Source organism: Pecten maximus, chromosome 18 (genome assembly GCF_902652985.1).
Source record: "Pecten maximus chromosome 18, xPecMax1.1, whole genome shotgun sequence".
In the NCBI taxonomy this organism is placed as follows: Eukaryota; Metazoa; Mollusca; class Bivalvia; order Pectinida; family Pectinidae; genus Pecten; species Pecten maximus.
In genome coordinates this window covers 4,925,483-4,987,425 of record NC_047032.1, presented here as the reverse complement: position 1 = coordinate 4,987,425, position 61,943 = coordinate 4,925,483, and the positions used below count along the sequence as shown (strand labels likewise).

Here is a 61,943-nt window from a genome sequence, read left to right as displayed (position 1 = left end):
GGTAGAATAGAAAAAATCAAACTTTGACTCGTGTGTTGTTGCAGGATATACAACTCGGACTCGGATATTTTGCAATTTTAATTAATAACTCAGGCCTGCGGCCTTCGTTATTAATTTAATTGCAAAATATCCTCGTCCTCTTTGTATATTCTGAAACAATGCACGAGTCATCGTTAATTATTTCTTAAATATAAGGGTATATATTGTATAATATAAGGGTCTAATAATATAAGGTTATACATTGTATAATATAAGGGTATACATTGTATAATATAAGGTTATACATTGTATAATATAAGGGTATATATTGTATAATATAAGGGTATACATTGTATAATATAAGGGTATACATTGTATAATATAAGGGTATATATTGTATAACGTAAAGGTATACATTGTATAATATAAGGGTATACATTGTATAATATAAGGGTATACATTGTATAATATAAGGGTATATATTGTATAACGTAAAGGTATACATTGTATAATATAAGGGTATACATTGTATAATATAAGGGTATACATTGTATAATATAAGGGTATATATTGTATAACGTAAAGGTATACATTGTATAGTATAAAGGTATACATTGTATAATATAAAGGTATACATTGTATAATATAAGGGTATACATTGTATAATATAAGGGTATATATTGTATAACGTAAAGGTATACATTGTATAATATAAGGGTATACATTGTATAATATAAGGGTATACATTGTATAATATAAGGGTATACATTGTATAATATAAGGGTATATATTGTATAACGTAAAGGTATACATTGTATAGTATAAAGGTATACATTGTATAGTATAAAGGTATACATTGTATAATATAAGGGTATACATTGTATAATATAAGGGTATATATTGTATAACGTAAAGGTATACATTGTATAATATAAGGGTATACATTGTATAATATAAGGGTATACATTGTATAATATAAGGGTATATATTGTATAATATAAGGGTATACATTGTATAATATAAGGGTATACATTGTATAATGTAAGGGTATACATTGTATAATATAAGGGTATACATTGTATAATATAAGGGTATATATTGTATAATATAAGGGTATACATTGTATAATATAAGGGTATACATTGTATAATGTAAGGGTATACATTGTATAATATAAGGGTATATATTGTATAACGTAAAGATATACATTGTATAATATAAGGTTATACATTGTATAATATAAGGGTATACATTGTATAATATAAGGGTATACATTGTATAATATAAGGGTATATATTGTATAATATAAGGGTATATATTGTATAATATAAGGGTATACATTGTATAATATAAGGGTATATATTGTATAACGTAAATGTATACATTGTATAATATAAGGGTATATATTGTATAATATAAGGGTATACATTGTATAATATAAGGGTATATATTGTATAATATAAGGGTATACATTGTATAATATAAGGGTATATATTGTGTTTTGTAAGTGTATACATTATTTAACATCTTTTTATTAGAACTTTAAGAATATACACAAGAATATCAACAAATATATAACTTTGGAAGATTAAATATATTAAAGACACATCCTAAGTGAATGTGTGAAAAACATTCCTTTATTTGAATTGATGTATTTTGTCGTACTCGTACGCAAGGAATATCGAAAACAATATCATTATCAGGGAAAGTTATCTGATAATCGTTTTGCCGACTGAGAAAACCAACTGATGACGTCAATGATAAAGTTTTACTTATTAAATATTCCAGGAAAATGTCGATGGTAGTCGTAGGTAAACAATGGATTGGGCAGACGATACCCAGTTAAGACTACCACTAAAAGACAGGGCAGACGATACCCAGTTAAGACTACCACTAAAAGACAGGGCAGACGATACCCAGTTAGGACTAACACTAAAAGACAGGGCAGACGATACCCAGTTAGGACTAACACTAAAAGACAGGGCAGACGATACCCAGTTAGGACTAACACTAAAAGACAGGGCAGACGATACCCAGTTAAGACTACCACTAAAAGACAGGACAGACGATACCCAGTTAAGACTACCACTAAAAGACAGGGCAGACGATACCCAGTTAGGACTACCACTAAAAGACAGGGCAGACGATACCCAGTTAGGACTAACACTAAAAGACAGGACAGACGATACCCAGTTAGGACTAACACTAAAAGACAGGGCAGACGATACCCAGTTAAGACTAACACTAAAAGACAGGGCAGACGATACCCAGTTAAGACTAACACTAAAAGACAGGGCAGACGATACCCAGTTAGGACTAACACTAAAAGACAGGGCAGACGATACCCAGTTAAGACTAACACTAAAAGACAGGGCAGACGATACCCAGTTAAGACTAACACTAAAAGACAGGGCAGACGATACCCAGTTAAGACTAACACTAAAAGACAGGGCAGACGATACCCAGTTAGGACTAACACTAAAAGACAGGGCAGACGATACCCAGTTAGGACTAACACTAAAAGACAGGGCAGACGATACCCAGTTAAGACTACCACTAAAAGACAGGATAGACGATACCCAGTTAAGACTAACACTAAAAGACAGGGCAGACGATACCCAGTTAAGACTACCACTAAAAGACAGGGCAGACGATACCCAGTTAAGACTAACACTAAAAGACAGGGCAGACGATACCCAGTTAAGACTAACACTAAAAGACAGGGCAGACGATACCCAGTTAAGACTACCACTAAAAGACAGGGCAGACGATACCCAGTTAAGACTAACACTAAAAGACAGGGCAGACGATACCCAGTTAAGACTAACACTAAACGACAGGGCAGACGATACCCAGTTAAGACTACCACTAAAACGACAGGGCAGACGATACCCAGTTAAGACTAACACTAAAAGACAGGGCAGACGATACCCAGTTAAGACTAACACTAAAAGACAGGGGTGTCAGATATAAACGTCGAAATTCTAACAGAGTTGCCAATGTTAACTAACGAACTCCTATCTAAAATCGTCATTTAAGGACGGCCTGGTGGGTTTATTTGATTTAATTTGTTTAACGTCCTACAGCCAGGGTCATTTAAGGACCCGTCAGGATTTGGAGGTGGAAGAAAGCCGGAGGACCCGGAGAAAAACCACTTACGGTCAGTACCAGGTAACTGCCCACGTAGGTTTAACTCTCGCGACCGACTAGTGCCCCTATAGCTAAACCGTGTACAAAATCCAGAAGAAAGTTGTTTAGAAAGAACAGAAAAGACAGGATCAAATAAAAAAAAAAATAAAAAAAAAAAATATATACTTTGTTTATTTTAAAGTAAGCATCAACTTATATTAATTACTCTTGATGGCCCTGATGGAAGCACGCGAAGGGTCTAAGTATGGAAGGAAACTGAGATCCGGGAGAAAACCCAAAGGTTTGGGAAGTCGCCCACTTGGCTTTTCACATCCGATGAGATTATCGAACCTGGTCGCCAAGGCGAAAGGTAAGTGTGACATCACTGAGCCACCCGGCCACCAAGGCGAAAGGTAAGCGTGTCATCACTGAGGCACCCGGCAACCAAGGCGAAAGGTAAGCGTGTCATCACTGAGCCACCCGGCCACCAAGGCGAAAGGTAAGTGTGTCATCACTGAGGCACCCGGCAACCAAGGCGAAAGGTAAGCGTGTCATCACTGAGCCACCCGGCCACCAAGGCGAAAGGTAAGTGTGTCATCACTGAGGCACCCGGCCACCAAGGCGAAAGGTAAGCGTGTCATCACTGAGCCACCCGGCCACCAAGGCGAAAGGTAAGTGTGTCATCACTGAGGCACCCGGCAACCAAGGCGAAAGGTAAGCGTGTCATCACTGAGCCACCCGGCCACCAAGGCGAAAGGTAAGTTTGACATCACTGAGCCACCCGGCCACCAAGGCGAAAGGTAAGTGTGACATCACTGAGCCACCCGGCCACCAAGGCGAAAGGTGTGTCATCACTGAGGCACCCGGCAACCAAGGCGAATGGTAAGCGTGTCATCACTGAGGCACCCGGCAACCAAGGCGAAAGGTAAGCGTGTCATCACTGAGCCACCCAACCTCTTCAGAGTAAGATTTTTTAATCAAATTTCAAACAGCTTTAATGACCAGGTTAATTTTTGTGTCGATGCGAGTATGGTCTCATAGACACGTCATATACGCACTCACAAATGTAGAACTGAATTGATGATCGTGTATATTTATGACAGCGCCCTTAGAAAGGATTAAGAAGAGATTTATAGAGAGAAGGAAAGATGCAGAGCAGCACCATGTAAAAACGATCCGAGATGAAGAAGGAGAGAAGTGTCAATAAGGCTATTGTTCACGCATTAAAACAGGACATAATACAATTCCCCTCCTCAAAATGGAAAGATGTTGGAAGGAAGTTTATAATCAGGATCTGGACCAAGAGCGAGTCAAATCCGTTGTCATCATATAAAAAAAACAACTGGGTATCTTCTGGAGAAATAGAGAAACAACGGCAGCAGAAAGTATGTGATTTATTCGCAGCAAAGAGTAAAGTCTCTGTATGTATTTACCGCAACATTATCGTTCTGGAATGAAAGTGACAGGATAGCGACAGATACTGGTGAGATCTACATCTGGACACACAGACAGATCACTCATCAACTCTCCAGTATTTGGGAAGACGCGACTTGCCAAGGTTTAGGAAAAAGGATGCGCATATTGCTTGGAGGTTGGGGGGTTTAAAAGGATGCGCATATTGCTTAGAGGTTGGGGGTTTAAAAGACAACTAGGTATTGTGTGCATTTCAAGCACGACGTGTATTTCTGAAAACACGATAAACAATGTCCCGGATAATGCTGGTTTGAAACAGACTGGATGACCGGAATATAGGTTTCAAGGAGACACCAACAGTCAGGGTCACATGAGGACGGGTGTCAAGGAGACACCAACAGTCAGGGTCACATGAGGACGGGTGTCAAAGAGACACCAACAGCCAGGGTCACATGAGGACGGGTGTCAAAGAGACACCAACAGTTATAGTCATATGAGGACGGGTGTCAAAGAGACACCAACAGTTATAGTCATATGAGGATGGGTGTCAAAGAGACACCAACAGTTATAGTCATATGAGGATAGGTTTCAAGGAGACACCAACAGCCAGGGTCATATGAGGATGGGTTTCAAGGAGACACCAACAGCCAAGGTCATATGAGGATAGGTTTCAAGGAGACACCAATAGCCAGAGTAATATGAGGATAGGTTTCAAGGACAACAGCAAGAGTCATATGGGGACAGGTTTCAAGGAGACACCAATAGCCAGAGTAATATGAGGATAGGTTTCAAGGAGACACCACCAAGAGATGATAACAAACGTGAAGATATCAAATACGGAAATATAGAAAAGTGTAATATCACTTCCGGCCAACCATCAAGAAGACGCTTTGCCATACTCATTATTTTTAAACGATCAGTAACCGATGTTCAAGGTTGAGGATGTTAATGGATTTCCACATCTACCTCCTAGGAGAAGGCTTGTTGTTTGGTAGTGTTAGGCTGTCGGCAGTAATATATTTTTAAAATTTGTGTTGCAAATAAAATATTGGTCCATGAAAAAAGTAATGAGTCGAGTTAATTAACTTAATTTGATCAGATTGGTTAATTGCAAACACAAATACGGACCTGCCGTGACGTTTCGGAGGTGACCTTTTAATTAGTTTTGTAAGAATTGAGGAAAATTTACGATTTAATAATAAAGTCTGACTATAAGTATGTATGTGTTACTTTTGTAACCGTATACCGAGGTTTGGTCAGTACATGTTGTATACCAACAGAGAACAAGTAAGAGAGATTAATTATGTAAAATTGACGGGTTTCATACTGGTCTGTTTGACTATCCCAGATAAGATAACGGACCCTCTGGAAATCACAACTATGTAAACAGAGGCTCGTTCAGAGGATCACAATTCAACGACAATCTGATAAAATTTGACAGTCGTTTACGAAACATTAAAATAGTCACATTGTTCCGGAAAAGCTGCCACGTTGTTTCTTGACAATTGTACACACCTCGTATTGATGGAAGTCATTGTATCGAATGCGCCTTTTTATCTTGTTATCTCCCTTTGATATCGTTACTTTAGTGTTACCGATTAGGAGCGGTGCTTTCAGATTGCTTAGATAGAACCCGTTAATACAACGTTTCTAAATGTTGTTTTTGTTGTCAATTACAAAAAAAGTGTTATCCACACAAAACACTGTCAAACTGATGTCTAGTTTTATCAACACAAAACACTGTCAAACTGATTTTTGTGACATTTATATTTCGCTGATAAATATGACGGAAGTTGAAATCTTACCTGAAATCCACAAATATTAATTGTTTGGTTGGTATATTGCTTGGTTGGTAGATTGTTTGGTTGGTATATTGTTTGGTTGGTATATTGTTTGGTTGGTAGATTGTTTGGTTGGTATATTGTTTGGTTGGTATATTGTTTGGTTGGTATATTGTTTGGTTGGTATATTGTTTGGTTGGTAGATTGTTTGATTGGTAGATTGTTTGATTGGTATATTGTTTGGCTGGTATATTTTTTGTTTGGTATATTGTTTGGTTGGTAGATTGTTTGGTTGGTAGATTGTTTGGTTGGTATATTGTTTGGTTGGTATATTGTTTGGTTGGTATATTGTTTGGTTGGTAGATTGTTTGGTTGGTTGATTGTTTGGTTGGTATATTGTTTGGTTGGTAGATTGTTTGGTTGGTAGATTGTTTGGTTGGTAGATTGTTTGGTTGGTATATTGTTTGGTTGGTATATTGTTTGGTTGGTAGATTGTTTGGTTGGTATATTGTTTGGTTGGTATATTGCTTGGTTGGTATATTGTTTGGTTGGTAGATTGTTTGGTTGGTATATTGCTTGGTTGGTAGATTGTTTGGTTGGTATATTGTTTGGTTGGTATATTATTTGGTTAGTATATTGCTTGGTTGGTAGATTGTTTGGTTGGTATATTGTTTGGTTGGTAGATTGTTTGGTTGGTATATTGTTTGGTTGGTATATTGTTTGGTTGGTATATTGTTTGGTTGGTATATTATTTGGTTGGTAGATTGTTTGGTTGGTATATTGTTTGGTTGGTATATTGTTTGGTTGGTATATTGCTTGGTTGGTAGATTGTTTGGTTGGTATATTGTTTGGTTGGTATATTGCTTGGTTGGTAGATTGTTTGGTTGGTATATTGTTTGGTTGGTATATTATTTGGTTAGTATATTGCTTGGCTGGTAGATTGTTTGGTTGGTATATTGTTTGGTTGGTAGATTGTTTGGTTGGTATATTGTTTGGTTGATAGATTGTTTGGTTGGTATATTGTTTGGTTGGTATATTGTTTGGTTGGTAGATTGTTTGGTTGGTAGATTGTTTGGTTGGTATATTGTTTGGTTGTAGGTTGTTTGGTTGGTAGATTGTTTGATTGGTATATTGTTTGGTTGGTAGATTGTTTGGTTGGTAGATTGTTTGGTTGGTATATTGTTTGGTTGGTAGATTGTTTGGTTGGTAGATTGTTTGGTTGGTATATTGTTTGGTTGGTATATTGCTTGGTTGGTAGATTGTTTGGTTGGTATATTGTTTGGTTGGTATATTGCTTGGTTGGTAGATTGTTTGGTTGGTATATTGTTTGGTTGGTATATTATTTGGTTAGTATATTGCTTGGTTGGTAGATTGTTTGGTTGGTATATTGTTTGGTTGGTAGATTGTTTGGTTGGTATATTGTTTGGTTGGTATATTGTTTGGTTGGTAGATTGTTTGGTTGGTATATTGTTTGGTTGGTAGATTGTTTGATTGGTAGATTGTTTGATAGGTATATTGTTTGGTTGGTATATGTTTGGTTGGTAGATTGTTTGGTTGGTATATTGTTTGGTTGGTATATTGTTTGGTTGTAGGTTGTTTGGTTGGTATATTGTTTGGTTGGTATATTTTTTGGTTGGTATATTGTTTGATTGGTATATTGTTTGGTTGTAGATTGTTTGGTTGGTATATTATTTGGTTAGTATATTGCTTGGCTGGTAGATTGTTTGGTTGGTATATTGTTTGGTTGGTAGATTGTTTGGTTGGTATATTGTTTGGTTGATAGATTGTTTGGTTGGTATATTGTTTGGTTGGTATATTGTTTGGTTGGTAGATTGTTTGGTTGGTAGATTGTTTGGTTGGTATATTGTTTGGTTGTAGGTTGTTTGGTTGGTAGATTGTTTGATTGGTATATTGTTTGGTTGGTAGATTGTTTGGTTGGTAGATTGTTTGGTTGGTATATTGTTTGGTTGGTAGATTGTTTGGTTGGTAGATTGTTTGGTTGGTATATTGTTTGGTTGGTATATTGCTTGGTTGGTAGATTGTTTGGTTGGTATATTGTTTGGTTGGTATATTGCTTGGTTGGTAGATTGTTTGGTTGGTATATTGTTTGGTTGGTATATTATTTGGTTAGTATATTGCTTGGTTGGTAGATTGTTTGGTTGGTATATTGTTTGGTTGGTAGATTGTTTGTTTGGTATATTGTTTGGTTGGTATATTGTTTGGTTGGTAGATTGTTTGGTTGGTATATTGTTTGGTTGGTAGATTGTTTGATTGGTAGATTGTTTGATAGGTATATTGTTTGGTTGGTATATGTTTGGTTGGTAGATTGTTTGGTTGGTATATTGTTTGGTTGGTATATTGTTTGGTTGTAGGTTGTTTGGTTGGTATATTGTTTGGTTGGTATATTTTTTTGGTTGGTATATTGTTTGATTGGTATATTGTTTGGTTGTAGATTGTTTGGTTGGTATATTATTTGGTTAGTATATTGCTTGGTTGGTAGATTGTTTGGTTCGTAGATTGTTTGGTTGGTATATTGTTTGGTTGGTGGATTGTTTGGTTGGTAGATTGTTTGATTGGTATATTGTTTGGTTGGTATATTGTTTGGTTGGTAGATTGTTTGGTTGGTATATTGTTTGGTTGGTATATTGTTTGGTTGGTATATTGTTTGGTTGGTTGATTGTTTGGTTGGTTGATTGTTTGGTTGGTATATTGTTTGGTTGGTATATTGCTTGGTTGGTAGATTGTTTGGTTGTAGATTGTTTGATTGGTAGATTGTTTGGTTGGTATATTGTTTGGTTGGTATATTGTTTGGCTGGTATATTGTTTGGTTGGTATATTGCTTGGTTGGTATATTGTTTGGTTGTAGGTTGTTTGGTTGGTATATTGTTTGGTTGGTATATTTTTTTGTTGGTATATTGTTTGGTTGGTATATTGTTTGGTTGGTATATTGTTTGGTTGTAGATTGTTTGGTTGGTAGATTGTTTGATTGGTATATTGTTTGGTTGGTAGATTGTTTGGTTGGTATATTGTTTGGTTGGTTGATTGTTTGGTTGGTATATTGTTTGGTTGGTATATTGTTTGGTTGGTAGATTGTTTGGTTGGTATATTGTTTGGTTGGTATATTGTTTGGTTGGTAAATTGTTTGGTTGGTAGATTGTTTGGTTGGTATATTGTTTAGTTGTAGATTGTTTGGTTGGTATATTGTTTAGTTGGTATATTGTTTGGTGGTAGGTTGTTTGGTTGGTAGATTGTTTGGTTGGTATATTGTTTAGTTGGTATATTGTTTGATTGTAGATCGTTTGGTTGGTATATTGTTTGATTGTAGATTGTTTGGTTGGTAGATTGTTTGGTTGGTATATTGTTTGGTTGGTAGGTATATTGTTTGGTTGGTATATTGTTTGGTTGGTATATTGTTTGGTTGGTATATTGTTTGGTTGGCATATTATTTGATTGGTATATTGCTTGGTTGGTAGGTTGTTTGATTGGTATATTGTTTGGTTGGTTTATTGTTTGATTGGTATATTGTTTGGTTGGTATATTGTTTGGTTGTATATTGTTTTGCGTATGATTCCCTCTTACGACACGTAGTGAAACACAACAGGTATGTTCTTTCCCCGCTCCTGTACAGACTTTGTTATTTGAATTTACCAGATAATAATCTGTATACCAACTGTACATTACTATATTGATTCTTAATATGGCTGATTAGATTGAATGGGCAAAAATCATAGGGACGAGATCGAATTCTGAGTTAATTTTTGACCACTAATGTTATAATACCGGGGTACACGGTAGCTGTTAAGTATCTCAGGGCTAAGATTTCACGGCTTTGTCATCCGGGACTTGTTGGCGTGGATTGGTTTATGTAAAACATCGCGATGACGTTGTCACCTCGTTACGTTATATAGATCAAATCGAGCATGTAGTTTATTTGCGCAGCGTCTTGAATGTCTGTTGATACAGCGAAATTAATTTCCCCACGAATGTTACCATTCGTACTATAATAACTGTTGTTTCTGTTGATGTACAAAGAGAACAGAAAGAAAATTACACACATGTTGAATAGTCACTGATCACTGTGACATGGGACTGATCACTGTGACATGGGACTGATCACTGTAACATGGGGCTGATCACTGTAACATGGGACTGATCACTGTGACATGGGGCTGATCACTGTGACATGGGGCTGATCACTGTAACATGGGGCTGATCACTGTAACATGGGACTGATCACTGTGACATGGGACTGATCACTGTAACATGGGGCTGATCACTGTAACATGGGGCTGATCACTGTGACATGGGGCTGATCACTGTGACATGGGACTGATCACTGTAACATGGGGCTGATCACTGTAACATGGGGCTGATCACTGTGACATGGGGCTGATCACTGTAACATGGGGCTGATCACTGTAACATGGGGCTGATCACTGTAACATGGGGCTGATCACTGTAACATGGGACTGATCACTGTGACATGGGGCTGATCACTGTAACATGGGGCTGATCACTGTAACATGGGGCTGATCACTGTAACATGGGACTGATCACTGTAACATGGGGCTGATCACTGTGACATGGGGCTGATCACTGTAACATGGGACTGATCACTGTAACATGGGACTGATCACTGTAACATGGGGCTGATCACTGTGACATGGGGCTGATCACTGTAACATGGGGCTGATCACTGTAACATGGGGCTGATCACTGTGACATGGGGCTGATCACTGTGACATGGGACTGATCACTGTAACATGGGGCTGATCACTGTAACATGGGGCTGATCACTGTGACATGGGGCTGATCACTGTAACATGGGGCTGATCACTGTAACATGGGGCTGATCACTGTAACATGGGGCTGATCACTGTAACATGGGACTGATCACTGTGACATGGGGCTGATCACTGTAACATGGGGCTGATCACTGTAACATGGGGCTGATCACTGTAACATGGGACTGATCACTGTAACATGGGGCTGATCACTGTGACATGGGGCTGATCACTGTAACATGGGACTGATCACTGTAACATGGGACTGATCACTGTAACATGGGGCTGATCACTGTAACATGGGGCTGATCACTGTGACATGGGGCTGATCACTGTGACATGGGGCTGATCACTGTAACATGGGGCTGATCACTGTGACATGGGGCTGATCACTGTAACATGGGGCTGATCACTGTAACATGGGACTGATCACTGTAACATGGGGCTGATCACTGTAACATGGGGCTGATCACTGTGACATGGGGCTGATCACTGTAACATGGGGCTGATCACTGTAACATGGGACTGATCACTGTGACATGGGACTGATCACTGTAACATGGGGCTGATCACTGTAACATGGGGCTGATCACTGTAACATGGGACTGATCACTGTAACATGGGACTGATCACTGTGACATGGGGCTGATCACTGTGACATGGGGCTGATCACTGTAACATGGGGCTGATCACTGTAACATGGGACTGATCACTGTAACATGGGACTGATCACTGTAACATGGGACTGATCACTGTGACATGGGACTGATCACTGTGACATGGGGCTGATCACTGTAACATGGGGCTGATCACTGTAACATGGGACTGATCACTGTAACATGGGGCTGATCACTGTAACATGGGGCTGATCACTGTGACATGGGGCTGATCACTGTGACATGGGGCTGATCACTGTGACATGGGTCTGATCACTGTGACATGGGACTGATCACTGTAACATGGGGCTGATCACTGTAACATGGGGCTGATCACTGTAACATGGGACTGATCACTGTAACATGGGACTGATCACTGTAACATGGGACTGATCACTGTGACATGGGACTGATCACTGTGACATGGGGCTGATCACTGTGACATGGGGCTGATCACTGTAACATGGGGCTGATCACTGTAACATGGGACTGATCACTGTAACATGGGACTGATCACTGTAACATGGGACTGATCACTGTGACATGGGACTGATCACTGTGACATGGGGCTGATCACTGTAACATGGGGCTGATCACTGTAACATGGGACTGATCACTGTAACATGGGGCTGATCACTGTAACATGGGGCTGATCACTGTGACATGGGGCTGATCACTGTGACATGGGGCTGATCACTGTGACATGGGTCTGATCACTGTGACATGGGACTGATCACTGTAACATGGGGCTGATCACTGTAACATGGGGCTGATCACTGTAACATGGGGCTGATCACTGTAACATGGGACTGATCACTGTAACATGGGACTGATCACTGTAACATGGGGCTGCCTTTAAAACAGTTATAACTTTGTTGATAGAAATGAATTAAAAAAACAAATTGAAAATTAAATGCAAGGCTTGTCTCACAAATTTTATAAGATACTTGTTTTCATTAGAAGTAAAACTTTGTTCTGTCTCGGTCGACTACAGAGGCAGAAAATTCATCTCTCTTTAGTGGGACATTCTTCCTACCTCCTATAACCAAACAGGTTTTACAACTAATCGTACGGCCATTCACTTCCGTCTAAAATAGTTCCGCAAAATTTATCCTCACTATCTTGAAAAGTAAATAAATAATCGTGTTTAAGAGGAACATATCTAGAAATATCTCAAATAGTGTCATATAATCTCCACGATCATCATTTATTAATTGGTGGTCTTACATTCAAGGATAAGATAGATGTACTCCTGGTAATGTCCATGGCGGAAGGGTTTCGCCTATACCAGAGCCCTATCTCTCATCGAGTAGATACGCGTCCGCTATCGGTACAAAATATAGTCCTTAACACTCCAACCAGATAAGTGGGATATGTTGAGTGTATGGCGCCGAAGAGAGTCTGATATCAGGGGAGATAAGTGAGACATACAGGGGAGATAACCATGCCGAGTGATACCCTCGTTATAACATAACTAGTACTACAGAAGTATATATATACACTTATTGGAATACATAAAAGTACAGATAACGATTTGATTTTAGTTAACTGTAATTAATTTTGATAATATAATTAATAACTTAGACCTTATAATGAACTCTTCAAATTTTACAAAAGTACAGATTATAAATTCGCAAATTGACGTCATGAAAATATCATAGTTCAATATGATTTAAACCCCACCCAACGTCAGTCTTCAAACGCAACGTAGGGATTGTTCTTGAGAACAAAATAAATTTCTAAAAAAAACTAAAATAAAATAAATCAATTGATCAATTAATTGGAATCACAATTTGAATGCTAATACAACACATATATAAGCATTGGGCTTGTCATCTATTTTGATTTCTTTGGCGTCCTTTTTTACTTTCCACGTTAGCCCTCCGAATTCTAAAAATGACTTAATCACTGTATGATGTAGTTTTGCCACCATCATTCGACATGTTATAGATATTATGATGTAGTTTTGCCACCATCATTCGACATGTTATAGATATCATGATGTAGTTTTGCCACCATCATTCGACATGTTATAGATATTATGATGTAGTTTTGCCACCATCATTCGACATGTTATAGATATTATGATGTAGTTTTGCCACCAGCATTCGACATGCTATAGATATCATGATGTAGTTTTGCCACCATCATTCGACATGCTATAGATATTATGATGTAGTTTTGCCACCAGCATTCGACATGTTATAGATATTATGATGTAGTTTTACCACCATCATTCGACATGCTATAGATATCATGATGTAGTTTTGCCACATCATTCGACATGTTATAGATATTATGATGTAGTTTTGCCACCATCATTTGACATGCTATAGAGATCATGATGTAGTTTTGCCACCATCATTCGACATGTTATATATATCATGATGTAGTTTTGCCACCAGCATTCGACATGCTATAGATATCATGATGTAGTTTTGCCACATCATTCGACATGTTATAGATATTATGATGTAGTTTTGCCACCATCATTTGACATGCTATATATATCATTATGTAGTTTTGCCACCATCATTTGACATGCTATAGATATCATGATGTAGTTTTGCCACCATCATTCGACATGCTATAGATATCATGATGTAGTTTTGCCACCAGCATTCGACATGCTATAGATATTATGATGTAGTTTTGCCACCAGCATTCGACATGCTATAGATATTATGATGTAGTTTTACCACCATCATTCGACATGTTATAGATATCATGATGTAGTTTTACCACCATCATTCGACATGTTATAGATATTATGATGTAGTTTTGCCACCATCATTCGACATGCTATAGATATATCATGATGTAGTTTTGCCACCAGCATTCGACATGCTATAGATATCATGATGTAGTTTTGCCACCATCATTCGACATGCTATAGATATCATGATGTAGTTTTGCCACCAGCATTCGACATGCTATAGATATTATGATGTAGTTTTGCCACCAGCATTCGACATGCTATAGATATTATGATGTAGTTTTGCCACCATCATCCGACATGCTATAGATATTATGATGTAGTTTTGCCACCAGCCTTCGACATGTTATAGATATTATGATGTAGTTTTACCACCATCATTCGACATGCTATAGATATCATGATGTAGTTTTGCCACATCATTCGACATGTTATAGATATTATGATGTAGTTTTGCCACCATCATTTGACATGCTATAGAGATCATGATGTAGTTTTGCCACCATCATTCGACATGTTATATATATCATGATGTAGTTTTGCCACCAGCATTCGACATGCTATAGATATCATGATGTAGTTTTGCCACCAGCATTCGACATGCTATAGATATTATGATGTAGTTTTGCCACCAGCATTCGACATGCTATAGATATTATGATGTAGTTTTGCCACCATCATTCGACATGTTATAGAGATTTCAGTAAATTCATAGTAATCTTTAGCGACACTGTAATATCTTCAAACACTGAAAGTTTTATGTGAAACAATGTTCGCCTTTAAAAATAAAACGTGTATAATGATTGTAGAGTTAAACTCTGTTGTACAAACGGTACATGTAGTCTGTATGACGACTTCTTCGCTACCTGTCCACTGTTCTTTCAAGGAAAAATAACAAATTGACAAGCAATGTCAACATACAATGGAAAACTCGTTTGTGTATTCTGTACATAAACTTGTTCAAATACTGATAATTCAGAAAAATATACAATGTAATCTATGTTTTGGTCAAAATATGATACCAGTATTCTTGACAAAATGACCAACTCAAACAGTCGGACCGGACTAAAGCAAGAAAGCTGTAAATCTGTCCGATGGTCAATATTGACTGACCGGTGTGATAAGAAAGCATTTACATTGTACTAGACTTTGGTCAATCAAGTCTCACCACTAGTACAGTGTTCGCGTCCAAGACGTTCGATTTACGCTCGTATCTATGCAACAGTGAACAGATATATTGGCCTGATTTTGCCACACTTATGATAAGTAAGGATTTTTGTTTGATTCTGTGGGTATGGAATTTAACTAACGATAAGTAATTATATAATCCTCTCCGTGATGTTTTCTTCTCTGTCGTATTTCGTTTCATGTATGTAGCCGTCATAAATTACCTACTTGCTGTGCGATCCCGATCTGACTCGTTTCAATGTGTCACGTTTTTCCATATATACGTGGACGCCATTGGATTCCTATTCTCATTACGTTAGTCATTTCAATCCAGATTACTAAATGGTATTTTATTTAATATAAATAGATATTACACTCTTCATCAAATCTTACTTTAACAACATAATCCTGATTTCGCCATTTTTACATTTGTTATAATTTTGAGTTTTAATAGACAAGTTTTGGCGAACTCAAAGTTTAGAGCAATACCTAAGTTAGTTGATTAGCGAAATAATGATTTGCACACCCATATTATTTACTATGAAATAAAATATACAACTATAATAAGCAATGTATTACCAAGATTCAGATTTAATTTATTCAAACTTCAAACCAGCGTTCATTATATTTAGGCATACAATCACACTATCATGTCCGATGTACAGAGGATGGAGGCATTCTCATTCCATTATTGTTCGAGTAGTTTGCTTGCTTCATAGATATATCCTCGTAGTTGACACAATACTGTATCGTCCAAACGCCATCTTTGTTGTTTTAGTGTTTGTTTGCTGGCTTGCTATTTTATTTGCTAGTTTGTTTGTTTGTGTGATAGCTTGTTTGTGTGATTGCTAGCTTGTTCAGTTATTTGCTAGCTTGTTTATTTGTTTGCTGGCTTGTTTGTTTTATACTAGCTAGGTGTTCGGGTGCTAGGTAGCTTGTTTGTATGTTAGCTTGTTTGTTTGTTTGCTAGCTTGTTTGTTTGTTTGCTAGCTTATTTGTTTGTGTGGGTTTTTTGTGTATGTGTACTAGTTTGTTTGTGTGTTAGCTCGCTTTAGTTTTTGCTAGCTGGAATGTTTATCTGCTAGTTTGATTATTTGTTTGCTAGCTTTTTTGTATAATACCTTGTTTGTGTTTGCGCTAGCTTGTTTGTTTGTCTGATAGCGTGTTTGTTTGTCTGATAACTAGCGTGTTTGTTTGTATGATAGCGTGTTTGTTTGTCTTATAGCTAGCGTGTTCGTTTGTCTGAGAGCTAGCGTGTTTGTTTGTCTGATAGCTAGCGTGTTTGTTTGTCTGATAGCTAGCGTGTTCGTTTGTCTGATAGCTAGTTTGTTTGTTTGTCTGATAGCTAGCGTGTTCGTTTGTCTGATAGCTAGCGTGTTTGTTTGTCTGATAGCTAGCTTGTTTGTTTGTCTGATAGCTAGCGTGTTTGTTTGTCTGATAGCTAGCGTGTTTGTTTGTCTGATAGCTAGCGTGTTTGTTTGTCTGATAGCTAGCGTGTTTGTTTGTCTGATAGCTAACGTGTTCGTTTGTCTGATAGCTAGCGTGTTTGTTTGTCTGATAGCTAGCGTGTTTGTTTGTCTGATAGCTAGTGTGTTTGTTTGTCTGATAGCTAGCGTGTTTGTTTGTCTGATAGCTAGCGTGTTCGTTTGTCTGATAGCTAGCTTGTTTGTTTGTCTGATAGCTAGCTTGTTTGTTTGTCTGATAGCTAGCGTGTTCGTTTGTCTGATAGCTAGCTTGTTTGTTTGTCTGATAGCTAGCGTGTTCGTTTGTCTGATAGCTAGCTTGTTTGTTTGTCTGATAGCGTGTTCGTTTGTCTGATAGCTAGCTTGTTTGTTTGTCTGATAGCTAGCGTGTTCGTTTGTCTGATAGCTAGCGTGTTCGTTTGTCTGATAGCTAGCTTGTTTGTTTGTCTGATAGCTAGCTTGTTTGTTTGTCTGATAGCTAGCGTGTTCGTTTGTCTGATAGCTAGGGTGTTTGTTTGTCTGATAGCTAGCTTGTTTGTTTGTCTGATAGCTAGCGTGTTTGTTTATCTGATAGCTAGCTTGTTTGTTTGTCTGATAGCTATCGTGTTTGTTTGTCTGAAAGCTAGCGTGTTTGTTTGTCTGATAGCTAGCGTGTTCGTTTGTCTGATAGCTAGGGTGTTTGTTTGTCTGATAGCTAGCGTGTTTGTTTGTCTGATAGCTAGCGTGTTTGTTTGTCTGATAGCTAGCGTGTTTGTTTGTCTGATAGCTAGCGTGTTCGTTTGTCTGATAGCTAGCTTGTTTGTTTGTCTGATAGCTAGCTTGTTTGTTTGTCTGATAGCTAGCGTGTTTGTTTGTCTGATAGCTAGCGTGTTCGTTTGTCTGATAGCTAGCGTGTTTGTTTGTCTGATAGCTAGCGTGTTTGTTTGTCTGATAGCTAGCGTGTTTGTTTGTCTGATAGCTAGCGTGTTTGTTTGTCTGATAGCTAGCGTGTTTGTTTGTCTGATAGCTAGCGTGTTTGTTTGTCTGATAGCTAGCGTGTTTGTTTGTCTGATAGCTAGCGTGTTCGTTTGTCTGATAGCTAGCTTGTTTGTTTGTCTGATAGCTAGCGTGTTCGTTTGTCTGATAGCTAGCTTGTTTGTTTGTCTGATAGCTAGCGTGTTTGTTTGTCTGATAGCTAGCGTGTTTGTTTGTCTGATAGCTAGCGTGTTTGTTTGTCTGATAGCTAGCGTGTTTGTTTGTCTGATAGCTAGCGTGTTTGTTTGTCTGATAGCTAGCGTGTTTGTTTGTCTGATAGCTAGCGTGTTCGTTTGTCTGATAGCTAGCGTGTTTGTTTGTCTGATAGCTAGCGTGTTCGTTTGTCTGATAGCTAGCGTGTTTGTTTGTCTGATAGCTAGCGTGTTTGTTTGTCTGATAGCTAGCGTGTTTGTTTGTCTGAAAGCTAACGTGTTTGTTTGTCTGATAGCTAGCGTGTTCGTTTGTCTGATAGCTAGCTTGTTTGTTTGTATGATAGCTAGCGTGTTTGTTTGTCTGAAAGCTAGCGTGTTTGTTTGTCTGATAGCTAGCGTGTTTGTTTGTCTGATAGCTAGCGTGTTTGTTTGTCTGATAGCTAGTGTGTTTGTATGTCTGATAGCTAGCGTGTTCGTTTGTCTGATAGCTAGCGTGTTCGTTTGTCTGATAGCTAGCTTGTTTGTTTGTCTGATAGCTAGCGTGTTTGTTTGTCTGAAAGCTAGCGTGTTTGTTTGTCTGATAGCTAGCGTGTTCGTTTGTCTGATAGCTAGCGTGTTTGTTTGTCTGATAGCTAGCGTGTTTGTTTGTCTGATAGCTAGCGTGTTTGTTTGTCTGATAGCTAGCTTGTTTGTTTGTCTGAAAGCTAGCGTGTTTGTTTGTCTGATAGCTAGCGTGTTCGTTTGTTTGTCTGAAAGCTAGCGTGTTTGTTTGTCTGATAGCTAGCGTGTTCGTTTGTTTGATAGCTAGCGTGTTTGTTTGTCTGATAGCTAGCGTGTTCGTTTGTCTGAAAGCTAGCTTGTTTGTTTGTCTGATAGCTAGCGTGTTTGTTTGTCTGAAAGCTAGCGTGTTTGTTTGTCTGATAGCTAGCGTGTTTGTTTGTCTGATAGCTAGCGTGTTTGCATGTCTGATAGCTAGCGTGTTCGTTTGTCTGATAGCTAGCGTGTTTGTTTGTCTGAAAGCTAGCGTGTTTGTTTGTCTGATAGCTAGCGTGTTTGTTTGTCTGATAGCTAGCGTGTTTGTATGTCTGATAGCTAGCGTGTTCGTTTGTCTGATAGCTAGCGTGTTCGTTTGTCTGATATCGTGTTTGTTTGTCTGATAGATAGCGTGTTTGTTTGTCTGATAGCTAGTGTGTTTGTATGTCGGATAGCTAGCGTGTTCGTTTGTCTGATAGCGTGTTTGTTTGTCTGATAGCTAGCGTGTTTGTTTGCTTACCTTCTTGTTTATAGAGTAGCTTGTCAGTTTATATGCTAACTTGTCAGTTTATATGCTAACTTGTCAGTTTATATGCTAACTTGTCAGTTTATATGCTAACTTGTCAGTTTATATGCTAACTTGTCAGTTTATATGCTATCTTGTGGTATTACAAGTGTTCCTGTTACCATTCAATGTTGTAATACAAGTGTCCCTGTTAACATTCAATGTTGTATAAGTGTTTTGGATGCGATAACTTGGAACATCTCTGATTGTGTGTGAGAGGGACAATAGCAGTCTCTGTGTTACAAGCGTATTGACAACACTACGGGACGGGGGACATCATAGTGTGACCAGTCTCTGTGTTACAAGCGTATTGACAACACTACGGGACGGGGGACATCATAGTGTGACCAGTCTCTGTGTTACAAGCGTATTGACAACACTACGGGACGGGGGACATCATGGTGTGACCAGTCTCTGTGTTACAAGCGTATTGACAACACTACGGGACGGGGGCCATCATAATGTGACCAGTCTCTGTGTTACAAGCGTATTGATAACACTACGGGACGGGGGACATCATGGTGTGACCAGTCTCTGTGTTACAAGCGTATTGACAACACTACGGGACGGGGGACATCATGGTGGGACCAGTCTCTGTGTTACAAGCGTATTGACAACACTACGGGACGGGGGACATCATGGTGTGACCAGTCTCTGTGTTACAAGCGTATTGACAACACTACGGGACGGGGGACATCATAGTGTGACCAGTCTCTGTGTTACAAGCGTATTGACAACACTACGGGACGGGGGACATCATGGTGTGACCAGTCTCTGTGTTACAAGCGTATTGACAACACTACGGGACGGGGGACATCATGGTGTGACCAGTCTCTGTGTTACAAGCGTATTGACAACACTACGGCGCGGCCGAAATACGGTCATTCATTCTCGGTGTCATTTATCATTAAGCGTTTATTGAATTCTCTAAAACAATACAAACATAGGGTCGATCTGTTGGTCACCCAGGACCAAACTGGACACAACCTATGTCACCTGTGTAATCAAAATGACTCATAAGGCCTGAATTCTCACAATCACACCATGGGGTCCGCTACCTGACATATTTCAAAACTAAGCTGTCCAATCATTAAAAATGGGACAAATCACAACCTTATAATTATATACATGTCCCTTAATATGATCAATAAGATACATGTATCTCGTGCCTTTTTATTAGATCTAAACTATTGTCAGACTCTGTGATGACGTCACTGCATTAGATACATGTATCAAAGGTTTCCCCCAATACTTATCCAACTATTTCTAAAGATGTGTTTAGTTATCCGTATGATGTATAGTTATGGTAGTGAGATGTATAGTTATGGTAATGAGATGTATAGTTATGGTAGTGAGTTGTATAGTTATGGTAGTGAGATGTATAGTAATGGTAGTGAGATGTATAGTTATGGTAGTGAGATGTATAGTTATGGTAGTGATATGTCATCGTTCTGGTAGTGCGCTGTATCGTCCTGGTCGTGCGCTGTCTCGTTCTGGTCCTGCGCTGTCTCGTCCTGGTCGTGACGCTGTCTCGTTCTGGTCGTGACGTTGTCTCGTCCTGGTCGTGACGCTGTACTCGTCCTGTCGTGCGCTGTCTCGTTCTGGTCTGCGCTGTCTCGTTCGGGTCGTGCTCTGTCTCGTTTCTGGTCGTGCGCTGTCTCGTCCTGGTCGTGCGCTGTCTCGTTCTGGTCCTGCGCTGTATCGTCCTGGTCGTGCGCTGTCTCGTCTGGGCGTGCGTTGTCTCGTCCTGGTCGTGCCTGTCTCGTCCTGTTCGTGCGCTGTCTCGTTTCTGGTCGTGCGCTGTCTCGTTCTGGTCGTGCGCTGTCTCGTTCTGGTCCTGCCTCTCTCGTTCTGGTCCGTGCCGTTGTCTCGTTCATGGTCGTGCGCTGTACTCGTCCTGGTCGTGCGCTGTCCCGTTCTGGTCGTGCGCTGTCTCGTTCTGGTCGTCCGTTGTCTCGTTCTGGTCGTGCGCTGTCTCGTCTGGTCGTGCGCTGTCTCGTTCTGGTCGTGCGCTGTCTCGTTCTGGCCTGCGCTGTCTCGTGCTGGTCGTGCGCTGTCTCGTTCTGGTCCTGCCTGTCTCGTTCTGCTCGTGCGCTGTCTCGTTCCTCTGGTCGTGCGCTTTGTCCTGGTCGTGCTTTCTGTTCTGGTCCTGCGCTGTCTGTTCTGGTCTGGCTTCTCGTTCTGGTCGTGCGTCTGTCTCGTTCTGGTCTGCGCTGTCTCGTTCTGGTCCTGCGCTGTCTCGTTCTGGTCCTGCGCTGTCTCGTTCTGGTCGTGCTCTGTCTCGTTCTGGTCGTGCGCTGTCCGTTTCTGGTCGTGCGTTGTTCGTCTGTCTGCGCTGTCTCGTTTGGTCGTGCCTGTCTCGTTCTGGTCGTGCGCTGTCTCGTTCTGGTCCGTGCGCTGTCTCGTTCTGGTCGTGCGCTGTCTCGTTCTGGTCTGCGCTGTCTCGTTCTGGTCGTGCGCTGTCTCTTTCTGGTCGTGCGCTGTCTCGTTTCTGTCCGTGCCTGTCTCGTTCTGGTCCGTGCCTGCTGTCCTCGCTTCTGGTCTGCGCTGTCTCGTTCTGGTCGTGCGCTGTCTCGTTCTGGTCCTGCGCTGTCTCGTTCTGGTCGTGCTTTGTCTCTTCTGGTCGTGCTGTGTCTCGTTCTGTCCTGCGCTGTCTCGTTCTGGTCGTGCTGTCTCGTTCTGGTCGTGCGCTGTCTCGTTCTGGTCCTGCTCTGTCTCGTTCCTGGTCGTGCGCTGTCTCGTTCTGGTCTGCGTTGTCTCTTCTGGTCGTGCGTCTGTCTCGTTCTGGTCCGTGCGTCTGTTCTCGTTCTGGTCGTGCGCTGTCTCGTTCTGGTCTGCGCTGTCTCGTTCTGGTCCTGCGCTGTCTCGTTCTGGTCCTGCGCTGTCTCGTTCTGGTCGTGCGCTGTCTCGTTCTGGTCCGCGCTGTTCGTTCTGGTCGTGCGTTGTCTCAGTCCTGGTCGTGCGCTGTCTCGTTCTGGTCCTGCGCTGACTCGTTCTGGTCGTGCGCTGTCTCGTTCTGGTCGTGCGCTGTCTCGTCCTGGTCGTGCGCTGTCTCGTTCTGGTCCTGCGCTGTCTCGTTCTGGTCCTGCGCTGTCTCGTTCCTGGTCGTGCGTTGTCTCGTTCGGGTCGTGCGGTTGTCTCGTTCTGGTCGTGCCTGCTGTCTCGTTTCTGGTCGTGCGTTGTCTCGTTTCTGGTCGTGCAGTTGTCTCGTTCTGGTCGTGCAGCTGTCTCGTCCATGGTCGTGCGCTGTCTCGTTCTGGTCCTGCGCTGTATCGTCCTGGTCGTGAGCTGTCTCGTACTGGTCGTGCGCTGTTCTCGTTCTGGTCACTGCGCTGTCTCGTTTCTGGTCGTGCGCTGTCTCGTCCTGTCTGGGCTGTCTCGTGCTGGTCGTGCGCTGTCTCGTTCTGGTCCTGCGCTGTCTCGTTCTGGGCTTCTCGTTCTGGCCGTGCTGCTGTCCTTTGGTCCTGCGCTGTCTCGTTTCTGGTCCGTGCGCTGTCTCGTTCTGGTCGTGCCTGTCTCGTTCTGGTCGTGCGCTGTCTCGTCCTGGTCGTGCCTGTCTCGTTTGGTCCTGCGCTGTCTCGTTCTGGTCGTGCGCTTGTCTCGTCTGGTCGTGCGCTGTCTCGTGCTGGTCGTGCGCTGTCTCGTTCTGGTCCTGCGCTGTCTCGTTCTGGTCGTGGCTGTCTCGTTCTGGTCCGTGCGCTGGTCTCGTTTCTGGTCTGCGTCTGTCTCGTTCTGGTCGTGCGCTGTCTCGTTCTGGTCGTGCGCTGTCTCGTTCTGGTCTGCGCTTTGTCTCGTTCTGGTCCTGCGCTGTCTCGTTTCTGGTCGTGCGCTGTCTCGTTCTTTGTCCTGCGCTCTCTCGTTCTGGTCCGTGCGCTGTCTCGTTCTGGTCGTGCGCTGTCTCGTTCTGGTCGTGCGCTGTCTCGTTCTGGTCCGTGCTCTGTCTCGTTCTGGTCGTGCGCTTGTCTCGTTCTGGTCGTGCGCTGTCTGTTCTGGTCTGCGCTGTCTCGTCCTGGTCGTGCGCTGTCTCGTTCTGGTCCTGCTCTGTCTCGTTCTGGTCTGCGCTGTCCCGTTCTGGTCGTGCGCTGTCTCGTTCTGGTCGTGTCCGTGTCTGTCTGGTCGTGCTCTGTCTCGTTCTGGTCGTGCGCTGTCTCGTTTCTGGTCTGCCTGTCGTTTGTCGTGCTGTCTCGTCTGGTCTGCCTGTCTCTTCTGGTCTGGTGTCTCGTTCTGGTCTGGTGTCCTTTCTGGTCGTGGCTGTTGTTGGTCTGCGCTTCTCGTTCTGTCGTGCGTGTCTCGTTCTGGTCGGCGCTGTCTCTTCTGCCTGCGCTTCTGTTCTGGTCCTGCCTGTTCTTCTGGTCTGCGTGTTCGTTCTGGTCGTGCGCTGTCTCGTTCTGGCGTGCGCTGCTCGTTCTGGTGTGCGCTGTCCGTCTGCTGCGTTGTCTCGTTCTGGTCTGCGCTGTCTCTCTGGTCGTGCGCTTCTCCTGGTCCTGCCTGTCTCGTTCTGGTCCTGCTTTCTCTTCTGGCCTGCGTGTCTCGTTCTGGCCTGCCTGTCTCTCTGGTCGTGCTCCTCTTTCTGTCTCCTGTCTTGTCCTGCGTGCTCGTTCTGTCGCTGCCTGTCTCGTTCTGGTCTGCGCTGTTCGTTTGGTCTGCCTGTCTCGTCTGTCTGCGCTTCTCTTCTGGTCGTGCGTGTCTCTCTGGTCGGCGTGTCTCGCGTCTGCCTGTTCTTCTGGTCGTGCCTGTCTCTCTGGTCTGCGTGCGCTGTCGCCTTCTCGTTCGGTCCTGCTGTTCGTCTGGTCTGCGCTCTCTGGTTCTTCTGTCTGCGTCTTCTGGTCTGGCTCTGCTTTTCTTCTGCGTCCGTGCGTTTCTGTCTGTCTTGCTCTTATGTCGGCTCCGTTCTGGTCTGCGCTGTCTCGTCCTGGTCGTGGCTGTTCGTTCTGGTCGTGCTGTCTCGTCTGGTCGTGCGCTGTCTCGTTCTGGTCCTGCGCTGTCTCGTTCTGGTCTTGCGCTGTCTGCCTCTCTGGTCGTGCGTGTCTCGTTCTGGTCGTGGCTGTCTCTTCTGGTCGTGCGCTGTCTCGTTCTGGTCGTGCGCTGTCCTCGTTCTGGTCGTGCGTTGTCTTTGGTCTGTCTGTCTCGTTTCTGGTCTGCGCTGTCTCGTCCTGGTCTGCGCTGTCTCTTCTGGTGTCGCTGTCTCGTTCTGGTCCGTGCGCTGTCTCGTTCTGGTCGTGCGCTGTCTCGTTCTGGTCGTCGCTGTCTCGTTTGTCTGGCGTGTCTTCTGTTCTGGCTCCTGGCGTTTCTGCCCTGGCGCTGTCTCGTTCTGGTCCGTGCGCTTGTCTGTTCTGGTCGTGCTGTCTCGTCTCTGGTCGTCGCTGTCTCGTCTGGTCGTGCGCTGTCTCGTTCTGGTCCTGCGCTGTCTCGTTCTGGTCTGCGTCTGTCGTCCTGTCGTGCGCTGTCTCGTTCTGGTCGTGGCTGTCTGTCGCTGGTCTTGCTTGTCTCGTTCTGGTCGTGCGCTGTCTCGTCTGGTCTTGCGTGTTCTCGTTCTGTCGTTGCTGTCTCGTTTCTGGTCCTGCGCTGTCTCGTCTGGTCCTGCCTGTCTCGTTCTGGTCGTGCGCTGTCTCTGTGGTCGTGCGCTGTCTCGTTCTGGTCGTGGTGTCTCGTTTCTGGTCGTGCTTGTTGCGTTCGTCCTGCCTGTCTCTTCTGGTCTGCGCTTCTCCGTCCTGGTCCTCGCTGTCTCGTCGGTCGTGCTGTCTCGTCTGGGTCTGCGCTTCTGTGTGCCTGTCTCGTTCTGTCGTGTGCTTCGTTTCTGGCGTGCCTGTTCTTTCGCGTGCGCTGTCTCGTTCTGGTCCTGCGCTGTCTCGTCCTGGTCGTGCGCTGTCTCGTTCTGGTCGTGGCTGTCTCGTCCTGGTCTGCGTCTGTCTGGCGTCGCTCTCGTCTGGTCGTGCGCTGTCTCGTCCTGCTTGCGCTGTCTCGTTCTGGTCGCCTTCTGTTCTGCCGTCGCTGTCTCGTTCTGGTCCTGCGCTGTCTCGTCCTGGTCGCGTCTGTCTCGTTCTGGTCCTGCGCTGTCTCTTCTGGTCGTGCGCTGTCTCGTTCTGGTCGTGCTGTCTCTTCTGGTCGTGCTCTGTCTCGTCCTCGTCCTGCGCTGTCCTTCCCTGTCGTGCGCTGTCTGTCCTGGTCCTGCGCTGTCTCGTCTGGTCGTGCGCTGTCTCGTTTGGTCTGCGCTGTCTCGTTTGGTCGTGCGCTGTCTCGTTCTGGTCGTGCGCTGTCTCGTTCTGGTCTGCGCTTCTCGTCTGGTCGGCTGTCGTTTGGTCGTGCCTGTCTCGTTCTGGTCCTGCGCTGTCTCGTCCTGTCTGCGCTTCTCGTCCTGGTCTGCCTGTCTCGTCTTGGTCGTGCGCTGTCTCGTCCTGGTCGTGCGCTGTCCCGTTCTGGTCGTGCGCTGTCTCGTTCTGGTCCTGGCCGCTGTCTCGTTCTGGTCCTGCGCTGTCTCGTTTCTGGTCGTGCGCTGTCTCGTTGGTCGTGCGCTGTCTCGTCTGGTCTGCGTGTCTCGTCCTGGTCGTGCGCTGTCTCTTCCTTGGTCGTGCGCTGTCTGGGTTTTGGTCCTGCCGCTGTCTCGTTTCTGGTCTGGGTCTCGTTCTCCGTGCGCTGTCGCGTTCTGCCCGCGCTGTCCTCTTCTGGTCGTGCGCTGTCTCGTTCTGGTCCTGCGCTGTCTCGTTCTGGTCGTGCGCTTTTCTCGTTCGTGGTCTGGCGCTGTCTCGTTCTGGTCGTGCGTGTCTCGTTCTGGTCCTGCGCTGTCTCGTCTTGGTCGTTTCCCCTGTCTCGTTCCTGGTCCTGCGCTGTCTCCGTTCTGGTCGTGCGCTGTCTCGTTCTGGTCCTGCGCTGTCGTTCTGGTCCTGCGCTGTCTCGTTCTGGTCCTGCGCTGTCTCGTCCTGGTCGTGCCTGTCTCGTTCTGCTCGTGCGCTGTCTCGTTCTGGTCCTGCGCTGTCTCGTTCTGGTCGTGCGCTGTCTCGTTCTGGTCCTGCGCTCTCTCGTTCTGGTCGTGCGCTGTCTCCGTTCTGGTCCTGCGCTGTCTCGTTCTGGTCCTGCGCTGTCTCGTTCTGGTCCTGCAGCTGTCTCGTTCTGGTCCTGCGCTGTCTCGTTCTGGTCCTGCGCTGTCTCGTTCTGGTCCTGCGCTGTCTCGTTCTGGTCCTGCGCTCTCTCGTTCTGGTCGTGCGCTGTCTCGTTCTGGTCGTGCGCTGTCTCGTTCTGGTCGTGCGCTGTGCTCGTTCTGGTCCTGCCTGTCTCGTTCTGCTCGTGCCCTGTCTCGTTCTGGTCGTGCCGCTGTCTCGTTCTGGTCGTGCGCTGTCTCGTCCTGGTCGTGCGCTGTGCTCGTTCTGGTCCTGCTCTGTCTCGTTCTGGTCGTGCGCTGTCCCCTTCTGGTCGTGCGCTGTCTCGTGTCTGGTCGTGCGCTGTCTCGTGCTGTCGTGCTCGTCTCGTCCTGGTCGTGCGCTGTCTCGTTCTGGTCGTGCCTGTCCCGTTCGGTCGTGCGTTTTGGTCTCGTCCTGGTCCTGCGCTGTCATCGTTCTGGTACGTGCGCTGTCTCGTGTCTGGTCGTGCGCTGTCCCTTTCTGGTCGTGCGCTGTCTCGTCTGGTCTGCGCTGTCTCGTTCTGGTCGTGCGCTGTCTCGTCCTGTCGTGCGCCTCTCTCGTTCTGGTCCTGCGCTGTCTCGTCCTGGTCGTGCCGCTGTCTCGTTCTGGTCGTGCGCTCTCCCGTCCTGTTCGTGCGCTGTCTCGTTCTGGTCGTGCGCTGGTCTCGTCCTGGTCGTGCGTTGTCTCGTTCTGGTACTGCGCTGTCTCGTTCTGGTCGTGCGCTGTCTCGTTCTGGTCGTGCGCTGTCTCGTTCTGGGTCCTGAGCTGTCTCGTTGTGGTCAGTGCGCTGTCTCGTACCTGGTCGTGCGCTGTCTCGTTCTCGTCGTGCGCTGTCTAGGTTCTGGTACGCGCGCTGTATCGTTCTGGTCTTGCGTTGGCTCGTTCTGGTCGTGCGCTGTCTCGTTCTGGTCGTGCGCTGTCTCGTCCTGGTCGTGCGCTGTCTCGTTCTGGTCGTGCGCTGTCTCGTTCTGGTCTTGCGTTGTCTCGTTCTGGTCGTGCGCTGTCTCGTTCTGGTCGTGCGCTTGTCTCTTCTGGTCGTGCGCTGTCTCGTCCTGGTCGTGCGCTGTCTCGTTCTGGTCGTGCTCTGTCTCGTCCTGGTCGTGGCGCTGTCTCGTTCTCGTACGTGCGCTGTCTCGTTCTGGTCGCGCCCTGTCTCGTTCTGGTCGTGAGCTGTCTAGTTCTGGGTCTTGCGTTGTCTCGTTCTGGTCGTGCGCTGTCTCGTTATGGTCGTGCGCTGTCTCGTCCTGGTCGTGCGCTGTCTCGTTCTGGTCGTGCTCTGTCTCGTTCTGGTCGTGCGCTGTCTCGTCCTGGGTCGTGCGCTGTCTCGTCCTGGTCGTGCGCTGTCTCGTTCTGGTCCTGCGCTGTCTCGTTCTGGTCGTGCGCTGTCTCGTTCTGGTCCTGCGCTGTCTCGTTCTGGTCCTGCGCTGTCTCGTTCTGGTCGTGCGCTGTCTCGTCCTGGTCGTGCGCTGTCTCGTTCTGGTCGTGCGCTGTCTCGTTCTGGTCGTGCGCTGTCTCGTCCTGGTCGTGCGCTGTCTCGTTCTGGTCCTGCGCTGTCTCGTTCTGGTCGTGCGCTGTCTCGTTCTGGTCCTGCGCTGTCTCGTTCTGGTCCTGCGTTGTCTCGTTCTGGTCGTGCGCTGTCTCGTTCTGGTCGTGCGCTGTCTCGTTCTGGTCGTGCGCTGTCTCGTTCTGGTCGTGCGCTGTCTCGTTCTGGTCCTGCGCTGTCTCGTCCTGGTCGTGCGCTGTCTCGTTTCTGGTCCTGCGCTGTCTCGTTCTGGTCGTGCGCTGTCTCGTTCTGGTCGTGCGCTGTCTCGTTCTGGTCGTGCGCTGTCTCGTTCTGGTCGTGCTCTGTCTCGTTTTCTGGTCGTGCGCTGTCTCGTTTGGTCTGCGCTGTTCGTTCTGGTCTGCGCTGTCTCGTTCTTGTCACTGCGCTGTCTCGTTTCTGGTCCTGCGCTGTCTAGTTTATGGTAGTGCGCATGTCTCGTTCTGACCGGCGATATATAGTTACGGCTTGAAATGCACTGACAAAAAGAAAATGCAGATATGAAGGAACCATCAAAGACACGAGAAGAAACACTACTGGTCAACTGAGAAACTTAAATCAACTTACCAGGAAAGCTGTACCTGATGACGTCACACGGTATGACGTCACTGGATCTGCCTTCAGGACGCTTCTGAAATGATTTACGATCGAGCTGGGGATGAAACGAAATTGATATGCATTTGATACTGTTATTACATTTACATGTAACGTTACCATTTAGTGTTGGTATTCATACATGACAATTGTTTCGGTAGTAAAGTGTATATTTCCTAGCTGTAAAGTTCAGTTGTTGTAATATAAAGCGAGTTATTATGCGACAGTAAAACATTTGTTATTCTGCCTGGAGTTGAAATCTCTCAATTTTCTTTGTTTTAAATTACATGAATTTTACTGATCCAATTTCAGTAATTTACCTTGAAGAATTTCTCGTTAAAACTTAATAATCCTACAACCACACTTTTTTTTTTATGATACAGAAGTCTTGTCTTGATTTGAATGATGAACTATAATCTGCAGATATCCGGAAACTTAATCTATAATCTGGAAAAAAAAGAGGAAATTCAATGTATTTTTTTTAATGTATAATCTGAAGAGGTGCGGAAACTAAAGTATTTGTATTAGTACCATATAATTTAATTTTGTATGAAACACGCATTTTCATTGGCTGAAATAATTTTGTTATACCTCCATAACAAAATTTTTGACGTTGCGAAATGTAACGTCATTTTTGATTGGCTGATGACGTTGCGTAATAATTTATCACCGAAAAGAGTTCGCCAAAGAGAGTGAAATATCTTGGTGTGTATAAGACGAAATTAAATTATAAGAATTAACATTGATTATTTTTTCTGTTATACAGTCATAACATAAAAAACTGGAGTGTACTCTCTTCATAAACCGCTTCGCGGTTTATTTAGAGTACACTCCAGTTTTTTCTGTTATGGCTGTATAACAGAAAAAATAATTGATGTTAATCCTTATAGAAAAAAAAGAAAAAAAAAAGAAAAAAGGAAAACCAATATTACGCTGAAAATAATAAAGTATCGAGAGAGACAGCAATTCCTTCTCTACCGAATACACTTCAGATAGATATGTAGTGCATTATGTAAATGTTTCGCGCTGCAGAAATCTCTGAATTGTCTTACCGAATCGTGAAATCTCTGAATGTCTTACCGAATCGTGAAATCTCTGAATGTCTTACCGAATCGTGAAATCTCTGAATGTCTTACCGAATCGTGAAATCTCTGAATGTCTTACCGAATCGTGAAATCTCTGAATGTCTTACCGAATCGTGAAATACATTGAGCACATCCGGGGCAACAACTTTTACATTGTCATGGAGTTAACGCAATTATGTGTACTTATAGAAATTGAAAAAGAGACATACAAACTTTTAATGGCTGAATTTACCCCTTAACTAGAAGACGACTATGCACTTGTCTTCTGGGTTTTACGTGGTCGATATCAGATACTTCAATATTTTCAATTACTTTCAACAGATAAAATTGAATTAATAAAACTACATTGTTAGCTTTTTCGTCCTTCTAGGACTCGTCAGTCATGTTAAGGACACCACACGTCTGTATCGTCCTTCTAGGACTCGTCAGTGATGTTAAGGACACCACACGTCTGTGTCGTCCTTCTAGGACTCGTCAATGATGCTACGGGCACCATTCAACCGTATCGTCCTTCTAGGACTCGTCAGTGATGTTAAGGACACCACACGTCCGTATCGTCCTTCTAGGACTCGTCAGTCATGTTAAGGACACCATTCAACCGTATCGTCCCTCTAGGACTCGTCAGTGATGTTAAGGACACCACATGTCTGTATCGTCCTTCTAGGACTCGTCAGTCATGTTAAGGACACCATTTAACCGTATCGTCCTTCTAGGACTCGTCAGTCATGTTAAGGACACCATTCAACCGTATCGTCCTTCTAGGAGTCGTCAGTGATGTTAAGGACACCACACGTCTGTATCGTCCTTCTAGGACTCGTCAGTGATGTTAAGGACACCATTCAACCGTATCGTCCTTCTAGGACTCGTCAGTGATGTTAAGGACACCACACGTCTGTGTCGTCCTTCTAGGACTCGTCAGTGATGTTAAGGACACCACACGTCTGTGTCGTCCTTCTAGGACTCGTCAGTGATGTTAAGGACACCACACGTCTGTGTCGTCCTTCTAGGACTCGTCAGTGATGTTAAGGACACCACACGTCTGTATCGTCCTTCTAGGACTCGTCAGTGATGTTAAGGACACCACACGTCTGTGTCGTCCTTCTAGGACTCGTCAGTGATGTTAAGGACACCACACGTCTGTGTCGTCCTTCTAGGACTCGTCAGTGATGTTAAGGACACCACACGTCTGTGTCGTCCTTCTAGGACTCGTCAGTGATGTTAAGGACACCACACGTCTGTATCGTCCTTCTAGGACTCGTCAGTGATGTTAAGGACACCACACGTCTGTATCGTCCTTCTAGGACTCGTCAATGATGCTACGGGCCAAACGTGATAATATACTTAGAGCTCAATGTACCCATATTTGATTGTCTATTACAAATCATCATAGACAATAGAACAGAAAATGTCAACAGTGTAGTCAAAGAATTGTTTAAGAAGCATTTAAAGATGCTACACCTCCGACAGAGTGTAATAAATTGTTATTATTTTGACTCGTGCGACGTTTCTACACTCCTTTCACGTTACTATCTCCCCTACTGGATTTCCACAATTTGACCCCGATCCTTCCGTCATTTGCAAGACTCTCACCTATTGTAATCGTTCGAGTGTCAATAGTTAGACATTTTTAACATGATCAGTATGTGCCGACCTCAATGTATGTACAACCAGAAAAACAGCTGATTGTACAAAACGACTCATAAGCTATAAGCACCATTCAATGTAAGGTTAAACTTAGATACAGTCCAAAACTTAGTTCAACTACTTCATAAAGGGGAGGGGTCAAGACACTGTGGAGGAATTCGGACAACTGGACAACAACTGAGAGGTGACACATGTAGGGTAGGTACGGTACATATACAAATAGCTCTTATCTACCCGCAAATCCGGCCTGGCCAGCTTATGTAATACCTAGATAATGTTTACTGGACAAGATCCCGGGACTGACTCGGGGCCAGGAAATAAATAGTTGTGACACCTAGATCTCGGCTCCTGATAAACTATTTACCAAACAAATGGATGCGTGAAACGAAAGATGTGTAAGCATTGTTCTACTCTCGTAAACATTTTAATAAATATTTGTTATGAAATGTAATCTTAAAATGTATATAAAGTTTAGCTGTAATCATTGATATAAAAACAGCACGACAACGTCTATGGGTAAAATTTCGAATGTTTTAGTAAGAAAATTATCAAAAATGATATTAAGATTTTTCGAAATATGGTTCCAAGATGACAATACCGCGGATTGTTCATTAGTTTAGAGTAAGGAAATAGTCTTTCCGTTTGGAGGGATACAAGAGGTGTAGGTATGAAGATTTAACTCACAGACTGTGTAGGCTTTATCACGCGGATATAAGCATTGTATGGTAATTAGTACATAATTAAAGTAATCAGAAACAGCCAGCCACATTGGGCAGCGACTGTAGCACGTAGCTGTGGACTATGGCCACTTCTTAGTGTGCTGGCTGTCTTCAAGTTACCAATTGCTACAGGATTCAGTCGAGTTTAGATTGTTCAAGCTTCATTTAATCGCGGTTGACACACCCATTAATTTATTCACTAGAAATATTTATTTAGGCTCCAAAAGGTACTTTTAAGCTAACTTTATTTGTAAAAGGTAACACGGTTCATGAACATTTTAGAGCCTAAATCAATGATAAATACACACAATGTGAGAGGCAGGCAAAACTCCTTTATAGTAGGAAGTACAATGAAAAGGACAATAGTCCTTCACAGGAGTTAGTACAATGACAATAGTCCTTCACAGGAGTTAGTACAATGACAATAGTCCTTCACAGGAGGAGTTAGTACAATGACAATAGTCCTTCACAGGAGTTAGTACAATGACAATAGTCCTTCACAGGAGTTAGTACAATGACAATAGTCCTTCACAGGAGTTAGTACAATGACAATAGTCCTTCACAGGAGTTAGTCAATGACAATAGTCCTTCACAGGAGTTAGTACAATGACAATAGTCCTTCAATGGAGTTAGTACAATGACAATAGTCCTTCACAGGAGTTAGTACAATGACAACAGTCCTTCACAGGAGTTAGTACAATGACAATAGTCCTTCACAGGAGTTAGTCAATGACAATAGTCCTTCACGGGAGTTAGTACAATGACAATAGTCCTTCACGGGAGTTAGTACAATGACAATAGTCCTTCACAGGAGTTAGTACAATGACAATAGTCCTTCACGGGAGTTAGTACAATGACAATAGTCCTTCACGGGAGTTAGTACAATGACAATAGTCCTTCAATGGAGTTAGTACAATGACAATAGTCCTTCACAGGAGTTAGTACAATGACAATAGTCCTTCACAGGAGTTAGTCAATGACAATAGTCCTTCACAGGAGTTAGTACAATGACAATAGTCCTTCAATGGAGTTAGTACAATGACAATAGTCCTTCACATGAGTTAGTACAATGACAATAGTCCTTCACAGGAGTTAGTCAATGACAATAGTCCTTCACATGAGTTAGTACAATGACAATAGTCCTTCAATGGAGTTAGTACAATGACAATAGTCCTTCACAGGAGTTAGTACAATGACAATAGTCCTTCACAGGAGTTAGTACAATGACAATAGTCCTTCACAGGAGTTAGTACAATGACAATAGTCCTTCACAGGAGGAGTTAGTCAATGACAATAGTCATCCACGGGAGTTAGTACAATGACAATAGTCCTTCACAGGAGTTAGTCAATGACAATAATCCTTCACAGGAGTTAGTACAATGACAATAGTCCTTCACAGGAGGAGTTAGTCAATGACAATAGTCCTCCACGGGAGTTAGTACAATGACAATAGTCCTTCACAGGAGTTAGTACAATGACAATAGTCCTTCACAGGAGTCAGTCAATGACAACAGTCCTTCACAGGAGTTAGTCAATGACAATAGTCCTTCACAGGAGTTAGTACAATGACAATAGTCCTTCACAGGAGTTAGTCAATGACAATAGTCCTTCAATGGAGTTAGTCAATGACAATAGTCCTTCACAGGAGTTAGTACAATGACAATAGTCCTTCACAGGAGTTAGTACAGTGACAATAGTCCTTCACAGGAGTTAGTCAATGACAACAGTCCTTCACAGGAGTTAGTACAGTGACAATAGTCCTTCAATGGAGTTAGTACAATGACAATAGTCCTTCACAGGAGTTAGTACAATAACAATAGTCCTTCAATGGAGTTAGTCAATGACAATAGTCCTTCACAGGAGTTAGTACAATGACAATAGTCCTTCACGGGAGTTAGTACAATGACAATAGTCCTTCACAGAAGTTAGTACAATGACAATAGTCCATCACAGGAGTTAGTCAATGACAATGGTCCTTCAATGGAGTTAGTACAATGACAATAGTCCTTCACAGGAGTTAGTACAATGACAATAGTCCTTCACAGGAGTTAGTCAATGACAATAGTCCTTCACAGGAGTTAGTACAATGACAATAGTCCTTCACAGGAGTTAGTACAATGACAATAGTCCTTCACAGGAGTTAGTCAATGGCAACAGTCCTTCACAGGAGTTAGTACAATGACAACAGTCCTTCACAGGAGTTAGTACAATGACAATGGTCCTTCACAGGAGTTAGTACAATGACAATAGTCCTTCAATGGAGCTAGTACAATGACAATAGTCCTTCACAGAAGTTAGTACAATGACAATAGTCCTTCACAGGAGTTAGTCAATGACAATAGTCCTTCACAGGAGTTAGTACAATGACAATAGTCCTTCACAGGAGTTAGTACAATAACAATATAAAACAATACACGCCATATATAAAACATTACACGCCATATAAAACAACACAAACCATATACAATAATACACGCCATGTATAAAACAATACACGCCATATAAAATAATACACGCCATATAAAATAATACACGCCATATAAAACAATACACGTCATATATAAAACAATACACGCCATATATAAAACAATACACGCCATATAAAATAATACACGCCATATAAAATAATACACGCCATATAAAACAATACACGTCATATATAAAACAATACACGCCATATATAAAACAATACACGCCATATATAAAACATTTCACGCCATATATAAAACAATACACGCCATATATAAAACAATACACACCCTATATAAAACATTTCACGCCATATATAAAACAATACACGCCATGAATGTATATCACATCGTCACTATCTTGTTCTATCCGCTAAATATAGGCATGGGGGTTGGGAATCTAATGTCAAACCTTGGAACTGTACTCTTATGTGTCCAGTATTTAAAAAGCTGGTATTCATCAAAAACATACAACTTTGAAAGAAGAAATACATTAACATATTTGACACATATTTTCATCTAACAAATGAAACTGCACGTCAAATATATATATCTGTCATATGTTAGGAAATACAAGCGGTGGGTCCTACGAAAAAGAAGCTTGGGAAACGGAGCATTGCATATGCCCTTTCAATTTTAGGGGAAATCGGTTTTGACAGATCGAGGTAGGGAGTTAAGCACGTATTTAGCGGAATTTCTTCTGTTTCATAAATCATAACACTATGAGGCCTTTAGTCTGACGAGGCACAATGACAGACCAATAGATGGTAGAACTAGGAGCGACATCATCTATAAATAGATCCGATAAGGGGCGTGATAAGGAAAATTGATATTGATGAAGGCGCGAGGTGAAATTCCAAACATTATTTTGAATTTTGAAATAATAGATTCCGAAATATGTATGTTTCAGTTCATGGATACAATAGGAATACAACTAACGTCAAAGACATTTTTTTTACAAAGCGCATGCGGTAAAATGATACAATTTTTTGTTATCATTTACTTTATGGCATAAATCAAGTTTTTGCAACACGAAATAAAGTGTAAAAACTGAATGAAGTTTCCAGCGTTTTTCTGGACAACCCGCACATGACTGACAAGGTCCTCAGATTCCTGACGGCGCCGTGCGTTGTTAGGTAACGGTAGGGGGCGCCCTCCTAACTGACAAAGAGGCTTATATTACTTGTCACAAGTCATGACACCTGGCATTATGTGAACCCAACGTGTACACATCGTTAAGGCAGTCTGCTATTTTGTGTCATGTGTACTCACTTCTGCTTCAAAAAAAATTGTGTTCAAATATCAAATGCGTGCATAATAGACAGTTTGGTGGTAGAAAACTCCATGGACAATGGAATCCCAACCGGAGATATTTGTTATATTTTATATTCAGCTTTGCACCAAAAATGCTATATTAAAGTTGTTTTTAATGTTTATTTAATCAATTATTTATTACGAAGCAAAGAATATTTGAAATGTATTGATGATTGCTTTTTTTAGAAGAAGAAGAAGAAGAAGGAGAAGAAGAAGAAGATTTGTATTATCGGAAGTTGCATGTTATCATTTATTTTGTACAGACATTATATAAGTTTAAATAAAAACTTGTGTCAAATCCTTTTATCATTTTGAAATAAAACATGTTTACATTAGAAGAGGGAAAATAAGGATGACAGACCGGCGAAGGAGGAAATCCCCACAAACCCTGAATTCGCCGCTGTTACATAAGAGCACAAGTCGTATGACATTGACACAGAAAATGTTGAGGAGATTTTTGTTCAACCCGACTCGAGTGCAGTGTACATTTCACGTTCTAAAGATAACGTAGGACAATCCTGGGTAGCTAAGGTTTGTCCTTGTTTCTCGTGCTCTAAGCGACTTGGACGATAGCCCCGTGTTATGTTACTTGTCATTCACACGAGTGTATCGTTGAGTAAACCTCTGATGTGACCCCGGGTTGGATAAAATAATCGAGTGCTTAAGACTGCCTTACTGCTAAACGCGTCTCCTTTACAAAGAGTTCCAAAATGATTAATAACTTTTTTTTTTTTTTAATATTTGTATATACATATATAAATAGTAACTGGTTATTTCCTAATGAAGTCAATATTGGTGATTTAAAAAATGATGTTAAGGATACATGCGTTGACATTTTTTATATATAAATTAACATTTAAATCTAAGCTGTAGGTACATTTGTATCTCGCGTAATGTCACATACAGCCTTAACACTATTATAAACCTTGGTTCTCTTGATATTGTTAGACAACCAATATTTTAATTTTTGAAATGTGTCCTTAATAATAAAATATTGCAGAGCGAACAAGTCTATATTTACTTGCATGTGATTTATAATGATAATCATCATATGCTTTTGTTGAATATGAATTTTATTCATTTTACTACAACTGCGACACAAGTCATGCAACTTATATTATCACTCCTGTTTGCCCGGATGGAGGCGCACGAGGTGTGGGTTGAAACCGGAGTACCCATGGAGATATAAACCCGCGTGGTCGTGTAGGTAACCCATATACATGTCCATGTGTGTTACCACTGTGTAACCTGATCGCCGAAGTGAAAATGTTCATTTTTGTAAGAAATTGCTTAAGGTTTAAAAGTCTATAAATGATGTAATGGTATACTGGGAACTTTGTCGTTTTCCCCTTAGAATATACACGAAGATATATGATTATAAAATATTGGTTCCAATTCCTTGACAGGAAAAATTGTATATTGAATACTGCATATGATTTTTTTATTAAGTAAAAACACTGGTTTATGTTTTAATTGTGTACATATGTAAAGGAGTCACTATGCTCTTTAGGTTTCGGCGAGGTATGGCTCTGTCTCTCACCAAATAACTCGGAAGCTATTTTATCTTGTATACGGCAGAGAATTTTTGATCAAACCCAAGAGTATTTGAGAGATTTATTAGAAAAGCATTCGAAATGTTTTTTATATAAAAATATTGTGGACAAGTTTTCCATTCGGTTTTATTTAACCATGTATATACCTATGAAATACAGAAAAGTCTATCTATCAAAACTGCATATGTATGCGCATGCGTCAGCAATCGAAACTGGCCCTTTTAACAATATTGATCGAAATAAGAGACACTGTTTAATTTGTAAGTCAACGACTGAAAAAAATATGAATACCATTTTATATCAATATGTAATATGTATAAGAATTTAAGAAAGCGTCTCATTAAAAGATACCAATAGATTTTGATATGTGTTCTTGTACTCTTTCTTGCAAACCTGTGTCTATGTAAAATAATATATATATATCTTCTTTATGTTTATGTCAATGATGCTGTCTCAATGATTTCATGTGATATATTTGTATGTTGGGAGAGGGCGTCCATAAGTTGGAAAAACTTGTGCCTAATCCCTTGTCACAATAAATTCGACAATAAAATAGTTTTAAAGTCAAAAAGATACTATTGGCAAAAGCCTGCAATGTTCATATTAATACAGTTATTAAGTGTACAAAATATCATAGAATGAAGTCGTTTAGGTACATTCATTTTCGAAGCCAATACGATCCTATCTGTATATATTCAACCCGTACCTCACTTTGTATTGGTATTGCTGTTCTGTACCAAGTTTTGTATTGTGTTGATTGTAATATGTACTAATGGGTCGTATGACCCACAGTCAAAAAAATAAAGAAATTGAATATACCACTATTGTGTAAGTCAATACTTAAATGTGTGTACGTAAATATAATATCTTAACCTTCTTTAGTATAATGAATCTGACTGCGTATCCAGCAAAAATCGGGACACTTTGGTTTTAAATACATTCGAGCCCAGTTACCGCACAAAAACACTTCCGGTCTCGCCAACAAGGATAGGCTACCCGTATGTTCGAGTGTTTACGAGTGTTCACCTGAATATGATGATTTAAACAACAAACCAGAGAGGTTAATCTCGGCATAAAGCCACTTAGTCCGCGGGAAAGATTTGATTAAAGGGACACGTTCGGTTAAAATACATGTCGATAATACATGTACATTATGTAATTCTGACGCTTTGAACCGAAACAATTATTGATTTTATTCCTTATTTAATTAAAAATAATATCACATAATCATAAGTTATAAAATATCTTTAACGGAATGGATTGAAGAGAATTGGGAATGGATTAAAGTCCCATCCCGTTTAACATTGTAAATTATGGCTCTGGATTAATATACAATATAGAAGTTTATTTCGATTTCGAATTGACGATATTATTCACTGCTGTTGTAGTTTATTAAGTGTACCATGAAATTGTGTTATTTTTCGTGCGTTTCCAGTAGTTTTCGTGTTACGTACAGAGAGCGGCGTTTTTGCCATAATGATGTGGAGTTCAAATTGTAAACTGTTGGTCAATATAATAATTTTTTTCATATTTTGTGTAATTAGTATGATCAAAATTGACAGCAATCCTCATATCTTAATATTATTTTTAATATCCCGAGTATTGAGTAAAAATAAAATCTCTTTTTTTTTTATAGTATACGCATGAATATGTTCACGAGAAATGGTTCAACTGTATCCCTTTAATACCCACGGATGCCTTGTAGTTTAAGACATACCTCTATCTCCAGGGAAGGGTTCTATTGGTATCAAGGTTTACGGGTAATTGAGGGGCTCTTCTCTAACGAGTCTGTGATATCCCGCCAATATCCCTAGCTTTAGCCAGATAACGTCTGTTACATATAGCATATAATTAATATTCAGGTGTATGCTAATGTCAGATATATGTAAATAATTAACAAGAGGTTGTGAGATTTTATAACCAGAAAAAAAAGTAATAAAATCAAATTCACGAAGCCACTTAATTATCATTAAATATAGAAAATTATACACTGATTGTGGTGGTCACGCATTTATTATATGTTAACACGTAACCAATAGTCAATAGAAAAAAAACATCAATCTATGTAAATGATTCAGTAGCCTTGGATTTGCTGGATTAACATATGGCTTTTGTCTTTATAGAATTTTCTTTAAAATGACATACCGATATACAAAAACAGATCCAAACATGTATTTTGTTAGTTCGGGTTTATGTTTAAATCCGTTTTTGTTAATTTCGAATACACACAGTGTGTAAACGATAAAACTATAATCATGAGTATTGCTCAATTCTCATCGGTTGAGAAACATTTAAAAAAAAAAAAAAAAAAAAAAATTGTTGTTTGAAACTAACGCTTTTATTAGCTGAACCCCGATAATTAATAAGAGATGTGATCTTCAGAATGAACCTTTCTGATATTTTATGTTTGGCTCGTTCATTTTGAAATGTGTGAAAATTGTGTTAAGTTTATACCATCATTCATTCGCTCATTTCTCTATGGCATAAGTTGAAGAGAGGATGTTATTTGATAATAAATTTTAAAATCTGAAATGTACATGTCGTCTCGTGCCATTAGCCCGGGAAATCTGTTACCCGTCATTTCCGCCATCTTTCATCATCCGCAACAAATAAGCATGCGCAGAGCCGACTCTACTGACAAACTAATGCACTGAACACAGGCTTGATCATCGGTCACTATCATCACTGGTCAGTGTCTGCCAATGTCCACATTACCGGTCATTTTCGTCCAAATTACGGCCAATTTGTTCTAATGGCATACTAGCCTATGTATATATATATATAACTCATTCACGCACCTGCGCACTTCGATCATAGCATGACGTAACATACACGCTGGGAAGTGTCGAATTCTTCAAAAGGATTTTCAAACGTTATAAAGTCCTTTGTTTACTGAACCAAACAAATTTCAAAACTTTTAACTCCGAGAGATGGAACCCGTTGGGGAATCTCTTCTTTTAATACCCAATGGAACACTCAAAAGAAAATTACGAAATGGCGTTTAACTCACAATATTGCTCCACTGGTCTTTTAATCTAGGTCTCACGGCTTTTACCGTGAAAATTGCAAAATTTTATAGCCAATTAAGGAATTACAAATCTAAAATTTGATCTTTCAATTAAATAGCCCATTTGTGCCTCTCTCCAGATAAGAATAATGATTTTGAAATTTTGCAAGAAGGGGAATTTTATTCCCTACATTTCCTTTCTCGATTACTTTTGCCTTATGACTGAGCGCAGAACGTGCTGAAAGTTTGGATGATACCAATGTCAATTTCGTCATGCTTTCAAACATTTCACCAAATTTTCATCACTATCTGTTGTTGGGTACTTATGCGACATAAGGGTTATATGCACTTATTTATTTATTTATGTTGTTTATTAGCCACCAAATAACCCGCCACAAAATGGCCATGACCGCTAACGTGGCGACCATCACAGCCAAAAAACAGATCTATCTAGCTAGACTTAGACAGTAAATGGAATTATATTATGAACATAATTATACCAGATGTGAAACAAGTGAAAAATATTTGAATAGAAATTACAATTTCCATAAAAGCTTTAGGATATATTTTTTCAGACTTTGTAAGATTACAGCAGAAATGAAATTGATAAATTGTCAATTTTGTAAATGAATTACTTTACTTGCTCAGTGTAAGATAAAATCAACACATAATCTGAAACGGAAGTGTAATGTTAATTCTAATTGTCATCCGAAACCGGACCCCTACGGAGTTGATCTGAGCCAGTGGCAAGGTCTGTCGACGAGTCGCGATCACTTAGGGCGAGTTCACAGCGTTAGTGCTGCGATTAATAAAATATTAATTAAGGAGCCAGTGGTCAGTGGCCAGACACAATGACCAGCACAGGAGGTGTCACTCCTACGGCCTGTCATCATGTAAAGCGAGAGGAAAGACATTTATATTGATTTACATAGGAAAGTGGAGAAATTTTACTTATTTCATTTAATATGTATATGCTTTTTATATCCAGCTACTATTTTCAATGATTTTTTTTGTGGTCTACCAACTAATAAACAAATAACAATTCATCCGTTCGTGTATTTCATAGTTTGGCCTTTCAGCTAAATAAAACAAGTGTTCCTTTAATTCATTTTAATGTGCATACATACGAACATTGTAATATATATTACAAAACTACTGATATATTTCTGCTTCTATTTACCAGTAATTTTAGGGAGAATCTCGACTTTTACCTTCAATTTTAGGCATTAATTTTTAGTTAAACTTTTAAATATCATAACCTAATCAATACAAATTAACCAAAAAGAGGCATATTTTACTTTTCTGAAGCTTGACATTTTAAATCGTGATGATTATTTTTGCCCTGCATGTGATATTTTAAGGCAATTTATTTTCAAAATTACATTTTTTAGTGAACACAGAATTTGATAGGACTTAAAGAAAAAATCTGTTGAATCATATTGAAGTTTAAATCTTAAACCCCATTTCTTAACCCAAACATACTGAGACTGACACACGGGAGTAAGTGTCAAAGACATTAAATTAACGTTAACACCAGTTTTCATTAGATCAAAAATATTTTAACCCATTTTTCATAAATTGTCTTTCATACCTTAGCCACCTTAAAATGTTCATCCGAATTTTTCATGCGTCTATTGAATGATAATAATGCCGAGATCAGGACGAAATCCAAACCACTATTTACGAATCAAGCTTAGAGTAAGATAAAATTCGGATCGGAATAAGATACGAATCAGTTGGAGTTTTGATAAAATACGGATTGAGAACACGATAAGGGTAGCTATAGAGTAGCTAGGAGGGCAATTCAGTGAGATTCAAAGATAGGGCCCTGCTCTTCAATACCCGGTATTGACGGGAACAAGGCAAGGTATTATCGGGTCTTTGGCACTTGACGAGTTGTTCGGGACTTATTCGGGGTAAAAAGGGTAAGAGGGGATTGACACAAGGTCACGTGACATTCATGTTCACTACCTGGATACGAAAGTACGGTTTCGCTATGTTTGCTGAATGACAAATGATATATGTAAAATAATTTTGCTAACAATTTACGACGAATACGATTATACAATTATATAGTTGACCCAGTTTATACTGACCATTCAAACAAATTGAAAAAAAACCCAACAAAACCTGATATCACTTCAGAGCATTAAAAGGAAAAGAAAAATAGTCAAACCTTAATATAGGTGGCAAAAAAAAAGACGTTTAAAATACTATTGTTAGTTATTTGTTTTGTTTTAGTGAGTAAATTATCACACTATAGAGGAGGGATATGTTATAACTGCATCTTTTTACCAAATTAGCTTTTAGCACGATAGAACAAAAAGTTAGATGGTATCAAGCAAGCCCAGAAGATCGTCAATAAACTTTGTAGTGCGCTGTTCTGATGCAGAGATGTGAAGATATATAATTCTGTCCTCTGACCTTGAACTGTTCACCTGTCGCAATGCACGTGAGCGCGGGAGGGAAATTCTACCAAAGACAGTTTAACAGCAGGATCGTGTTTAATTCACATCAAACATTTTTCGGGGAAAAAATGAACTATTATTTTTTTAGTATATTACAAAAACCATCACGTTCTTAAAGTTCAACCCAGCTGTTGTAACCTGACTAACACAATCGAGATCGAAGTTGTTGCTTTATAGTTGGAGTGAAACATGTTACATCTTTCGTGTTACCAGCTGTCGCTGACGGGACGAAACATCAAAGAGAACTACTTTCTCTACACTTGCACGAACTCATTACTCAAAATTCATCCGCACCACATGACCAATTTCGTCCGTGAAATCAATACACGAATGCCGATCATCACTTGGGTAAATGCGTTTATTAGATGTGGCTTTGAAGGGGTGTTGAGTCCCAATTACCATAATGACACCCCTCTGTGCGTGTCTCTCCAGACATAATTCAGATTTTACTACACCCCAGTCGGGTGTCTATTACTTTTGTATCTATTGATGTCGATGCGGAAGCGTGTCGAGGAAGTTTATATAAACGTCTGCAAATAAGTGTTAACTATACATTAGAGAAATTAATATCACTGTAATCACAAACCCTTACGATCAAGACACACTTACCTCCACCCCCAATTAACTTCCTATAATCACGTGACATTAACAGCCCGTTTGTCCTGATTGTTACATGGTTATGACATAACGCTGATACATACTATTGATATGTCATATATGTCATTCAAACAATGATGGAATATAAGTCAACACTAAAAAACAATGATGGAATATAGGTCAACACTAATAAACAATGATGGAATATAAGTCAACACAAATAAACAATGATGGAATATAGGTCAACACTAAAAAACAATGATGGAATATAGGTCAACACTAATAAACAATGATGGAATATAAGTCAACACAAATAAACAATGATGGGATATAGGTCAACACTAATAAACAATGATGGAATATAGGTCAACACTAATAAACAATGATGGAATATAGGTCAACACTAATAAACAATGATGGAATATAGGTCAACACTAATAAACAATGATGGAATATAAGTCAACACTAATAAACAATGATGGGATATAGGTCAACACAAATAAACAATGATGGAATATAGGTCAACACTAATAAACAATGATGGAATATAGGTCAACACAAATAAACAATGATGGAATATAAGTCAACACTAATAAACAATGATGGGATATAGGTCAACACAAATAAACAATGATGGAATATAGGTCAACACTGATAAACAATGATGGAATATAGGTCAACACTAATAAACAATGATGGAATATAAGTCAACACAAATAAACAATGATGGAATATAGGTCAACACAAATAAACAATGATGGGATATAAGTCAACACAAATCAACAATGATGGGATATAGGTCAACACAAATAAACAATGATGGAATATAGGTCAACACTGATAAACAATGATGGAATATAGGTCAACACTAATAAACAATGATGGAATATAGGTCAACACTAATAAACAATGATGGAATATAGGTCAACACTAATAAACAATGATGGAATATAGGTCAACACTAATAAACAATGATGGAATATAGGTCAACACTAATAAACAATGATGGAATATAGGTCAACACAAATAAACAATGATGGAATATAGGTCAACATTAATAAACAATGATGGAATATAGGTCAACACTAATAAACAATGATGGAATATAGGTCAACACTAATAAACAATGATGGGATATAAGGCAACACTAATAAACAATGATGGAATATAAGTCAACACTAATAAACAATGATGGGATATAGGTCAACACAAATAAACAATGATGGAATAAAGGTCAACATTAATAAACAATGAAGGAATATAGGTCAACACTAATAAACAATGATGGTATATAGGTCAACACTAACAAACAATGATGGAATATAAGTCAACACTAATAAACAATGATGGAATATAGGTCAACACAAATAAACAATGATGGAATATAGGTCAACACTAATAAACAATGATGGAATATAGGTCAACACTAATAAACAATGATGGAATATAGGTCAACACTAATAAACAATGATGGAATATAAGGCAACACTAATAAACAATGATGGAATATAAGGCAACACTAATAAACAATGATGGAATATAGGTCAACACTAATAAACAATGATGGAATATAGGTCAACACTAATAAACAATGATGGGATATAGGTCAACACTAATAAACAATGATGGAATATAAGTCAACACTAATAAACAATGATTGAATATAGGTCAACACTAATAAACAATGATGGGATATAAGTCAACACTAATAAACAATGATGGAATATAAGTCAACACAAATAAACAATGATGGAATATAGGTCAACACTAATAAACAATGATGGAATATAGGTCAACACAAATAAACAATGATGGAATATAGGTCAACACTAATAAACAATGATGGAATATAGGTCAACACTAATAAACAATGATGGAATATAGGTCAACACTAATAAACAATGATGGAATATAGGTCAACACTAATAAACAATGATGGGAAATAAGGCAACACTAATAAACAATGATGGAATATAAGTCAACACTAATAAACAATGATGGGATATAAGGCAACACTAATAAACAATGATGGAATATAAGTCAACACAAATAAACAATGATGGAATATAAGGCAACACTAATAAACAATGATGGGATATAAGTCAACACAAATAAACAATGATTGAATATAGGTCAACACCATGTTGACTACATGAGTAGTTTGACTTTGGGAAGGGTGACTCAATGGGAGGGGAGGGTGACTCAATGGGAGGGGAGGGTGACTCAATGGGAGGGGAGGGTGACTCAATGGGAGGGGAGGGTGACTCAATGGGAGGGGAGGGTGACTCGAGGGGAGGGGAGGGTGACTCGAGGGGAGGGGAGGGTGAGTCGAGGGAAGGGGAGGGTGACTCAAGGGGAGGAGAGGATGACCTAAGGGCGGGGTTGGGGGCGGGGTGGGGGGTTGTGGGGGGCAATTGGGTAAACGCTGTTCAGCTGACACGCTCTGTGAGAGAGACCAGTTGGACCATTACTCCGTACAGGCCAGTACAGTTGACATTCAAAGTAACAACATTGTAACGTTAGCCGACAATTAAATACTTGGCGTACATTCCGTCAGCCTTACAACAGTGTTACAACAACTGCGCCAGAAAGCCTCTAGGGACTCTGTTGTCTATGTAGGGGTATATATACGCCGAGGCGTTACATAAACCAGACCCCAATCGCTCTATAAGCTACAAGTCGGGACAGAATTCGAGTGTAATTACTGATCAATTTGTATAATGCTAGTTCTATGATAATTTAGCCGACATGTGTTTTCTCTTTGGGGAACATGAGAAATGGATCGGGAATCTCATGTTGTTGGTGAGAAAAACCACCAAGAAGTCACGTCCAACGGACGTAGAGCCTGATTTATAGAGATTAGTTATTACCGCAAACAACTAATGACTTTCAGAGAGACATAACCAGAACTTGTGAACCGTCAAAATAGATTACGATATTGACCGAGGTAACACTCTGCAGTATGTTTAGTTTTAGGGGCTTTTTATTTAGACAGGGAATAGATAAAATGTCAATTCATTTTATTATTTTTTCTTTAATGCTCCGTCAAATATGAAAAAAAAAACCATTAAAACATATGAGGTCTGAACCTTAATTTGTGTTAATTGTAAAGAGAAGTTTAACAGAGTTTACAACCTCCCCCACACTTACACTGTACATCGCCTCGTTAGATTATAACACCGCTTAACCGGGTTAGGAAAACGAACGATGTGAATTAAAGAAGAAAAAGTCATTACTTTAATATAATGTAATGCTACACATGAATAACACGCACAGGCACACGTGATTACAGCCAAAGTATGATGACGAGTCGTGTTTCTACCCCCGACAAGTTTAATGTTCTCAACAATAAACATGTTCATGCTGCGGCGAGGCAAAAAACCGGATCAATTTGGTGCCAACTTGTAAAAATTGGTAGGTAAATTAAATTGTCAATTTCACAGACGTGAAGTTTTGGCGTCAATGTGGATGATGGAACAATTAAAGAGAGTATACGACGTTGATTTAAAGCGCGAATATGACCCTGATTTACGATCTAGAACGAATCGATTTTTCCCCGACTTGATTTGTTAATTTTCTGATGGACACTATGCCGTCCTTATGCTCACGTCGGTGGCTAAGCGTTTAATTTATGTACACAATCTCTATTTTCACATCGTTGTTCTGTTAAACAGGTAATTAGCTATACCTGAAACGACACATAACTTCACATTGTACTAGACTTGTAACTACGGCCAGGGAAGACAGGGCGGGGGGTTTGTAACAGTGACATTTTCCACATTACTGTGCCATTAAACTTCAATACAAAAATGTAAGCAAAAATACTGTTCACATGAAAACCCATAATTTATTTTTATTTCTTTTTAATTGATATTTGAAACCATTTTATAGCATTTTGACATTGAAGAGATTTTGTCTTGAAATATGATCTGGTATTTTTTTCTCGAGATATTACAGAATATATGGGATTTTTGTGCGAATTTCTTTGAACGTTCCTGTTAAAGAGGTCGAGGTTTATACCATGACAACTATAGATAATTAATCAGGTCTTTAATGCTGAAAAAAATATTTATGTAAAATTTAAGATCTGTTAGGCCTACTTATTTTTGTTCGTGTCAAAACATTATTCGCGTTTGTGATTTGTGAAGATATGCATATCTTAACAGCTGTTCGGGAGAAATGACGCACTCGCCTTAAGTATTAAATTGCCAATATATTTAAAGCCCTTATAAGAATTTCATCTCGCCGCAGAAATTATATAACAGAACAAATCTCAACAGCTCACTTTCATTCTGGTTGCTGCATAAAATTTAATCCCTCCATACCGTGTTTTTTCAGGTATCAAATACATCTATCAAGTCAAATAGCGATTTTTATTGAAATTCTTCAACCTGTGCTTAGTCAAGAATGTTTCAAATCATGAAAGTTGATCGTCGAAGTGATGAAACTTAATAATAAAAGTAAAATTGACATATTCCATCTTGCCAAGACCTAGAAAATTTGACACGTGAAATGGACTGTTAAATGTAATAACTGTTACTCTTTATAGACGAAAATTCTAGAGGAAGTAAAAACGGTCGTCGTTCGGTATTACACCAGACAGTGTCTATTCCTTTAGAATGCACACGTGGATGTAATGTGGAACAATAAAGGTCGCCATGTCCTAAATTCTCAAACCACAGGTCGTCAGATCCTAAATTCCAAAACCACAGGTCACCAGATCCTAAATTCTAAAACCACAGGTCGCCAGATCCTAAATTCTAAAACCACAGGTCGCCAGGTCCTAAATTCTAAAACCACAGGTCGCCAGGTCCTCAATTCTCAAGCCACAGGTCGCCAGATCCTAAATTTTCAAACCACAGGTCGCCAGATCCTAAATTCTCAAACCACAGGTCGCCAGATCCTAAATTATCAAACCACAGGTCGTCAGATCCTAAATTCTCAAGCCACAGGTCGCCAGGTCCTAAATTATCAAACCACAGGTCGCCAGATCCTAAATTCTAAAACCACAGGTCGCCAGATCCTAAATTCTCAAACCACAGGTCGCCAGGTCCTAAATTCTCAAACCACATGTCGCCAGATCCTAAATTCTCAAACCACAGGTCGCCATGTTCTATACTCTCAAACCACAAGTCGCCATGTTCTATACTCTTAAACCATATATCGCCATAATCTCTACTCTCAAACCACAAGTCGCCACTGTTTAAGGGTCATCGAAATAACAGAACAATGTTGAATTTCAAACACGAATAAATATATTTAGATTTGCACCAAAATAGTCATATAGTATACCAAAATGTTTGTTTGGACATGTAGTGTCTTAAAATCACAAATAATTTGATGTAGATGCTAACACTTTCTTTTATAGAGTTACTTTGTGGTAAGTTGTAGCACGGAATAATTCAAAGACACAAAAATAACCAACCTGAAAAATAGCCCAGCTGTCATGCTCACAAGTGTCTATAGCACAGGGTAGGAGCATTTGTTTGACCGGATTTGATTTTATGTAGGTATAAACACATATTTTGTTTTGACCTTGAAATGCAAATGGCGGCTGTGGATGATTTAACACAAATATGGCATAAAAGGGGGCATTTCGGCCATTAAAGATGCTACTGTATCATACGTTTAAGTCATCTGCTTATAGTAAGAATGACCTTTTCAAGACAAATTGTCCAACTGGCGAGTTTTGGGCCTTTTTCAGAAATACATATCAACGGATAAACATTTTTTCTTAAAAACAGTCTTCCTGCCATGTCTATGGTTCTTATAGTATCTAATAACAGCATCTTTGACGTTTGAAATTCCTTCTTATATGCTATAATTGTGTGATATTATTCACAACCGCCATTTGCATTTCAAGTTCAAAATAAAATCAGTGTTAATACAATATCATAAAACCAATGCTCCTATTTTGTGCTTTAGACTCTTGTGAGAAGAACGACATGACTGTTTTGCGCAATAAATGCGATACAAATGAGTTAATTATGTCCCCCTGAAACATGCATTTTTCTCATGTTTTGTTGAAATTTACAAACAACTGAACACATTAAATGTCAACAGCAAGGCCCACAGTTTGACATGATACATATCAAAATTTTATCAAGTTACTTCTGTTAAATTGCACCCTAGAATGGATTTATAGCCTTGCAAAATATCAACTGTTTTGGCTGGATTTGCTGTTTAGATGCCCCTTATTCACACCAAATAAAGTTTCCATACAGCAAATTTTGATAGATTCTGAAGGCATCTATACACGTAACAGTAGTAGATTGAAGGAGTCTGTTGTCATTGTACTCCCATTCCTCTTTTCCAAATCCAATATATTTGCTCAACTGTACTTAATCGTGTAGGCCAAGGAAAGCAGATGTTTGGTTTGGTACCAGCACCGATGGTAAATAGTTCTGGCTGTCGACTGATATCTAGACATGCAACTACTGTTTTGTTACCTGAATACCCAAAAATCATCAAAAAAAGCACATTTAAAAACTAACATTTTTTCCTCCTTTTTGAATACATAGCACATTTAAAAACTAACATTTTTTTTCTCCTTTTTGAATACATAGGACATTTAAAAACTAACATTTTTTCTCCTTTTTGAATACATAGGACATTTAAAAACTGACTTTTTTTCTCCTTTTTGAATATATAGGTCATTAAAGAAACTGGCTTTATTATTCCTTTTCAAATATACAGGACATTTAAAAACTGACATTATATATAATTACATAATGATCACATTATATATAATTACATAATGATTACATTATATATAATTACGTAATGATTACATTATATATAATTACGTAATGATTACATTATATATAATTACATAATGATTACATTATATATAATTACATAATGATTACATTATATATAATTACATAATGATTACATTATATATAATAACGTAATGATTACATTATATATAATTACATAATGATTACATTATATATATATATATTCTCAACTCCTCATGCAGTAGTCATATTGTCTACGAATGTTCCACGCCGGTAAACAGGTTTGTAAAGATTGCCTAGCAATTTTCCGGTGAAACAGTCAAACAAAAAAATGATTTATTAATATTTACATTGGAAACGGTAAAATATAGTTAATTTATATTTACATTGGAAACAGTCAAGCATACTTATTTTATATTTACATTGGAAACAGTCAAATATACTTAATTTATATTTACATTGGAAACAGTCAATATACTTAATTTATATTTACATTGGAAACAGTCAAATATACTTAATTTATATTTACATTGGAAACAGTCAATATACTTAATTTATATTTACATTGGAAACAGTCAAGCATACTTATTTTATATTTACATTGGAAACAATCAAATATACTTAATTTATATTTACATTGGAAACAGTCAAATATACTTAATTTATATTTACATTGGAAACAGTCAATATACTTAATTTATATTTACATTGGAAACAGTCAAATATACTTTATTTATATTTACATTGGAAACAGTCAATATACTTAAAATTTATATTTACATTGGAAACAGTCAATATACTTAATTTATATTGACATTGGAAACAGTCAAATATGCTTAATTTATATTGACATTGGAAACAGTCAAATATACTTAATTTATATTTACATCGGAAACAGTAAATATACTTAATCAATATTTACATTGGAAACAGTCAAATATACTTAATTTATATTTACATCGGAAACAGTAAATATACTTAAAATTTATATTGACATTGGAAACCGTCAATATACTTGTAACTTATATTTACATTGGAAACCGTCAAATATATTTAATTTATACTTACATTGGAAACCGTCAATATACTTAAAATTTATATTGACATTGGAAACAGTAAAATATACTTAATTTATATTGATATTGGAAACAGTCAAACAAACTTAATTTATATTTACATTGGAAATAGTCAACATAATTAATTAATATTTACATTGGAAACAGTCATCATAATTAATTAATATTTACATTGGAAACAGTCAACATACTTATTTAATATTTACAGTTTTATATACCGTGTTGTAACTCATGTCTCCCCCTTATGTTTATCCTACAGTATCTTTTAATAATCAACATTTGTCTTTATGCTATGTTACTGTTCCTTTCTCTCACTCTTTAAACGCCTTTCGTTCCACTTATTCTCTCCTTCCCCACCTCAACCAGATACCCTAATCATTATTGCCTTTCTCAGACGTATTCACCTTTTTAACTTCCCCTCGAATCATTTCCAAAAACTGATTAATTCATTGACCAAGGCGAATTTAATTAAAAAGAATGGCCAACACCGAGCGCATGAATTACTTGATAATATGCCGCTTATCTTAGGAGAAGACTGTTATCATCTATATCGAGGTCAACAAACTCGTCGAAGCAGATGAAATCTCACTCCTCACTAAGATAGCTGGCGACATAATGTATATATATATATATATACCTACTGCAGTCACAATCTGATAAAAGAGATGTTTCTCCAGTTTTCTACATCTCACTGGGAAAGACATAGCTAACGGACTGTTGGTTTTTGTGAGACATATCTAAGGGAGAGTTGGTTTTTGTGAGACATATCTAACGGATATTTGAGTAATAAACACATTAAATGCAAGGAGAAACATGCTTTGTAAGACTTATAATATTGTCATCAAGGGAATGTAAAACACCTCCCTGTACGGCCGCATGACCTTGGCCATAGAACTTTATCGCATGAACGTGAAAAGCATATGTAAATATGTATACATGTATATATAATATATATTTAACTATGAATATCATAGAGTCAGCTTTGGCATGATTACATCGCTAATTAATGGGGATACGAATTCAACACTGAAAACGATAAATATATTATAGTATTAGATATGGAGCAGCATGTAGATAACTATATTATATTCAACCATAATTGATTTATTATGATATTACGCTGAATTCTAACAATATTAAGTGCTTTATGGTATTAGTTTGATAATGAATATCAATACTGTATTATAATAATAATCTTTTTAATATCAAAGAACATTTTTGTATGATTATCTTTTGTAACAATATAATATTTAGATACAATTTGTTATATCAAACAACAACTACATGATCATCAAAGTGATATTGATAAATAATAGTGTAAGATATTGATACCAAACATGATGATATCTTTTCGAAAATAAAAACAAAACAATAACACAAATCCATGATAATAATATGCATAACATATCAAGATAAGTTTTTGGACTGTGACGTTGAACAGGCTTTGCAACAACCGTGAGGACTTTGTCATGAAGGATACATTAGACAGCTCGTAGGATATGTTAACTATATCATCAACTAGATTATCGTTTGTTGTTATTGCCCAGTTAAAAAGAACAACACAAAAAAAAAATATTTATGAAAACATATTTAACAGATATACTATTATATTGTCATTATCTAGATGCATTGTTTGTTTGATTTTGTCGTATACACATCCAAACAGCGATATGTATTTGTTTACTTCATTGTTTCTCTTGCTCAAGTTTCCCTCTTTATGTTTAATTTATGACTTTGCGCTGAAGACAACTTTGTCCACTAGAAAAAGATACCATTGTATCGCCCTTATATATAACATTGTATCGCCCTTATATATAACATTGTATCGCCCTTATATATAACATTGTATCGCCCTTATATATAACATTGTATAGACCTGTGATATAACATTGTATCGCCCTTATATATAACATTGTACCGTCCTTATATATAACATTGTATCGTCCTTGTATATAACATTGTATCGCCCTTATATATAACATTGTATCGCCCTTATATATAACATTGTATCGTCCTTATATATAACATTGTATCGTCCTTATATATAACATTGTATCGTCCTTATATATAACATTGTATCGTCCTTATATATTACATTGTATCGTCCTTATATATAACATTGTATAGACCTGTGATATAACATTGTATCGTCCTTATATATAACATTGTATCGTCCTTATATATAACATTGTATCGCCCTTATATATAACATTGTATCGTCCTTATATATAACATTGTATCGTCCTTATATATAACATTGTATCGCCCTTATATATAACATTGTATCGTCCTTATATATAACATTGTATCGTCCTTATATATAACATTGTATCGTCCTTATATATAACATTGTATCGTCCTTATATATAACATTGTATCGTCCTTATATATAACATTGTATCGTCCTTATATATAACATTGTATCGTCCTTATATATAACATTGTATAGACCTGTGATATAACATTGTATCGTCCTTATATATAACATTGTATCGTCCTTATATATAACATTGTATCGTCCTTATATATAACATTGTATAGACCTGTGATATAACATTGTATCGTCCTTATATATAACATTGTATCGTCCTTATATATAACATTGTATCGTCCTTATATATAACATTGTATCGTCCTTATATATAACATTGTATCGTCCTTATATATAACATTGTATCGTCCTTATATATAACATTGTATCGTCCTTATATATAACATTGTATCGTCCTTATATATAACATTGTATAGACCTGTGATATAACATTGTATCGTCCTTATATATAACATTGTATCGTCCTTATATATAACATTGTATCGTCCTTATATATAGCATTGTATCGTCCTTATATATAACATTGTATAGACCTGTGATATAACATTGTATCGTCCTTATATATAACATTGTATCGTCCTTATATATAACATTGTATCGTCCTTATATATAACATTGTATCGTCCTTATATATAACATTGTATCGTCCTTATATATAAAATTGTATCGTCCTTATATATAACATAGTATCGCCCTTATATATAACATTGTATCGCCCTTATATATAACATTGTATCGTCCTTATATATAAAATTGTATCGTCCTTATATATAACATTGTATAGACCTGTGATATAACATTGTATCGTCCTTATATATAACATTGTATCGTCCTTATATATAACATTGTATCGTCCTTATATATAACATTGTATCGTCCTTATATATAACATTGTATAGACCTGTGATATAACATTGTATCGTCCTTATATATAACATTGTATCGCCCTTATATATAACATTGTATCGTCCTTATATATAACATTGTATCGTCCTTATATGTAACATTGTATCGTCCTTATATATAACATTGTATAGACCTGTGATATAACATTGTATCGTCCTTATATATAACATTGTATCGTCCTTATATATAACATTGTATCGTCCTTATATATAACATTGTATCGTCCTTATATATAACATTGTATCGTCCTTATATATAACATTGTATCGTCCTTATATATAACATTGTATCGTCCTTATATATAACATTGTATCGTCCTTATATATAAAATTGTATAGACCTGTGATATAACATTGTATCGTCCTTATATATAGCATTGTATCGCCCTTATATATAACATTGTATCGTCCTTATATATAACATTGTATAGACCTGTGATATAACATTGTATCGTCCTTATATATAACATTGTATCGTCCTTTTATATAACATTGTATAGACCTGTGATATAACATTGTATCGTCCTTATATATAACATTGTATCGTCCTTATATATAACATTGCATCGTCCTTATATATAACATTGTATAGACCTGTGATATAACATTGTATCGTCCTTATATATAGCATTGTATCGCCCTTATATATAACATTGTATCGTCCTTATATATAACATTGTATAGACCTGTGATATAACATTGTATCGTCCTTATATATAACATTGTATCGTCCTTATATATAACATTGTATCGTCCTTATATATAACATTGTATCGTCCTTATATATAACATTGTATCGTCCTTATATATAACATTGTATAGACCTGTGATATAACATTGTATCGTCCTTATATATAACATTGTATAGACCTTATATATAACATTGTATCGTCCTTATATATAACATTGTATCGTCCTTATATATAACATTGTATCGTCCTTATATATAACATTGTATCGTCCTTATATATAACATTGTATAGACCTGTGATATAACATTGTATCGTCCTTATATATAACATTGTATAGACCTTATATATAACATTGTATCGTCCTTATATATAACATTGTATAGACCTGTGATATAACATTGTATAGACCTGTGATATAACATTGTATCGTCCTTATATATAACATTGTATAGACCTTATATATAACATTGTATAGACCTGTGATATAACATTGTATAGACCTGTGATATAACATTGTATCGTCCTTATATATAACATTGTATAGACCTTATATATAACATTGTATCGTCCTTATATATAACATTGTATCGTCCTTATATATAACATTGTATCGTCCTTATATATAACATTGTATCGTCCTTATATATAACATTGTATCGTCCTTATATATAACATTGTATCGTCCTTATATATAACATTGTATCGTCCTTATATATAACATTGTATAGACCTTATATATAACATTGTATCGTCCTTATATATAACATTGTATCGTCCTTATATATAACATTGTATCGTCCTTATATATAACATTGTATCGTCCTTATATATAACATTGTATCGTCCTTATATATAACATTGTATCGTCCTTATATATAACATTGTATAGACCTGTGATATAACATTATATTGGCTTTAATATTTAAATGTCCGTAACTTCTTAGTGCTCTGCATAACGATAACACAATCGGTAAGAAAACAAAAAATCCCTTAATTTGTCTCCGGGATAGGATAGTATAATCCCGCAGGGGGCCTAAAATCAAATATCAGTACCCTAGTACAAGCGATTTGTTTTTTTCAACACTTGCACCAAAACCTAAAGTTAGAAAACCAACGCCGACGCCGGAGTGATAACGTTAGCTCCCTCTCTACTTCGAAGAGGCGAGTTAAAAACATCATTGTTGGTGTGTAAATGATAAATTATTCAATTGTTTTTTAGCTTAATTTAATAAAAATGCAAATGCATAATTATAACATAATTGATAGAAAAATCATTCAGTAAAATATAATAGAAAATTATATTCGTGATACAAGATTAACGTTTTGATACCATGTTAATATATCAGAATAGTTTGATTGAATTTAGACGAGAACAGATGTTATATTGCAAACTCTTATAGCATAATGGAATTGTTAAAGGTGAATTCATCTTTCCTACAGCTCTTACTTCATTTTTTTCAGAATTGAAAATAAAGCTGTTAGCATTATCTGATGACCAAAATATCAGTATTATTTACATCAGACCACCTTAAAACTTGAATAAAGAGGTAGGTCGAATAAAGACACATGCAACGAATTAAAAAAAAAAATCACGTTTGAACATTTCAGGACTTTTAGTTTAAACTGTGTTTTATTTGTCATTTTCCATTAAACAATATATATACACCAATAAATGATACAAAAAGGAATCAGAAACAAGTGTCAAGACACTTACATAAATGTGACACTTATATATATAGGATAGGTTTGAGGTACCAAAATATACTTTTGTTTTCCCCTTTCTGTGTGTTTTTAATGAGATGAGAAATATTTAAATTATCCGGTCGTTAACATATTAACGGAGAGTTCTCATCAAAGGATAATGCCGATTTGAATAGGCGTACGTCTGAAGAAAACATGGTACAACATGGTATCAAAAAAACAAGAAATAGCGTAAGAAGACCATTTTTTAAAAGTAAATAAAATGTTTGTCGTCGTCAGACAAGAGAAAGAATTCACAAAAATAAACTAAGTAAGTATTTTTCGCCGTGAAGCAAGGAATAAAAGACAAAGATCTTCACAAAACTTATATCAGAGAATGAAATCTCTAAAACGTTTCAAGGGCTGTATGTTAAGCCAACTCTGGAGTTCGCCTCTTCACACCTTTAGACCCCGAATATGAGAGATATGGGACATGGATGGGGGATAGAGTGGGACAAGGGAAGAGGGCCTGGGATAGGGAAAGATAAGGAGAGTATGGCGGTGGGAGATTTGCCGATAGTGTTCATATCAGATTTTAGGTAAGTTTTCCACTTTAGTAATCCCCAAACACATACTGTCTAATTGATAATTATCACAGCACACCCGGTCGTGGTCTCGCCGTGTACTTCTTACTTTGTAAACATGGAAATATACATCCCGTACTCCACGCACTTGTCAATTGCACGTGTTCGAATGTCAATCAACCTCGCGTGCAGACTTCAGTCGTCCGATATGAAATTTACCGCAATATGTATTCCAATAACAAACGAGAGATTATTTTTATACTGGCTTTCAGTTTCATTTTGATTATGGTTATGCAGTAAATGTTGATTTTATCTAAGGACGAACTTGATTATATTTTGTAGCTTATGTCTCCATAACATAAAAAAAACATATACATGTATTCAAGTTAATCCTTATGACTAAATCTACTCTACACAAATGTGATTTTATTAATGGGACTCTTTTCTCTTAGAAAATATTTCGCCGCTGTATTAGTGAAGCGACGTTACGAATGGTGACGTCATTTTTCACGTTATGGCCTCATTACATAATTTTAGCTAATAGAAATGCTTGTTACAATGAAGATGCAATTATGTTCCTTTGGCCAATGCCTTATTATTGTTCCTGAATCTTTTCCTAATTATTGTTGTAATTTCTGGTGATTAACAAATAACTTCCATTATATAACGAATCTGTTACCAAAACTTAAATGGCAAGCATTTAAAATTATAAAGAGAACTTTTAATTAAGATGATTTTCGAGAAATCAGTACGAGAAGTTTGCAAAAATGTTTTAAAACTTGTAACGTAGTTTAATATACGGACACATAGTCTGACCCTGACATCAGGAAAATAAATGAATATGAGACAACACGATAGGGAATCACGCCGAGGAGAATACGTGTAAGTGTGCATTTCTTGATATAAATTGCAAGTATATGTTTAATTTATTTATTTGATGGTGTTCGTCTCAAATGAATTATCATTCAGATGCCGAGAGAAAGCTTGCAAGCTTTTTAGTTGTGTATGTATTCATTTTATTTCATGGCACAGTCGCCTTTAACTCTTGTGTAAACTTGACAAAGTGATTAAAATGGAAACCTGCAAAGGCATGTTGTCCATCAACAAAATAATCGCCCCTCTCTAAAAAAAATCACCGCCCCCGCTTAAATGAATATCTCTTTAAGGTTTTGACAGACTCCAGAGAATGACAAAATTATAAATAAGAGATGTTCCAACGATCCTGAAATGTATATCAATTTTTAGATAAGGAGATTAAGGCCCTTGATAGCAGCGAAAACACGAAACAGACAAAAATGACGGGTCTTAAAAATGGAAATAGAAATTTAGATGGATTCATACTTTAAAGTTAAAATCTGGCAGCCAGAATGCAATAACGTTCACCTTTAGGTTACAGAAAAAAAGGAAGCTGTTGAATGTAAATATCATATATACTCACCTATCAAATAGGGACCGCTTCTGACACACAAATATGACAGGCCGAGCGTTGATTATATTACAAGTTAATACCGAATTCCCACAAAACATTTTCCTGCACAGAGAACACAAACATGTTCAATATAGCTCTTCAACACACAATTTTAACCAGTTTGCTTGCAGGCGTTCAGGGTTAAATGACATTGGGAGATCCCGTCATTACTAATATAAAGACGGAGTTATCATTTGTTAGGAGATAGACCAAGGGTTCTAGTAACTCGAGAAGGCGATAGCTAGAAACAAACTTGGACAAAATAAGATATATTTTGATAATTCTATCGACTACTGCAGAATATTATAATAAAAGTGTGTCGGCATCATGATAACATGTCTAAAATACCCCACCGCCAGGCTAGATACACACTCTCCAAATCTGTGTGTTCTACAGGGTATCGCAAAAGATAACAATTCCTGCCTGATACAATATGGACTGTTTATCTATACGAGGGTTCGAGTGTATTCCCAGTGTATCTGTCCCCTGACAGAACAAAAAATACCCTGTAGTTATCTACGTTCAATGTATATACTAGGTATAATGGTGGTCGTGATTAGGACGTCACCGTACGTGGATCTACCTATCTGTTCTTGAATACGCATGTATAGTATACTCTTTTATCTCAATAAAAAATAATTAAGTACAGCAAACTTTAATAGAAGCATCTATCGGTAATCTGAATAAAAGACATGTCGAGTTTTGTTATTTTATTATTGAATGTTTTTTTTTGTAATTGCGGATGTGTTCAGGTTATTTTTTTAAAGTGATTTGTTTTATAAAAATAAATGCAGTTAATTCAAACATGAAAAAACCTTATTTCCGATTAGATATAAATAAATCTCCATTTTATTCCCTCTTATATGCGTTACAATGTATCAGCAACTTATGTATTACTATTTTTACATTTTGAAATTCTTTGCTGTGTTATAATATTTATTGTATCGCAGGTGAATTTCATTCCTGGTCATGTGTTTTCATGGTATCATTTCAATAGTAGCTCAGTAATCAGACAGATATACAACAAAATACTCTCATATGCTAACCCAATATATAATCCAATTCCATCAACACATGTACAAATTACTCTAACAGTAATCATATGACATCAAAGTAAATAAGAACTAAGAAAATGAAAAATAAAAACATCAGATTTTGTTTTACCGAAAACCAAAGGTATCTTCAGACTTAATATTTCAAACTTCGTGCTTCATGCTGCATACTACATCAACCCGTATTCCTATTTTTGTAATGATATAACGCTTCCTAGTTTTCAATATTGCAACCTCCAGCAAGAACAGTGTTAAGACTGAATGTGTAAAATTGAGGAACTGTTTTCACTCGACCTGTAACAGATAATTTGAGGAACTGTTTTCACTTATCTACCTGTCACAGATAATTTGAGGAACTGTTTTCACGTATCTACCTGAAACAGATAATTTGAGGAACTGTTTTAACTCTGCCTGTAACAGATAATTTGAGGAACTGTTTTAACTCTGCCTGTAACAGATAATTTGAGGAACTGTTTTCTCTCTGCCTGTAACAGATAATTTGAGGAACTGTTTTCACTTATCTACCTGTAACAGATAATTTGAGGAACTGTTTTCACTCTGCCTGTAACAGATAATTTGAGGAACTGTTTTCACGTATCTACCCGAAACAGATAATTTGAGGAACTGTTTTCACGTATCTACCCGAAACAGATAATTTGAGGAACTGTTTTCACGTATCTACCCGAAACAGATAATTTGAGGAACTGTTTTCACGTATCTACCTGAAACAGATAATTTGAGGAACTATTTTCACGTATCTACCCGAAACAGATAATTTGAGGAACTGTTTTCACGTATCTACCTGTAACAGATAATTTGAGGAACTGTTTTCACGTATCTACCCGAAACAGATAATTTGAGGAACTGTTTTCACGTATCTACCCGAAACAGATAATTTGAGGAACTGTTTTCAGGTATCTACCTGAAACAGATAATTTGAGGAACTGTTTTCACTTATCTACCCGAAACAGATAATTTGAGGAACTGTTTTCACGTATCTACCCGAAACAGATAATTTGAGGAACTGTTTTCACGTATCTACCCGAAACAGATAATTTGAGGAACTGTTTTCACGTATCTACCTGAAACAGATAATTTGAGGAACTATTTTCACGTATCTACCAGAAACAGATAATTTGAGGAACTGTTTTCACGTATCTACCTGTAACAGATAATTTGAGGAACTGTTTTCACGTATCTACCCGAAACAGATAATTTGAGGAACTGTTTTCACGTATCTACCCGAAACAGATAATTTGAGGAACTGTTTTCAGGTATCTACCTGAAACAGATAATTTGAGGAACTGTTTTCACTTATCTACCTGTCACAGATAATTTGAGGAACTGTTTTCACGTATCTACCTGAAACAGATAATTTGAGGAACTGTTTTCACTTATCTACCTGTCACAGATAATTTGAGGAACTGTTTTCACGTATCTACCTGAAACAGATAAGTTGAGGAACTGTTTTCACGTATCTACCTGTCACAGATAATTTGAGGAACTGTTTTCACGTATCTACCCGAAACAGATAATTTGAGGAACTGTTTTCACGTATCTACCTGAAACAGATAATTTGAGGAACTGTTTTCACTTATCTACCTGTCACAGATAATTTGAGGAACTATTTTCACGTATCTACCTGAAACAGATAAGTTGAGGAACTGTTTTCACTTATCTACCTGTCACAGATAATTTGAGGAACTGTTTTCACGTATCTACCCGAAACAGATAATTT

At 38.7% G+C, this 61,943-nt stretch overlaps 3 protein-coding genes across 3 annotated transcripts; 2 read left to right on the top strand and 1 right to left on the bottom strand.

Annotated features, from left to right (window-relative positions):
• Window positions 1-1,797: 1,797 nt before the first annotated feature.
• LOC117316974 lies at window positions 1,798-2,952 on the top strand. Its single transcript, XM_033871752.1, has one exon. It carries the CDS (start codon window positions 1,798-1,800, stop codon window positions 2,950-2,952), a length of 1,155 nt encoding a protein of 384 aa, XP_033727643.1.
• Window positions 2,953-20,999: 18,047 nt separating this feature from the next.
• LOC117316971 (trichohyalin-like) lies at window positions 21,000-40,363 on the bottom strand. The gene is made up of 7 exons (XM_033871750.1): window positions 40,320-40,363; window positions 27,666-28,037; window positions 26,838-27,571; window positions 24,796-26,530; window positions 23,509-24,763; window positions 22,641-23,368; window positions 21,000-21,795 (listed from the first exon to the last, which is right to left on the bottom strand). The coding sequence occupies exons 1-7, from the start codon at window positions 40,361-40,363 to the stop codon at window positions 21,000-21,002; spliced, it is 5,664 nt and encodes a 1,887-aa protein (XP_033727641.1).
• Window positions 40,364-48,312: 7,949 nt separating this feature from the next.
• Window positions 48,313-48,831, top strand: LOC117316970 (sperm acrosomal protein FSA-ACR.1-like). The gene has a single exon (XM_033871749.1). The coding sequence runs from the start codon at window positions 48,313-48,315 to the stop codon at window positions 48,829-48,831; it is 519 nt and encodes a 172-aa protein (XP_033727640.1).
• Window positions 48,832-61,943: the final 13,112 nt, after the last annotated feature.

What these genes read in the sequence shown, in the direction of transcription:
- LOC117316970 (XM_033871749.1), top strand. Translation starts at nt 48,313, where the DNA reads ATGTGGAACAATAAAGGTCGCCATGTCCTAAATTCTCAAACCACAGGT.
- LOC117316974 (XM_033871752.1), top strand. Translation starts at nt 1,798, where the DNA reads ATGGATTGGGCAGACGATACCCAGTTAAGACTACCACTAAAAGACAGG.
- LOC117316971 (XM_033871750.1), bottom strand. Translation starts at nt 40,363, where the DNA reads ATGCCATTAGAACAAATTGGCCGTAATTTGGACGAAAATGACCG. An exon ending in GACGACCAGAACGAGACAGC is followed by an intron (nt 24,764 to 24,795) that starts GCACGACCAGAA and finishes CGCACGGACCAG; the next exon opens with AACGAGACAGCGACACCAGA. An exon ending in CAGGACCAGAACGAGACAGC is followed by an intron (nt 21,796 to 22,640) that starts GCAGGACCAGAA and finishes GCGCAGGACCAG; the next exon opens with AACGAGACAGCGCAGACCAG.